General features: G+C 42.6%; 3 protein-coding genes across 3 annotated transcripts in view; all 3 read right to left on the reverse strand.

Moving 5' to 3' along the window:
* Positions 1-2,846: 2,846 nt before the first annotated feature.
* Positions 2,847-6,432, reverse strand: LOC121695351 (serine/arginine repetitive matrix protein 1). The gene is made up of 2 exons (XM_042076099.1): positions 6,193-6,432; positions 2,847-5,091 (listed from the first exon to the last, which is right to left on the reverse strand). Exons 1-2 carry the CDS (start codon positions 6,235-6,237, stop codon positions 3,991-3,993), a joined length of 1,146 nt encoding a protein of 381 aa, XP_041932033.1. The 5' UTR covers positions 6,238-6,432; the 3' UTR covers positions 2,847-3,990.
* Positions 6,433-14,718: 8,286 nt separating this feature from the next.
* kcnk9 (potassium channel, subfamily K, member 9) lies at positions 14,719-58,582 on the reverse strand. The gene is made up of 2 exons (XM_042076090.1): positions 57,765-58,582; positions 14,719-16,590 (listed from the first exon to the last, which is right to left on the reverse strand). Exons 1-2 carry the CDS (start codon positions 58,345-58,347, stop codon positions 15,488-15,490), a joined length of 1,686 nt encoding a protein of 561 aa, XP_041932024.1. The 5' UTR covers positions 58,348-58,582; the 3' UTR covers positions 14,719-15,487.
* A 12,459-nt stretch (positions 58,583-71,041) lies between these two features.
* The window catches only part of trappc9 (trafficking protein particle complex subunit 9), a 243,456-nt gene continuing 242,408 nt past the window's right edge, over positions 71,042-72,089 (reverse strand). Inside the window, exon 25 of the mRNA XM_042076112.1 lies at positions 71,042-72,089. This exon is cut by the window's right edge and continues 655 nt beyond it. The gene's annotated coding sequence lies outside the window, so the exon portion shown is untranslated.

Below are 72,089 nucleotides of genomic sequence, written 5' to 3' on the forward strand. Positions count from 1 at the left end.
CATACAGAAAATAGACTGCCATTAGGCATGCACACACCCCCAAACACAGGTTAAAGGAAAATTCCGATTTTTAGCACTTTAAGGCCCTTTTCTGGTTTGTTTTGGATGAACTAGAGTGGTGGACACCGAAATTTTGACGATTGGTCCTGTCTCGACTTTTCTGACTCGTTTTGAATCGCCTTTGACTGCTCAGGGTGGCTGCCAACAGGCATACTGTAGGCTACTCAAACATGTCCTAAAACAACCCTTAACGTTTGTTTTCAAAACTGTGCAACTCACCGAGTGGCTCGTGGAGTTCGTTGACTATTTAAAGCAAATATATCGACGCAATGTATGATTTCCAGCCGTCTTATTTGCTAGGCCTATTGTGGAATTATTTATTCAGACACCTCACAACCGTGTATAAACTTCCGCTCAATATTTGAACCTGAAGTATAGACGGTGGCGCAGTCATATTAACGTGCAATGAGTCCTCCAACAGAAATCAATGGGATTTTACAAAATGCCAAATAAAGCACGACAGAAACTGTATTTCGCTACGCTACTTGTTTTGGAACATCAACGAACACCACTAACCACTCGGTGAGTTTCACAGTTTTGAAAACGAACATTAAGGGTTGTTTTAGGACATGTTTGAGTAGCCTACTACAGTATGCCTGTTGGCAGCCACCCTGAGCAGTCAAAGGCGATTCAAAACGAGTCAGAAAGGTCGAGACAGGACCAATCGTCAAAATTTCGGTGTCCACCACTCTAGTTCATCCAAAACAAACCAGAAAAGGGACTCAAAGTGCTAAATAAGTAATAAGTGCTTTAAGATATGCTGTAACGTTTGTGTATACCAAATGGACTCATTTAGGAACACACACACACACAGATGCACACATGTGCAAGCCCACATTCTCAGACATTCTCCATTTTCTAATTAGCTCTTCCACAGCCACACATAAATTTATGATCAGACATGTTCTCACAGTTTCTGCACTCTTCTCTCAACATGTTTCACACAAATTCTATTATTTTCACTTATAGACACACACACACACACACACACACACACACACACACACACACACACGCAGACACACACACATAGAGAGAGAGGTCTTTATCCTCTTGTTTGATTCTGTTGTTTCATGTTGAGGCATGCTTGTGGTTTTACACAGATGTGCTGAAGTCAATTTCTAAATGTACATGGTTGTGATTGTGTGTGTGTGTGTGGGAGCATATTGTGTGTAATTTTTTTTCCATACCCCCAAACACACACACACACACACACACACACACACACTGCACACACACACACACACACACACACACACACACACACACACACACACACACACACACACACACACACTGCACAGTAAGCAAACCAAGGGTTACCAATAACCTCAACAGCATGTCAAAACCATTAAAAAGTAGTATTTATTTTCAAGTGTGATGTTTTGAAGTGAGTTCCTCTCTAGACAGGAAACACTCTTTCCATGCTCTCTAGTTCTCCTGTCTGATCCCTCATTCACTGAGGCAATGGACTGAGCCAGGTTTCCTGTTAACCAAACCCCCCAACACACACACACACACAGGCCTAAACTCCCCTTTTGTGGGTCCAGCATCCTGAATTGAGGGCCTTGTTTGAACTTTGTGCAGTAAAGTGTTTTCCCAGACCTCGAGACCCCCTCTACTGCAGACTAAATGCAACAACATTTATTTCAAAAACTAAAAGGATGAAGCCAAGGGGCCAAATGAGAGGGTCTCTAGACTCAACACTGAGTGACAGAATCCATTCAACACATTTCCAGAATACATATTTGAAGGTCAAGGAAAAGGTATTCAAAGCGAGTGCAATAAGTATAGCTTTAATTGTTTGCAGGTCCATCAGTCAAATACTGGCATCCTCTATGGGAAGTATGTGTGCATAGTAAATAATGTTGGCGCAACCCACTTATTCTTCACCTTCCGCAGTCACATGAAGCGCGATGGAATGCTTTGAGTCTTTGGCATGCTGTCAAACATTTTCAAAGAGTGCCGGTTTCTTCAAATGTGTCAATGGCACAGCCCTTTTAGATGCTTCAGATAGTGGCAGACTGGGGCTTGACCCTCCACACTGTGACATTGCAGCGCCAGTTCAGCCGGTCACAAGGGCCACGCTAACTTTAGGCCCTTGGTCCACAGACATGCTGGGGAGTGGGGAGGAGGGGCTGACCCAGAAAGAGGGATGCAGGCTGGGGAAGGGGGGGGGGGGGGTCCAGTCAGGATTACAGAGAAAAGTGGCATGCTGGGGTGATAAGAGGAGAGAGTCAGACAGTGGACGGTCAGTGAAAGTATAACAGAAGATTGCTAATGTGCTGAAGGGCACCCGCCTCCATTGATTACCAGTTAGGTACGTTCTCACACAAGACCTGAAATTAACTTGCATGATGCTCTAACTGCTGTTGAAGAACAAGACCTAAAATGAACTTGCATGATGCTCTAATGGCTGTTGTAGAACAACACCTGAAATGAACTTGCATGATGCTCTAATGGCTGTTGTAGAACAACACCTGAAATGAACTTGCATGATGCTCCAACTTCTGTTGTAGAACAAGACCTAAAATGAGCTCACATTATGCTTCAGCTGCTGTTGTAGAACAAGTCCTAAAATGAGCTTGCACAATGCTCCATGCACGACATGTCTAACATCAGGTCTGTGGGGTCATTGTTTTAGTAATCTGTGACTTAACGGTCTTCTTGCGGAACTCTGCTCTCAGTGAATTTAAAAAGAGACATGAACTTCAGAAACATAAAGCCAAGAATGATATGGAGACCACTAAACCACAAAAAGTACTCAGGAAACTGTTTATTTGCCTAGTAAACATCCAGAGCGCAAACACACACAAACAGAATGTAATGGTAAGTGAAATATATGAGGATTCTACTGTTGTCAAAATAGAGAAAGAAGAAAAAATAGTATACAAAATTTATAAGTGTGAGCTCATGGGGGAAGTGTTAAATCTTTTGCAAAACATGTTCCTGCTCTCAGTGCTCTGTTCATCTTCCAGAAGTTTCCTCTCTTCAAAATTCTTTTTAGAATTGGGTCAGTTGAATCCCGAGGTCCGCAGCGCTTTTGCAGAGTTGGAGCAGACCACAGCCTGCTTTATGTGATCCTCGCTACCCTTTTCTTCTCTCTAACCAGAGGAAGTCTGGAGATGCAATCGAAGGGCTTGAGGAGAGTAGCGCCCGTCCTCCAAGGACAAAAAGCATTTGGGTTCCACTGCATGTTAGCGACAAAGCTGGCAAAAACAGCTTGCATTTTGTTTTTGCTGTTGGAGTTCTCTTTTTTCGTTATCCCTTTTCCCCTTATTACAATGATGTTTATGTCCCCACTCCCGCATCCCTCCATAAAAAAAACACCCCCAATATTTTGTCACAGTGTAACATTTTACAAAACTATGTAACTAAGTTAATCATGTGGTTCCAACTCCTACTGTAAATTCCTCCTAGTATGACATTATCAGTATAATTACATTACATGAGGTAATATAATGTGATTTAATGTGTCTCCTGCATCTGTGTTTATTGGGGTCTGTGACTCACGTTGAATGACAACAGAGGTGGTGTAGAGGATAGCTACAGCTCTTTCCCATCTTTGGCACTTTCTGCTGTAGATACTAATCTCTGTCTATTCCCACTGCATCACAAATGGCGTTAAACACTGTAATCATAGCCAATCTGTTTTGGATGATCTCTGCTTTGGACAATCATCATGTCCTCTGCCTTGATGTGACAGCATGGGTGCATATGGGATGTTTAAACAAGAAGATTCCACGAGCAGCTGGTGTTTACAGTACGTCCTTATCAGCTCAGGGGTGTGTGGCTTTAGTGAAGGACTTTCCTTCTCCTTCTTCTGCTGTGCCAGAGGGATCACTGGGGAGTGTGTGGACATAATGCTGCTGGCTCTAAACCCTTTCCCTTTCCCTCAACCCTGTCACATTTCTCTGAAAGGGGGATTAGTTAGTGCACAGCAGCAGGGATAACGTTCACCACCATCTTCCTGCTGGCCTTCCCGGGTGCGGGGGTCCGGCGGGATGCCTTCTCCAGCACACGTGTGGCCTCGCGGAGAGCCCTCTCCGTCCTCTCTGCCCGCTGGCCCCCAGCCTGGGCCAGATGTCCAGGAGGCTTGGCCTCCTCCTCCTTCTCCTGTGGGGGTAATCCGGCTACTGACACTGCTGGGGCTGGAGCTTGGGATGGGGCTGATCGGCCCTGATCCTCTTCCAGCCGAGGGATCCTACGCAAGCGAGGCCTGGCACGACCAGGGCTGCCCTCAACTAGGCTGCTGCATTCGGAGGAGGTGGGTGCGCAACCTTTGCCCACTTGGGCGTCCTGGGCCAGGCGAGACGGGGAGACGGCCAGGGACAGAGGGCCGCATTTTTTCGTGGACGGGGTCGGGGGGGGCGTGGAGCTGATGAAGTTCTCCTGCTCTCTGCCGGGGGACTTCTGACGGGGGCGCTCCGCTTGAGGGACTGGGAGGAGGAGGGTCTTGGCTCCCACCCCAGACTGCTGCTGCTGCTGTTGGTGGGGGTTAGGGGCTGCTGCTTTGGGGAACTCCACAACGGGCCGCATGCGACACAGTGGGGGCCTCTCAGGGGACCTGGCCGGACTGGCCTCCCGCGCTGGACACGCCTTCACCTTCCTGGGGCAGGCCTCGGTCCCCCCGAGCCCCTCCAGCTTCCGCACGCCCACCTTGGGCTCTGGCGGAGGGGGGACCGCTGCTGCAGTTGTCCTTCCACCTCCCCGGGCCTTCGCCGGCTGCTGGGTGTCCTTCAGCTCGGAGGCCGGGGCAGGGGGCAGAGGGGCCAGTTTCAGGGGCCGTCTGGTGGGGGGCGGGAGGTTCTCGAGCTCCCGGTCCACCTCGGCGGTCTGGGGCTGGGCCTGCGGGTCAGGCCGCTGAGACTTCTGGGCGGCCTCGTCCTGGCAGGGTGCGCTGGACAGATGGAGGGCAGGTGTCTTGCGGTGACGGCCGCTTTTAGCCAATGGCTGGAGGTTTGGCCCGTTGCGCTGTGTCATGGCATTCCGGCCAGCCAAGGTCAACGGCTCTTCTGGCCTCGTGGGCATCTAGGAGGCAACAGATGACACATAAATACACACACACACACACACACACAAGCACAAAGGCACACAAATACACACACAAATACCCATGTAAGTATAGACACAGCCACACACATTCAAAGATATATACACACAAATAGAAAATGCCCATATGCATGCACAAACACACATTCACACAAAACACAGACACCCAGATGTACACACATAACTCTTGTTTATGAAATTCTCAAAACCATACATAACACACACAGTCACAAACTAATATATTAACTATCAGACTTTTCTGTTTTCTGACTTCTCTGTCCTATGCACGTACATGCTGGCTGTTCAGTTAAAACATAAACATAAAAACATAAACAGTAGCCATTGTGCCATACAGCCCAAGCAGCAGAGATTACATTTCAGTATCCAGGATAGAATAGACTGAATTTACAAGTGACATAAAATGTTTTTCAATGTTTACTACTGGTAAGCAATTACTAAAACAATTAAAAAAAAATCCACATACAGACTATATTTAAAAAAAAAAATCTAATTTAATCTATACTATACATTTTTCAAAGTAGACACTATCTGACAAGCCATCCAGGAGCTGAGAAAATATAAAGAAGATTTAATGTTCTATATGACATTTTAGTTATGCCATTATGTGTTATTTCATATGCTTGGTGGCTTGGTGGAAAATATGTTATCCATTACTGTCAACAACAAATAAAACATCTAAAAACAAATCAAAAGTTTTTAACAAGTAGGCTAGCCTAGGCCACCTCTCCCAACTTCATTGGGGACTAAGTGCGCAGTCACTCATGATTATCAGCAATAATCCTCAGATATCCTTCAGCAAAGTCTGTTCTGTATCTGTTATAGGCTACTTTAGGATGAACTAGCTAGCTACTCTAACAGTATCATAAAATTGTTGTTTGCAGGTTGCATTTGAGTTCTATTTGCTTAGATTTCCTTCCTGCATACTGTGTGATATGACAATTCAACTGTCAAATTGTAGTTCCAAAAAAATCTTTATACTGTAGGTCTATAATGCCAACACCCTAAAACACATTTTCAACATCCACGCATCCTACACTCTATAATGACATCAATACTCACAACAGTAGCAAGCATCTCAGGCTTCTGTTGTCTCTGCCGAATCATGTTCTTCTGCTGTGTTCCACGGTCTTTTATATGTTTACTGTTTGTGTTGCTACTGCACCTGAGGCAGTTGTGTTGATGATGGCAGGGTATTTGGCCGTGATGACGGTGCAGAAGGAGCGGTTTTGAGCCTCACTGTAAGATCATTAGTGGGGGATTAGGGTCAGCCAGCTGCCAGGTGATCTCCAGTGACATCAACCCGAACTACCCGTGCCTCGGCGACACCTGGTGCGCTTCTAAAGAGAGTATTTTTTCTAGAGGCTGACGAGATTTTAAAAAGTTGTTTTGTTTTTTCCGTTGTGGAAAGGTACATTGGCAAGAGTGTTGTTTAGATATATGAACGCTAGATGGCGGCAAAAGGCCGTTGTGGCCACGAGAGAAAATTCACTCATGCGTAACCAAGCATGGTAGGCTATTATGTTAGTTTATCAAAACATTGTGTTCTCTGGATTTAAATTAAATGGACTGTTCATAGTTGCAGAAAAAAAAGGAATTCTTGGGTGCGTCACTGTTGTTTGGGTTTCTTCTAAAAAGCGTGTGGTAAGCACATCATTATTTGACAACTAGACTTAAGCAGCCTGCTGCCACCATATTGACATTCAAGTCACAAAACAAAATAGGTATTGAACTGAATTGAATGTGAATGTAGCTCTTTCGGTGCAGATGAATGGCAGTGTAACGCTTGGAGGGGTCGCTGATAGGGCAGAAATTGGTTTCAGAAAGCGTAATGTTAGCACCACAGTGGACCCGCTGCAATCTTAGCCTTGGGTACTGTAAGTCAGTTAGGTTTAACTAGCTACTCTCCGTTTTGATTTTATTATAGGCCTGTGTTATAACAATACATCATACGAACACCCACAACATTTTTATTCCTGTCCTAATAATACAGCAGGTCTATTTATTACTGCAACACACTCTTTTCTGAAATCCCAAGTCTTTTTATTTGCTTCTGTTTCATATTAACTTTTCTGAAGCATGTCCTCGTGTGTTGCTCCTTGCTCAGTCTCAGTTGCGACAAAACAAATACTGTTTGCCCACTGGCACCAGCTGTCATTTAGGGAAGGCTTTTTCACAGCAAGGAGCCTTAATAATATTTGCCGCAGTTTTATTTTGCTCAGATTAAATGAAATCAGAACCACAGCAGATGGGTGGTGGCTTTCATTTCTATGTAAATGTAGTGTGTTATGATGTGAGTCTTGAATAAGAGCTGCAATTGGTAGGCTATGTGCTAAACAAACAGCAAGTTTTTGACATTCTTGAGATTCTGCACATGTTGCAAGGAATTACCATTTTTCTTAACAATTGAAAGCCTTTTGTAAGAATATATGGTTTGCTACCTAAATTGTGATCATCCCGTATACTGTATATGCGAGACAGACAAAGGCATTCTACCAGAACTATGACTTTTCTTGAAAGGAAAGCTATGGTGTAATCTACTGAGGCTGTGTGTGTGTGTGTGTGTGTGTGTGTGTGTGTGTGTGTGTAAACAAAGAGTATGGGTTTCTCAAGATCTACCACTAGTCTGTTACACTTACACACACACACACACACACACACACACACACACACACACACACACACATATTGAACTCATTTCTATCTCTCTGCCTCCCATCTCCACACCACACATCCAAGCATCTACGCATAGTTTCTCTCACACGTCCCACACACAAATACACACACACACACCCTGAGTGTCTCCCATACATACACAGGGACACATGCATCATCCCTCCTCCTCCGCCTGTGGCTCGTTGGCTCTGCACACATGCTCATTTGGAGCCGGGGCCGAGATGACAGCTCTAATGGTGGTGCTGGAGGCCCAGACTCTTAGCTCTACCAGCCCCCCCATGCCTCTTCTCTTATTGTGCCGGGCTGCGTGCTCATCTGACGTCGGCGGATGACAGCATAATTAGTGGGGTGCGTGGAGGGATAAATAGAGATTCGGTCGCCTCCCACCCACGCACGGAATTAGGGAGAGGGGGTAAGGTAGGGAAATGTCTGGGGTGTATGGTGGGAAAGAGGGTAGGTTGGAAGTACAGTGTGTGTGTGTGTGTGTTTGTGTGTGTGTTGGTGGGGGGGGGGGCACAGCTGCACGACTGAAAAAAGTTTCATTTGGAGACAAAGGCAGTAAACACCAACCCCTCTTTAAACCTCCAATTGCTCTCACGCCAAAAATCCAGACTTGGCTTTGTGCATCCCCACAAAATTGCGTCTGCTCCGGTTCGTAGCATAGATGCTAAGGTGTGTCTGCTGACAGTGGGTGCCTTGTTCTTGAGCTTAGAATTCATGAGCTGGGAAATAGTCTATAGGTTCCCTTTAGAAGCTGTTCTTGAGGCCTTTGTGTTGTCTGCATGTCTCCAAAATCCGATATTATGATATTATTATGGTATAACGAGAAAATACGATATTACGATATTATTACGTGACCAAAGCTGGAAAAGAGCCCCCAGTGATGTTTCTCAAACAGCGTACTCATCAGTTAACCCCACCCTACCCTCTGTTCTTTTTACATTTGTCCATTCATTCATTCATTTTTCCACAGACAGAGACACAGCTATTCACAGCTGTCGTAAGTCATCATCTTTTCCACACAATAACTGCTTACTTTTGCCCTCCTTCATCTGAATTTCATCCTCAAACAACGAAAGTGGTCCGCTTCTTATTTTCACCCCCCCCCCCCCCCCCCCCTTCCTGCTTCTTTCTTTCCAAAAATCTCTTATGCATATCAAATCAAACACACTTTGTCCTGATGACTTTTTCCCTCTTTTGTCACTCTGAACAAGGCATTAACCTCCAGAGAAATGGCAGCTTTGTCAAGCTGGAGGCTATTTCTGCTCTGCAAGGTGTGAAAGGGACTTGTTGTAGATATTTCTTTCCTTCTGCCTCCAGAGAATAGGAGTGTGGTGGCTGTTGTCATGTGAACCCTGTCATACCATCACTGGAGGAGATAGGGACTGGGAGTCGGTGTTGGCTTAGGGAGCTGGCTTTGGTGTATAGGATTTTCTTTTTTTCATATCAACTTCATAACGCTCATAGGTGTGTGTGTGTGTGTGTGTGTGTGTGTGTGTGTGTGTGTGTGTGTGTGTGTGTGTGTGTGTGTGTGTTGGAATGCAGTCTTCAGAGTCCACACTCTTGAGGCTATGATTGCTCTTTCCTTGAACAAAACAAGAAATTATGTTTTTAATTTCATGGGCTACAGAGATCCGATGGATTTTAAAGAATTGTATATTTTGTCATATTAAAAAAAAACTCTAATTTATCATCAGTGATGTAGATGGATGGATGACACATACTTGAACAGTAGTAAAAAACCGAAGAAAAATTTCTGAAAAAGTCTGAAAACAATTAATTCCTTTGTAGCAGACTTATAAGTGTGTCCCTTTGCAACCTTTGCAGTCCATAGCTACCTATCTTTTTATGGGTGACCGGCAGCCTTATGTTACCTTAGTGAATTAATCCTAGTGCTGTGGAGTTTATGTGTTTGTCTCTAAAGCTCTCAGCTAAACCCTGATAGAGTTTATGACATTCCTCGCCATACTACAATCACTGAGAGGATTTCAGTTGATTTATTTCTCTCCTATAGTCACTGCACATATGAGCTTCTCAGAGAATAACAGGCTCTGGAGAGAATGCTGGCAAGTGTATAATGTCTCCTATTTTTTGCCTGGAGATGACACATGTGATTTGGGATTCTAAGTTTCCTTGGAGACCGTGTCCCTGGTGGGTTTTTTATTAGTGCTCTGACTCAGTGTCAACTGTGCTTATTAACTCTGTATGATGGTGTATCTATGTGAAGGCTTCAGGTGTGTGTGTGTGTGTTTCAAGATATATATATATATATTACACCTTGAGTTGTAACTTTCCATACAGTACAGTGTTTCCCACAGAATTGAATTCTATTTGTGGTGGTAGGTTTGTAGAATTAACTTGAATGCAACAGTTTTTAACAAATTAGCGCAGCTTGGTTATGATACAGATTTAAGCACAATTTAGCCAGTCGACTTTTATGCCAACAACTGCAGGATTGTTAATGTTTTCTTTAAATGTGCATGTAGGTTGTTGAGATACAAAGAGAGGCTGTGCAAAGGTGCACATACTGTAGCTCTACTATAAACTAATTCCATCCAATTTAAATAGTACAACATGGAAAATCATTGTGTGGTGGTCAGTGTTGATATTGTGGTGGTCCGCCACAAATAATATCATATCAATAATCAATGTATGGGAAACACTGCAGTATATGTGTATATGTGTGTGTGTGTGTGTGTGTGTATGTCAAGGTATAGTATGCACCTCGAGTTGTAACTTTCCATACAGTATATGCACACTTGGGATATGCAGGCCAGCAACAGGAAATCACATCAAACAGAGCTCAAACTCATCCCATACTAGAATACTATTTAATTGTCATGTTACCAAGCATGTCTCATAAACTTAGCTTGTGATGTTTTAGTCTTTGTAATTAGCTACCAAGACCTAGTATATGGTGTCATACATTGTAAGTGAATGAAATTGAAATATTTTATATTTCATTCAGTTCTTTTCTGAGTCAGAGCGTTAAAGAGAACAATCTTCCGTATAGAAGATAGGCCTAGGCCCGCCTGCTTTGGAAATACCAGAGAGTGGAGGCAAAGTAATTAGTCTAGAGGCCTGTCCAGATTTGGGTTCCATCTAAGATAGCCAAATATGAATGGTACCAGACTATTAATAGGACCAATGAAAACTAATATGCGATAGTCTCTCCAGTTTTATAGCTCAATGACATTTTCAACACTCACAGTTCAGGCAAGATAAAGACAAGACACTACTGGTGAATAGGGTGAATGTGATAGAAATCACCATTCCTTTTCATTATATTAAATGTTAATTTTTTTGTATAGCAAGTTTAAAAAAAAAATATATATATATGTTTAAATATGCAAGCTATGTATTATCTACCGGTATTTAAATATGTGCCAATTTGCATAAAATATCAAAACAGCAATTTGAACATTGGATAAAGCTAGAAATGACAAATGTTCAGTATCAGTTATCATATGAGATCAATTAGAGACCAAAAACAAAAATGACAATTTGTGAGAACATCAATATTTGCCCGTAAATAGATAGAATTAATTTCATTCATAAGTCTGAATTTAGGAAATGTTTACAGAGTAGACCAGAGAGAGAGAGAGAGAGAGAGAGATAGAAGGACAGGGAAAAATATAGAATAATCAGAGACTCAAAGACAAAATGGATGTGAAAGGGAGACTCAAAGTTTTAATTCAGGTGCCAGACAGCTTCACCCAGAGTTAGCCATCCACACCAAATCATGCACACACAGAAATAAACAAAAACAAATCAACAAACAAACATATAAACCAAGTTATTGGCTGTCTGCAAGCCTTTCCATCATTTTCCAACTTCCCAAAGAGAAATAAACAGTGCCATTGTAAATTGTTCAGACATCTTTGAATGCAAAACTTCATGAATCCATGCCAAAATCACAAATATGCATTGTTGTCATCTGAATCTGGACTCATAAAATGAATATGTTGAATACGATGATATCATCATCTTAATAATCTTGTATTGCAAATGAATGTGCTAAAATATACAATCAGGAACATGTGACAGCACAAATTATAAGATAGGGTACAACTGATTGGTAGACAGTGATCAGGATATCTCCGATCCACCAGCCATAGGTAGACATTGATCAGGATATCTCCTATGTGAGTGCTGTACACTCGAAAAGTTTCCAACAGTGTCAGCGACATTAAGACACGACAAGTCAAACTCTTTCATTAGGTACAGCAGTTATCCAAAGATGGTAGAAGACAAATGAGTTATGGTGACCAGATTTAATCTCGTCAGCTTGGCCTTTCATACAGGATATAATGTCACGCCTGATATACTCAGAGGGGCTTGTTTCTCTCACCCGAATTTAATTAAATTAGAATTAAAGTCTGTATAGTGTAAATGCAATGTTATTACACTCGATTGTTCATTTAACAAGATAAATAACAATAATAACAAAACAGCCGAATCTAATTTGAAGTAGCTTGACATTGCTTCTTGCTTGAAGCCAATTATACGGACTAAGACGCAGCATGGTAGAAACATTGTAGTGTCTGAGTGTCATTGATGACAAATCTTGGTGTTCCCTCTACATAGTGCATAATGAGTGCATCACAAAGTATTTACATGACGTCTAATGATTCAAACATGTCCACCAGCACATCTGTCTATGGCAAAGTGTTACTTGCAAGTTGCACACTACCTTATTGGGCAAAGACTGACAGACGTAATTGCCTGACGAAGATAGTTGGCCAAATAAGGATGTCATGATTTTTATATCTTATAAAATTAGTGTTATTTGACACTGCTTCAATAAGGTGTTGCTCAACTTGCTTGTCGGTTGGTTCATCAGAGGTCATCCCTTTAAATTTCTGTCTCATAATATTCTGGAACCCAGCAGTTCAATCATTTTCCAGGCATCTGACTATCAAGGAGCACATTGTTAGGGACAAAAAATGTCAAATAGCAAATAATAAATATATAGCAGTTGAAAGTGAAACACTATTTACTTAATTGTGTATATTTTGTGGTATTGAAGTGAAGTTTTGCTTTGGTTCTGCGCATTGTGGTGCTTACATGGTGAATCAGGTGAGTGTACTTGTTTTGAAAATAAAATACTGAAATAACTATTACATTTGCAAGAGTGGACATGTGCCTACAAATTACAAACTGTTGGGCTACTGAAAGGCACGTTGTATGCTGATGGTTGTAAAAATGCTGATGCATCTGATTCCAAAAGATGCCTTTCATTCTTTTTCTCCAGAGTAATATAAGTACTTACAATAATGTACTGTACAGTGGTATAAAATAATTCATATTTACATCTATGTACACAAATCAAATGAAACTTCATGCTTCAACATTTTAAGGACCGCTTGGGTTTAAAGACAGAATGTGATCAAGGGCATACATATATTTGTAAGACTGTAAAAAAAAGTTTTGTAAATAATTTGGGTGACCATCACAATGGGAAATATCTGCCTTCAGAGAGGCAGTTCCTCTCCAGTAAGATTTTGATTGGGCTTGGGTACTTTATCTGGAATACCTGCACCTATTTTACTTCTTCCTCAATTCAAGAGATCATGTGACTGCTTTGTATGGAGGTTAACTGAATGTTGATTTTGGGAAACTTTTTCTTACTTGCAACTCTTCCCAATAAAGACATTCTCAAGCCCGAACAAGCTCTACGGGCCTATGGCTAACAGTATCAGGCTTCATAGCAATATATTACAATTCAAAGCCATTGGATTTGAGCACATAATGTTCAGAGTACATAGAGACAGTTCAGACATTTTATACATGTAATCAGAAGTAATTGGTGGTGTTTCTGTCTTGACTTTTAAGGACACTGTATTAAGCACAATGTATTATGGGTAGCAAGAAGATGTGAATGACTACATGGATCTCTGTTATAGTAAAAAGAGGTATGTTTTCATCATCATACCATCCCCAAAGCCTTTTTTGTACTGAGATGATGCATCTCAACCATCCCTTACAATCCTTCTGAATCCTCCTAGACAGGTAGATTTGAGAAATCACACGACATGTGGTTCCTTGATCACGCAGAAATGAAAACTGGCAACCCCATTTGAAACCTGAGAGCAAAGATTATTATGGTATTTTCTGATTTCTGGGAAAAAAACAGTTGCCTCTGACATAAAAAACTTATTTCAACTCAAGGAAAGGAAATGATTCAGCGTACTTAGCTTTACGATCAATCACTGGGATTATTGTTACTTATATTATTACCTTCCATAAATAGCAAAGTATGAAAGCAAAGTATCTCTGAACATTTTTTTTGAGGATTATTTGCTTAAAATATTTGATTCCGATTGCCAAGTTGCTATTGTATTCAGTGTTTCCCGTTTTTCATTATGCATACCAATATTACAAAGCACATGCATTTATTAATTTTATTGAGCTGGCAAGTTTTCATAAAATAATAAAACAAAAGTTGCCATCACTATTCCCTTCATATTTTACAACAATCTGAAAAAAAATCAAAATCTCTAGATACATGAATTTACAAAAATCAACCACGAAATAGAATGAGGGGGAAACAAAAAATAACCAAAATGAAAAGAAATCAATTCAATACACCCATCAAATAACATTGAATGCACATGCTAAGAGTAGCAACAATGTTCAACAATGTTTTGGCATGGATGTTTTTGTAAATAAAACTTTTTTTTCATCTCTTCCTAAATATAATTGCTTATAAAACATTACCTGATGTTTTTTTGAAGTCACTTAGAATACAGTATATATATATATATATATATATATATATTCATATATAATAATAATAATATTAATAATAATAATAATAATAATATGAATAGAGTTTTCTGTCAGGCTTTTGGGTGGCACACGGAATGCACAAGCCTGTAGTTATTTCAAGTTAAGATAAAACCAGCTATTTGAGCTTCCTTTTTTTAAAAATAATCTTTCCCCCCATCAGTACTGTAGCCAAAGCGCAAATGTGCATTGTTTGGCATGACACCAATGTAGGTAGACTGCTTCATACCTCAAACCACGTTGGAGAGAGTCGTGAAGTATAGCAGTCTCTCATTTTTCATTTTAAACGTTTTTTTGTCAACACAATTTGAAGCGGTTTTCTGGAAAAATAAACACCCCATGCTTCATGCGTTTCATAACCATTTGAAGGGGGAGTCTGATCCAACAGTGTCGCTGACTGCAGCTCTTTCATGAGTCTTCTACTCCATCTGACTCCTGGCTCAGATCCTGTCTTCAGTGTTTATTTACTTAATGCCAAACGGGGAAAAAAATAATAAGAGGACAAAAAAGTGCTAGAGAGTGAAATTCGGTTAGGAGCAGCATTGAGATGCAATGTCTGTGTGTGTGTGTGTGTGTGTGTGTCTGAGAGAGAGAGAGTTTTATGGCACTAGCATGTATGTATGTCATATCAGTTTTGTGTATAGTGTTGTGCAAAAGGTGTATGTGCAAATATGACATCAGAGAATTTGTGTTTTAATGTGTGTGTGTGTGTGAGTGTGTGTGTGTATGCACGTGCATTCATGTGGGTATGCACGTATGAGCAGGGTGTTACATCTGTGTGCAGCTGCATGTGTGTATATTTGTACCTCTATTTAGTGAGTGTGTGTGTGGGTGTGCAAACTGTAGAAAATAGGAATCATAAGAAAAACAAAAACAAAACTGTGTGTGAACCTCAGATGGACTTGCGTCTTCTCATGAGTTGGTGGTTGTCGGTGAAGCTGTGCAGGCCAGGCGACACTGAACTGACCGGTGAGGGGAAAAAGCTGCTCTTCAGACGGCTTGGCGAGATCTCCTCGATGTGGTACGTCACGGCATGAAAGTACTGGTGATGGAGGTGCTGCTGCTGCTGCTGCTGCTGCTGTTGGTGGTGCTGGTGGTGGTGGTGGTGGGAGAGATGGTGAGGGTTCAGCTGTGAGCTGAAGGAGTTCTGATGTGAGAAGAGACCTCCTCCGCCACCTCCTCCTCCACCTCCTCCTAAACCTCCTCTGCCAACCCCCAGCCCGAGGCCGCAGGTGCTGCCAAACTCGTGCGAGTGGTAATGCATACATGAGCACACCGACTGCAAATCGCTGACCTCGCACCTGTCTCCACCTCCTCCTCCTCCAAACCGGTACCTCCCTCCATGAGGTAGAAGGAGCTGCTCGCGCCTCCTCCTCCCTCCCCCACCTTCTCCTCCTTCTCCCCGGTGGTGGTGGTGGTGGTGGTGGTGCTGTTGCAGCATGGCCTCCTCCTGCACGTGCACCACCATACTACTGCGGTTCCCCGCCAGGGAGGCGCGCTCCTCGGCGTCCCGCCGCTCGTCCTCGCTGTTCATGGTGAGGAAGCGCAGCACCACCAGGTTGAGGAAGGCCCCGATGACCGTCAGGCCCACCAGGATGTACATGAAGCTGAAGGCCACGTAGAGCGGCTTGCGCTGCAGCGCCCGGTTCTTCTGCAGCGCCACGAAGTCGCCGAAGCCGATGGTGGTCAGCGTGATGAAACAGTAGTAGTAGGACTGGAAGAAGCTCCAGTCCTCGTAGTGCGAGAAGGCGGCGGCGCCGATGCACAGCGTGCCGATGCACGAGAAGAAGCCCACCGTCACCATGTTCTCCATGGAGACGTCGGTGATGCGCATGCCGCAGCACTTCTTGATGCGCTTGAGCAGGTACTTGACGAAGGTGTTCATGCGCTCGCCCAGGCTCTGGAACATGACCAGCGTCAGGGGGATGCCCAGTACTGCGTAGAACATGCAGAAGGCCTTGCCCGCGTCCGTGCCCGGCGCCGCATGACCATAACCTGGGAGACGGAGAGAAGCAGAGAGAGAGAGAGAGAGAAGTGGAGAGAAAGAGATGGGACAGGGTGGAGGAGCAGAGAGAGAGAGAGAGGTGGAGGGGAGGGGGAGAAATTACAAGAGAGAGAGAGGTGGGATAAAAGATGGAATAGGGGGAGAAGAGAGGTGGAGAGAGAGAGATGAGGAGAAAAGGATGAGGGCAGGGGTGAAGAAGAGAGAGAATAGGTGGTGGGAAAGAGAGTGAGAGTTGTGAGAGAAGTGGGAAAGGAAGACAGAAGGAGGTGTAGGGAGGGAGAGATGAGGGGATGAGTGTAAGAGGAGGAGATGCAATGACAGATAGGGTAAGGGAGAAGAAGAAAGAGAAGTGAAGGAGGGGGGGGGGGGGAGGTTTAAGAGGATAATAGGAAAGAGAGGATAGAAAAAGGTGGTATGGAAAAGACAGAATAAATGAAAAGTGGATAGAAAGTAGAGAAAAGAGTGTGAGAAGGGAGAATAAGTAAAAGAGAGGGAATGAGAAAATGAGAAAGGAATGGATACAGGACAGGAGTGATGTACATGAAAGAAAGAAGAAGAGCATTTGGAGCAGAGAGAGAGCAGGAGAGAAGAGAAAACACAGTTAGCCAACTCACAATAGGGATCATGTTTACATCCACACCCCACCCCCCACACTCCACCCCCCACACTCCACTCCCCACACTCCACTCCACTCCCCACACCCCAGCCCCACCTCACACTCCACTCCCCACACCCCAGCCACACTCCACTCCCCACACTCCACCCCACACCCCAGCCACACTCCACTCCCCACACTCCACTCCCCACACTCTACCCCACACCCCAGCCACACTCCACTCCCCACACTCCACCCCCCACACCCCAGCCACACTCCACTCCCCACACTCCACTCCACACACTCCACCCCACACTCTGCCCCACACTCCACTCCACCCCCCACACTCCAGCCCCACTCCACCCCCCACACTCCACCCCCCCACACTCCACTCCCCACAGCCCTGATCCGCCGGCAGCCGGAGTGGGGAGTGAGAAGCAGTGAGAGTGTGATACACGCGCCGCAGTGGGAGCCAGCCAGCAGAAATCCTTTTCAATCACCTCTCCACCTTCCTCCACCCTTCTATTTCCAAATAATCCCCTGCCTTGGCTTTGTCTCTGAATATGACCAAGCACAACACACACACACACACACACTGAGATGGTCCCTGTCCCTCTGCCAAAGTGGGTACTGAGTAAGATCACAACACACAAATGAGTGCTCCCATTACTCTTACATAAAATGGCATAAAATGTAGAGTTGTGTGTGTATGTGTGTGTAGGGTTGGGGGGTGGGAGCCTCTCAGCTTAGTTCTTTGAAATGGCAGAATGAGGATCCTATTGGTGGAGCAGGTCGTAGAAGAGCCAATAAAGCTTTTATCTTAATTAGACTTTATCTCAGCAAGCGAGACTGAGCTCCTGACTCCGTTCCAGATAACTAGGCCTCTGTAATGCAACCAGTGCTGATATTTGAGGAATGGGAATATTGGGAGAGTGCTATTATATTATGTGTGGGGTGGGATCTTCTTTAGATGATCATGTTTGGATCCTTCTAAAGTTCACAGTGAACCTCCTACCTTTTATGAGTGAAATAAATATATGTGGTAATCCATGAAAGAAGTTACATATCACACACCAGTCTATGGGAAATCCATAAATGAAATATGTCATACAGGATCCCACTCTAATATTGGATACAATGTCATGAATGCCATTTCACACATACATGCACAAGTAGTGAACACAGATTTGGTGTAGTAATAGACATTTATATACTGTTCATCAGATCTATTGGCAAGAGGTCAAGATGACACCCACCAGTTGGCTTTTAAAACGATATCATACGACGACAACGATATGTGTATGGAAGTGTGTATCTGTGCATGTGTAGAGTGCACACAATTCCGCATATCTGTAGAGGCTTGTTTACGTGTGATGTGGTGTGTAGGAGTGCATATATACAGTATGTCTGTATGTGTGTGTGTGTGTGTACATGTGTGTGTGTATGTGCGTGTGTTTGTTTGTGCACGTGTGTTTATGTGGAGCTATTGATTTTACATTCCCCTGGCAACCGTTCATCTCTTTAAGCATGTGCTTGCACGTCTATTTTTAGTCTGGACATCGATCGATTGTATGCGTGTGTGTGTGTGTGTGTGTGTGTGTGTGTGTGTGTGTGTGTGTGTGTGTGTGTGTGTTTATGTGTGTGTGTGTTTATGTGTGTGTGTGTGTGTGTGTGTGTGTGTGTGTGTGTGTGTGTGTGTGTGTGTGTGTATGTGTGCTTGCATGCATGAATTTGGCCAGCACAGCTTTGCACATCAACCCTAGAGACAGGACAGACTTGCTATATCCATGTATATTATTCCACGAGCCACTACAATAAAAAGCCAGCCCTGCTGACGGGGTCATAAGTTCACGTGCAACACTGCACTCTTTCTCAGTTCAGGGATCACGACCGACTCTATCAACACACACACACACACACTCACGCACACACACACACAAATTGTAGCATCTAGCGGGAAATGAACTGGGCCTGCTTTGCATAAAGAAAGTCAGTTATTGCATTCTCGCAGTGAGGATCGTGGAAAAAAGTCAGAGAGTAGAGGAACATGGCTGACCTCCTGAAGGCCAGAGGTTGTTTCACCTCTCCGCAGATGAAAAGAAATTACTGGGAATGTTTTTTCACTGGAACTGAAACAAGTGCGGTATGAGGGAATATGATCGATGCAACTCATTACCGAGCCAGTGGAACAGAGTTTTTGCATTTTTAAGGCTAGGCTTTAACCTAATGTATGGTTATTAGTCTCTGAGGTGCTTTTGCTTCTTTTGTGTGTGCGTGTGTGTGTGAGCGTGTGCCTGTGTGTATGTGTATGTGTGTGTGGGAGTTTTCATCACAAAATGTGAAGATCACATGTAAAAACATTACAAGTAAAAAAAAAAATCTGCAGCTGTCAGGACCCTGTCAGACCTGCACCAAACCCCGCCCCTGTTCTGTAAATATTTCCATCTTCCAGCAGGGGGCTGTAGCCGTGCAGGTGTGCACAGGTGTGCTGTCGATTGGTCCTAATGAGCCAGATGTTAAAACGGCCCGCTCTCAGGATGCAGACGGGCTCCCTCTCCTCTCGGCCGTCGTTATAGTGCTTATGTTATGTTGTCGAACACTTGTACTCATACCCCTACACACTATGCACTACATTTTAGTTTTTAGCTTCCACATACTGACTTCTCTATAATTATTTAATAAATATACTTTATTGTTACTCTTGCGTGGACCTCCCTTTATGTTTCACATGCTTGAGCCAGCATGTGTGACACAGCAGTATGAATCCTGAATGAAATGAAAACACTGTACCTAAACCAGTGAAATCCATGAAAGGTATCCGTTTACCAGACAGTCATTCATAGCATTCTTCACTAATTCATAGGAGAGCAGTTTTCCGCTATGACACAGTGGCCCGCTGGTATTAATAAAATGAAATCTAAATTATTAACCAGACGCCCGATAGTCATTGCCCAGGAATTTGAACGAGGGGCCCAATCATCATTTTGCCAGATTGCTTTCTTTCATCCCCACATTCACTGTGCTGCCAAAGACAAAAGCTCTGGTTTGATTCCAGAAACATCTATGGTTTGAAACAGAGGTCTGTTGGTCCCCATTGTGGCCATGCCTTCTGAGGTCTTTAGGAGTGCCCAGCCAAAATGTCCTCAAGATCTTGACAGTCCGTGCCACTCAGAAGACCCTGGGATATGTTTTTGTAAAGAATCCTCGACTTGAAAGAAGTGTGTCAAGCTGCACATGAATTAACTGGTGAGGAAAATTACTTTTCTGACAAGAGGGGAGAGATCTTCAAGGACACCATTAATCTTCACTAAAAGGACAGACTTTCAACAAAGGGACAGAATAATCTATGCATATTACATCACTATCATTTCACACACTGACAGAATTAAGTACATGTCTGCTTTTACAAAAAATGAACTCCGAAGCAGATTTAGCTCTAACTCCAGCTTACCTTAAAGCCTTGTCTCAACGAAATTCGATTCCAATCCCATTCTAATTCTAATATTTTTTCTTTGCACCCACTCTCCCTCCACCCTTGCAACCTTTGCACCCTGCGTATATAGTCAATGCCAACACACTAGAAGGCACTGGTTTGAGCAAACAGCTATTCATGTCGGGATATTGGTTTGACCAAGGTCTACAAGTAGTAAGATTTGCCACCACCACCGTCAAATCACGTTGAGGGTTTCAGGGGCTGTCATGACCAAATGGAATGTCACTCAGCATAGTGGCGGGGTCACCCTCAGGGGTAGCTATGAAAGAAGCCTTTCTGGAAGTGTTCCTGTCTGGAACTGAAAGGCGTGTCCGCAGAGTAATTCTACCCTCGTCCAGATCTGGTCATTTAACCATGGGTCACGAAACACTTTTGGTGTCTTCTTCAGCACAACCAAGACAAACAGCAGGGCTAGAGGAATTTGTACCCAGGAATTATGGAAATGCCTGGCAGGCTCCACAGCCTCTGAGAAGAGACCATTTACAAATTAATGTGCATTTATTCAAGCATGTCGGCCACAATAATGGAGGTTGGAAAAAGCATACAATGCCTTGCAGTCTTATCATTCAAATGTGTGTGTGTGTTTGTGTGTGAGAGAAAAAGTGAGGGAGAGAGAGAGAGGGCAAGAAAGATAGAACAAGAGAGAGTGTGTGTGTGTGTGTACACAAGTCACGCAAGTGCTCCCTCTGTGTCTGTGTTTGTTCCTGCACACACAGACACACACACTCACACACACACCCACACGCACGCTGTGCTTAGAGAGCATAAAGAGACAAGCATGTGTGGCATGTCTATGTGAAGCCATGCATATGCCCAAGGAAATGATGATGGTAGGTAGAGCATGTGGGAGTTTTATTCATGCTGTTTACACTGAGCTCTGCAAACGTGTGATAACCAGAGAATGGAGGAAGGGAGGGATAGGAGGAGGGAGGGAGGGAGGGATGGAGAAGAAAAAAGATGAACGCACAGGAGCACAGCCCCCTTAGTAGGCTCGTGTGTTGATAGGGTGCACTGCATGGGCGTCTAGCATGAGGCAGATTTACTACACAGATGGCATGGGACACACTGTGTGCATTAAAGGAACAAAACAAAAGAAGAAAACAGAAAGTTCTTACTGAGCTCTTCAAACAGAAAAAGGTTCCACGCGTACTGAAGAACTCATTTGTTGGTTAAATGGTTCTTTTGTTCTTTGAATGTCTAAATGTGTTTGGGGTTTTTTGAAGCTAAAAATGCCAAAGAAGCCTCTGCAGGCTTTGATTAGAATTGTCTCATCAGTGTAGAAACACACATAAACAAACATACACACCCCCCCCCCCCCCCCAGGTTTTCAAAATCACACCCTTGTTAGAGGAGAAGCACACATCAAGAAGTGTTAGGCAACAATTGAACCCACTGAACGTTGATATACTCAGGTTTGACATCAGTAAGGATAAGAGCATTAAAAAATGCATAGCATAGCATAGAAAGCATAATGCATAGCATAGCACCACCAACCAACTTTCCATATATCTGATTATCTCTGACTGAGCAAGTGACATTATAACTCCCTTCTCCATACACATACATAATACACACTGTTGGAGAGTTTGCAGTTTATGTAATTGTGCAAAATTTACTCTGCCTTACTCTGCCTGCAAATCACTCTCCTCCTCTCCCTCTCCGAGTCTGAGATGGTGTGATAAGCCAGCGATAAACGAAGCACGCCGCTGTAAACGGAATCTTAACTTCTGCTTGAGTGAAGAGGAGTCATTACTGACTCATCACAGGCTGAGTTTATGGGGCAATTATTGCATTTGCAACAAATAAAAAGTATCCTCTACCCCCAATGTTTACAGAGGCAATACATTTCCTTTTCATGGTAAACTATGATAGACACATGAACTCACCCCCACTGTTTGCTGACTGTCCTTTATGATGTGTGACGTCATGTCAGTCTAGAAATAAATTTTAAAAAGCCACGACTATAATGTTGCAAAGAACATTTCTACTCCCAAAGATGTTAGTGGGGTTTTATTTTTCAGTTACCAGCACCATGTTAAAGAAATGATCCTGTGAAGGTGCTCATCAATCTTGGTTTTAGCCGTAGAGCAATGCTTTAAGAATATTGAATGACGCCTGGCTCTGCCACCTGTACACTCAGGGCTCTCCAGACTTTTGCTTTCCGTTTCCAGAGTGCTACCGTTTCCTACTAGAGAAGGGGAGGCCCTCTTTATCTTCACAAAACTCCTGAAGACCCAGCACTTCAGAGAGTACAGTACCTCCTCTCTTAGCACCACCAACAACTGGACATACAAAATCTAACATTTACCACTTGACTATCACCTTTCCAGAACTGTCACTTATTCTAGTACTATTGCTGCACTAACATGTCCTTGTTGCAGTGCTTCCGTTTTTTGAAAGTCGCTTTGGATAAAAGCATCAGCTAAACGACTAAATGTAAATATTGCCAGGACAGAAGCTACTGGAGACAGATGGAATGCAAAACACACAGTTTTAATTAGTTTTGTGGACTTCAGACTGGATGATTACAATTGGCAGCACTCCTTCCTATCACAAATGTCTTCGCATGGCTTTGAATCAAACTTTCTTGAGTTTGTATTTCAGTGTTCATCACCTTCTTTTATGATGCTGTTGATTACAATGAAATAAAGCCACTTCTAATTACCGGAACGTTAAGGCCTAGCGTGAAAAGATTTGATTTTCAAAGGGAATTGCTCAATTCTATCTTAGCCACTGGGTTTATAGTCATACAGAGAATAATTACTAGGAAATAATGGGAGCTTAAGCAGTCCTTGTTGCTCGGCAATCGAATGATGTCAGTAAATACATCCCCTACACCCAAAGTCAATTTTAATTAAAACAGATATAAATAACCCTGGAGGTTTCAGCACTGTTCACTTTGTTTCATTTATTCATTTTCTAAGTGCACGGAGGACACGAGAGCACATTTACCAAATTCTATTTTTTATTTTTAAAGAGCTGTCGACACTTGTTCCGTCTCTTGTTTAGTGAGGATCGTCATTTTTTTTCTTTTGTCAAAGCATAATGACTTGCACTATTCGAGACAGATCCGCGACTCCACTCCTCTCCGACGTTGAATAATTGAAGCGTCTCGCTTAATGCTGAGTTGTGCCTTTGCCAAATTCCTCGGCAGCACCCCAGGCCTCCATCTTCATCCTTTCTCACTCAGTTGGGATGGCTAATTAATATTGATTTTCATGGCTCTCATCATTTCTGCGGAGTAATTATGCTTTAATAAATTATATTGGCATAGGTGATTAATTGGACAATGGCATTTGATTTGCGGCACCCCATGCCACACCCTCTCCTCTGTTCACCTAAACGCAAAACAAGCAACACAGCTGGCGAATACTCCGTAGATTAATCCATAAAGTCTTATGAGAACATTTATTGAATATGTATTTACTGTGATCAACTATCTCCATTATTAGCTTCAAATTAACACACACACACACACACACTAATAGTCAGTCATGACCTCATACAGAGAGAAGGGACTGTGAGTAAGCTGCAGAGGAGGTCCCCAGTTCAACTCCCAGACGAGCCGCCATTTATGTTACAACCAAATTCATGGCCTTCAACATAAAACGGACATCTACTGTACACTACATTTGACTAAAGTAAGTTTTTTATTTCAGTCAATAAATAAGTAAATAAATAACGGTTCAAATCGAGGGGCATAAAACACAAACATCAAAGAGACTCGACAGCAGGGTAACTCGACTGTTTTTTATATACTGCTGCCACTGTTATCACATCTAAGGATTAAAATTAGTTAAGCTCCACATTGTATTTTTAATGTAAAAGAAACACATAGTAGCAATTCCCATTTTTGATGATTTTTTTCTATGTTCGCTATGGAGGTACTCAATTCATTATAAACTGACAAAAATCATGGTACCCGCAACAATAACATTACATAATGCAATAGGCACACATCTGCCATGTCAGAGACTCCATTCTCCATATTGTGTGACAGTGTAACACTAAAAAATGAATTTGAGGCCATTGTTTTAAGATGATAATAATAATAATAATAATAATAATAATAATAATAATAATAACAAAAGATAAAATAATCACATTGTCTTGCTTTAATTATTAATGTTAGTGTGCCGACCAGCCCACACTCACATGGCATACTCACAATCACGTCCACAGTCATCCTATGTCCACAGGACAGTGTACAAGCAAATACCCACATACTACATTAAAAAGCACTCTGCAGCAACATGAAGCAGCATTCATACACTATGTGATATTACAAATGGAAAACTAAGGCAATTTTCTTGCAGTCCACGACAAGTGTTGGCATGTGAGGGTTTTATGAATGTGTTATGCCGTCACCCATCAAATGTCAAATGTTAACTGGTTGGAGGGACATTCCAAATTTGCGTCCCTCAAAGAAAGTAAGATAAAATGTTCTAATAACTGCTTTACTGTCTCTGTGTCATCATGTCTTTGTCATCTCTCTCTCTCTTTCTTTCTTTCTTTCTTTCTTTCTTTCTTCCTTTCTTTCTTTCTGATGACATTCTTCAGCTTAGAAAGGAGGGAGGGCCACTCTGTTTTCATGGTACACCATTCAGGACAGATAGTGTTTGCTTGAGAAAATTACATTAGGCCGTTGTCAAGGGAACCAACACAGCAGTCCAGTATAAAACAGCTTTAACAGGGAGTTTATAAACATTCATGTTTTATTTAAAACATTTATGTACAGTATTTTTTCACTAAATACATACATACAGCTTTTATGAAGGAAGATCCAGAAATGCTATAAACATCACTTTTATGAAATATGTGCTGAAAATGACAGATAAAAGCTTCTTCTTCATGTTTGTAGTGTATATCATCATGCATTATTTAATGGTTTTAGTGTGTTACCACAGATACAGTTTACATGAGACATCATGGCGTAAAAAAGATTATTGTGGTGTCAGAGGTTGTTAAAAGTAACTTCATCTCTTGAAACTCCTTTTAGGTTTTTTTGCTGAGTTTGTAAATCAAGAGGTATACATCACTCTGAAAACCTGTGTGGACAAATAATGCAAAAATATAAGAATAACGCTCCTCCTCAACATGAAATTAGGGGGTTTGAAATGTGGAGATTTCATCATCCGTAGTACATACTAATATTCAGAGAATCTAGAAAAATCTTTGTAAACAATGGACAGGGCTGAAGATAGATAGCCTTGCTCGTCAGAGCCTCAGATGGGACTGCATTAAAAACAGACCTGTTTGTGGTCCTTGGTCTGACTGCATTAAAAACAGACCCAAGTGGTCCTTGGTCTGAAAAAGTTTGAGAAACACTGCTTTAGACCAATGAAAATTACATCTGTCATTCCCTTTAATTGCAAGCAGCGCAACTTCAAACAGTGCATCGGTATTTTGATGCAGTCAGCGGCGCATTTGAAGAAATCTGACTGCATGCGAGGAATACGTGTGTATTTACTCTTGTGTGTGTTTACTCTTGTGTGTATTTACTCTTGTGTGTGTTTACTCTTGTGTTTACTCTTGTGTGTGTTTACTCTTGTATGTATTTACTCTTGTGTGTATTTACTCTTGTGTGTATTTACTCTTGTGCGTGTTTACTCTTGTGCGTGTTTACTCTTGTGTATATTTACTCTTGTGTGTATTTACTCTTGTGTGTGTTCACTCTTGTGTTTACTCTTGTGTGTGTTTACTCTTGTGTGTATTTACTCTTGTGCGTGTTTACTCTTGTGTGTATTTACTCTTGTGTGTATTTACTCTTGTGCATGTATTGTAAGCATGTATGACAGTTGTTGGAGGTGTTGGTTATCTTTGGGTTTCATGGTCTAATAGGATGTTGACTATGTGTGTGTGCGTGTGTGTGTGTGCGTGTGTCTGTGTGTGTGTGTGTGTGTGTGCGTGTGTGTGTAATGTATGTGTGTGTGTGTGTGTGTGTGTGTGTGTGTGTGTGTGTGTGTGTGTGTGCGTGTGATGTATGTGTGTCTGTGTGTGCGTGTGTGTGTAATGTATGTGTGTGTGTGTGTGTGTGTGTGTGTGTAGAGATATGGGGGGGATGTAAGATTTATTGAGTGAGTCCTAGGGAAGAAAAGTAAAGTACACATGCTGCACAAATTTTAAAGACGCTAGGCCTGCTTTATTCAAAATCTCCATAGCAGCAATGACTCATTCAAAAAGCCACACTTTAATGAATATTTCAGACAGGCTTGCCACAGGGTTATCTTAACCTTTCCTAACTGTCTGCGGCGAGGCTTCCCTGTGCCTGCGTGATGCTGGGATACGCTATTTCATACAGTGCATATTCAGAATGGCATGTGTTGAACAAATGTACCCATCACAAAATGTTACACCTGCTAGACAGCCCTGCACAGTGAATGAGTTTTGAGCATAGCCTAGGGTATCAGTTAGGTGGATCTAGAGTACTCAAGACTGTCGTGTGTAAGGTGTGAATGGGTGAGAGTGTAATGTATGTGTGAAGAGTGTTGAGCATGGTTGAGTAATAGTTGTAATAGCACAGCGTGACGGGCCTGTTTCACAATGTCTGTGTTGTTGTGTGTGTGTGTGTGACTGCTGCGTTACCTGTTGATTTTCGTTCCAGCACTCATTTTAACAGGTTAGAGCATTCATACTGCCCTGTGTGAGACACAAGCTTGAATGAAAATCAATAGCCCCTTCACCATTATCGGGCCAAAACCGGGTAGCTTGTGGAGGCTTGTGGAGGCTAATCACTTCTCCATGATCCTTCTGATTATTCCTCAGGGCTACTGTCTTTGGGTTTCTGGCCTAACCTTTACCCTCCTGCCAACCTGTGCGTAATGGTGCTTGAGGAAGTGTCAAGGTAGAAGTTGGGGTCAGAGTCAGTTAAAGACGATTTGGCGCAAAAACAAGATTAAGGGCTCTATCTTGCATACCAGCGCAATTGACTTTGTATACTCGCGCTTTTGTCTTTCCTATTTTGCAGTCAGCGCATATTGGAATTATTCCTCCACAGGTACATGTGCGCCCACGGGGGCGTTTCAGCGAAAAGAGGGGGCGTGTTCCGGCGCAAACGGTCCCTGTTGATATTTTGCAGTTTCAGAAAACAATTCCGCCACAGACCAGGAACCTCCTGGCATAAAGTTATTGGCGCAAATTCAGATGCTATTTTAAGGGTGCATGCATGGCCACAGGCCTGCATGAATGAATGCTATGCACACTGATCTACAGACACCCTATGCACAGATGGAAACATTCAAAGCCTTGATAATATTTGTCCGTTTCCCGGTTTTGTTCGTGCATGGGTCAACTAAAAATTTAGTAGCCTATATAGTACATCTACATGCAATATCTTTACAACAACAATCCTGCTCAAACAAAAGTTGTGCGTGCATTAAGTTGATGATAACGTGTTTACAAACTCTACATAAAATTTTGTAAATAGCCTACTGTCATGCAGTTAATGGGATACTGTGCAGAGTTGGAAAGTTAGGTCAACTTGGAAAAGGTTTCTCGTTGTTGAGTTGCCTGTTGGTAAGGTACAGCGTAGCTTACACCTGCAGGAGCGCTTGCTTGTGCGCCTGTGTTGCGCAATGCACTTTGCGTCTCTCGTCTATACCATTGGTTCCAAAAGACTGGGTCGCGACCCACAGGTGGGTCGAAGGAGATTTTATTTGGGTTGCCAGCTTAGCCTAGTGACAATTTATGTTGTGTAATAAAGCTTATTCCTTTTATAGCTTAGGAAAGCTAACAGCTTTCTATTAGGATCTAGTTTGTTAACTACCACAGTCACGAGTTGGGTCGTGATAGTCTGTCATTTTTAAAAAGTGGGTCCCCAGAAAAAAAGTTTGGGAAACACTGATCTATACGACGCAGTTCCCATTTCTCCAAACCATACAGTACATAATTACAAGGACAAATATTGCTACACGAATATTGCTATCCGTGTGGTGCACGATGTGAAAAAATAGGTATAAATCTAGCGTACACATTTCCATGAATCACGGATGTGTTGATGACATAAATTAGGAAATATTAGAGGACTTAATGAGACGTGATGTTGAACTGGCCATTTAACCCAAATGCCCCAGCAGCAGCACGGGAGAGGAGAGCTTATCTGAAAGATCTGCATTGTCTATACTCTATAGTGAGGTAGATTACATTGCAAAAATATCACCATGCATTCATAACCTCGTCATTCAGTGAGAGTGATCCTAAAACATCGGAAAGTGACATTTCTGTGTTACATTTTGTCAAGAGGAAAAACCAAAAGCAAACTGTTCCCAACTCACTATAGCACTGTGAACCATTCCTGGCTGCGCCTGGAAATTCCGCCATCATAATAGCAATCCGCTATGGAACAAGCGTGCCTGTTGTTAAAGGGAATGTGAGATGACGCTCTGATTGGTTTATTGCACGTTACGCCCAAACCACACCCATGAGTAATGTAGCTACTACAGACCACCCCATTTTAGATTTGCGTCAGGCGCAACAGTCATGATCCCGCCGGTAAAATAGAAACAGCGCCTAAGATCCGCCCACAAAGCGATTTGCGCAAAGTCAATTGCGCTAAAGTGCAAGATAGAGCCCTAGTCTCTAAACTTTCCTCTCAGAGGCTGTATTGCTACATTGCAATTAACCGATTAAATGGTCAGCACAGGAAAGCATGGCTCTGCTTAAAGGAAAACAGTCTAAAAACATCCTCAGGTCTATTTTTGGTTGACAACGATTATACATTTTCGTTGGGGACCAAATTTACGCTAATTAGAGTAGTTTTGAGTAAGATCCGCTAGGAAACAGCATATAGCATAGCCTTGAGGGCAAGATTACTATGTTAAAGTAAATCACCACTTTAAGCCACTGACTGGCCTCAAAATACATCTATACTATTGTGGGGAGGGTCCATGCAGACAAAACAAAAGTATTTTACCTTTGTAAGTGTAATGAAAGGGTATAAAGAAGGATTTTTTTTTGCAGTCAGTACATTATGTAACAAGATGGCAGAGAGGCCGGAAGAACGATAAAGGAATGATTCTTCCGGTCGCGCCATCTTGCAAAGAGTCCTAACAAGATGGTGACGAATAGGTAAAACACTGACTGCACATTAAGTCCTGTCAAGCATAGAATGGGCCTACCTGACACATATCTCACATTATTCTCCTTGGTGTAGTCTATCCAACTTTTTCAATTGTTTACTGTTAAATGTTACTATTGTATTGTTTTTATTTCTATGTCGCTTTGGACAAAATCATCAAGGTCTGAAGAAGTCACTGGTTGGCAACACTGCTGAAATTATGTTGTTGACAATAGCACAAAACGCAACAGAAAGTATCGACCAACAAGTTGCCCTCTTCTCGTTCTCCCTCCACCTCTCTCTCTCTCTCTCTCTCGGTCTAAGTTAATTACTCCACATTTGATAGCCATCGTCTTATGCAGATGGCTTTAGCTCTGAGGTTAATCCACCTCCTATTATTTCTGTTGCATGCCCCTTCAGTGTTAATTGCCGGGCATTTTTTAATGACGACTGAGCCAGAGTGGAGAATGGGCCACACCGTGCACCTCGTGTGCCCCCTTTGGCGCCAGCGGACTGGCGCGGCCAGCTCAATGCCCACGTACAGCTGAGAGTGGCCAGTGGTGTAGGCTCTTCTGTTTGCTCCATTTTCCTTCGGGATGCTTTTCATAGTCAAGTGGAGTTCGTTCATCCAAGAATCATCCTGTCTGTTTGTGATTTGGATGTCTGTACGTGGAATAGGTGTACTGCACACATGCACATACACACATGCAAGCACATACATAGTATACACACACACACACTCTCTAACACACACACACACACACACACACTCTCTCTCTCTCTCTCTCTCAAACACACACACACACACTTTCTCATTCTCTTTTTTCACCTCATACACACAAGCACACTTTTTCATTCTCTCTCTCTCTCTCTCTACCTACCTACCTATCTATCTATCTATCTATCTATCTCTCGCACGCACATACAGGCACGCACGCCAGCACACACACACACACTCACAAGTCAGGCACACAAATGAGTTGCACCGAAAATAAGAGATCAGCCAAAGCATGAATGGTTCTCCTGAGATTGACTGAAGATAGAAATGTTGATATGGAGGTGTGACAGGCGGCTAAAGAAGCTCTCCATTTCAAAACATTTTCAAAAGTAGCTTCAGGGACCACCGTGAGAATTAAATCCGTTCCACAGTTGACGCAACAGGATTCAGAAGCTCTACTTTCTGAAAGGGTAGACTGATAAATAGGTGTGTCTAAAATTTAACACACACAAACACACACACACACACACACACACATGCATGCACACACACATATGCACACACACACACACGCACACACACATGCATGCACACACACATATGCACGCACACACACACACTGCTATTTAGAATGTTTGGCTTATGTAACAATCATGAAACCATTGGCAAGGACAGAATAGGTTTAAATGAGTATTTTTACACATTTTCCATCACTAGAGATGGCACTCCACTTGAACAACAAAGATGTCCAGGATGTACTGTCCAGTGACTACAGTAAACACACCAACAGGTCTGACTGCAGCCAGAGTCCACCCTCCTCCGACAAAAGGTCCTGGTCAAACCGTAGATGCACACCATGTTCCATCTCATGAGACAGACAGGGCATTAATTGTGCCCCGTCTAATTTATTGGGCTTTGGTTAAAATACGTCCTTGTTCCTGGAAAGAAAATGGACGGGAACAAATCGATAGTTTTGGCCCGAACACAACCCAGATGCAATCAGACTTACTGGAGATTAATAAATTATAAAACATAATGGCACTCCCAGTGACCCAGGCATGGGCTGAGTTGCCAAAACACAGGCAGTTATACTTTATACAGGCTGTTATACCTTTTGAACTATTCTTTGACTATAATGCCCTTCTATGCTTTTATTTATATTTTTAAGCACATTGAATGACCTCTGTGGATGAAATGCGCTATATAAATACACTTGACTTGACTTATACGTTCACTGCTGAAGAGCTGGTGATGGACCTCTCTCGGACCACTTGACTAGCACATCAGATGGTCACTATAGGCCTCAGCTTGAGAGATGGGTGAGATAAGCGCATGATTGGCATTAACATTATTTATATTGAAGTAGAAAGAGTTTCACAAGATTGGAGGAAACTAATGTGCACCATAATTTCCTACCAGTGCCAGTTTGTAAGCACATATCCGATATTTAACTCAAAACGATGAAACAAAAGCAGAGGCAGTATGGTGTACAAGTACCTTAGTGCCTATCTATACCAGTTTACGGTAAAGGCTTTGTAAGGCTTTGCTCATTTTGGTTGACAAGTGTTTTCATCATAAGTTATGACTGTGTGAATGGTAACCTGTTGCTGTTGTCAAGTCTAGTACATATAGTATCATACAGACACACACACACACACACACACACACACACACAAACATTTCCCTCATTAAATCCTCCCAGATAGAACCCGGGGTCTTTTCAGAGATTTGCTGCCGTGGGTTGCCATTAGTTCCCCACTGGGCGCCTTATTTGATCGCAGACGTGCACCGACGGGCCCCTGACTCTCCACAGGCATTTTGTCCTGCTTAGGGTCTGATGAGTTACTCTCTCCCCGAAGAGAGCAGAGAAAAGGAGCAGAAGAGAAGAGAAGGGGAGAGATAGTGCTGGCACAGTCAGTCTCACTCCCACACTTATTTGAGAGGTTGGTTTATTTTCTTTTTCTATCCTACACACATGATGGGAGTTGTCATTTCTTTTGTGTTTTTTGTTGTTTTTATGTGTTTTTTAATTTGTTTTCATGTGTTTAGTTTCTGTCAGAATGTTAACAGTGTTTTGTTCCTTCACTGTTCCATTATCAGTGTTGAGTTTAGAAATAAAAAAAATAAAAAAATCTCCATATTAAAGATGATGACGGTGGTTAGTGTGCAATCTGAAAAATAACAAACTTGGACTGTTTTACTCATGGAAAAAACATGTAATTTCAAAAGTACATTTTGTTTCCAACATTTAGAGTTTTGTTCGGGTGTTTGCTGCTTCCCCCCTCTGTACCTCCATAACAAGCAGAGAGGAGCCAATTTGAGGAGACGAACATGTTCACATGCTCAGCAGGCTGCACACTTTTACTCTCATTGCACACAGTATGGGGCCTAAGGGTTAATACACGGGGCAGTTAATATGGTATTAATATGGTTTTGTTTTTGTTTTTTAACTTGCATAAAACACTGTCCTGCGGTTTGTACACAATGCGGCTAATACACAGGAAACTAGATGTACCGCAGAGCGGTACAAAATATGACCGCCGCCCACTCCAGCACATTTTTTCCACAAAAATAAATCCCACTGAAAGGCCTATATGATTCTAACTGTCTCACTAAATTGCATTATCCACACTCAATTCTTACTGGTATCTGCTAGACAACAAGTACCAAAACATGATTAGTTCATAGATTTCACATGTAAAATTCATTTTATACAACCCCACCCCCATCTTGCCTGTTCATAATTTCATTTCTAAGAAATTCTTGAATTGTGTGCATGTGTGCGTGCACACGTTTATGTTTATGTGTGTGGGTGTGTGTGTGTGTGTGTGTGTGTGTGTGCGTGCTTGTGTGTTTGTCTGCGTATGTATGTTTGTGCATGTGCATGCATGCGTACATATGTCTACTGTGTGAGTATGTGTCATACGTATGATTACTGTGAATGTATGTGTGTGCGTGTGTATCTGTTTATGCACATATGTGCACATGGAATGGGTTGACATGGCCCCTTGAGATCAACATACAAAAAAAAATGGTCCTCCTAAACCTTACGGTTCTCGAGATATTCATAGAAAACAGTGTCTGCCCTACCCTCCTTTCGGGGGGTGCAGTCCAGCGGGGGGGCTACAGATCAAAACGAAAAACGATGGTTCCATGCTATCCATGTGGGGTTACATGCCCACCAAGTTTCGTCTACCCCGGTCTTTCAGTGTCCCGGGAATCCTTGACGGAAATTTGGACATGCGAAAAAAAGTAATTATGCGCGGCGGTCATAATTACTGTATTTCTATTTGTAAATCAGCACTGTAAACCATTCAAACAGCTTTGAGAGATAGAGTAGAGAGTGTTTTGTGTGACTTTTGTGTCGTTTCTTTTGGGGATTTCACCAATGTTTCAGTTGGCAAGCTGCCATTCATGACCTTTAGCATTTAAAATATGGATATTAATTGCCACCGAATTCAGAAACAAGACTGTTCTTTAGAAAAAAAAAGAAAAAGAAAGAAAGAAAAATGCTTCTTCTGCTGGCTTGCTGAAATTACTGGAGAGTCGAGCTACGTGCCGCACACACAGGCTCTGGAGATTACAGTGAACGAAGCTACGGTAGATTATTAAGGAAAGGTCAGATCACACACACACACACGCACACACACACATATACATAAGAGATGGGGGATATGTGAACACACTCATTTGGCAAACATGCTGCCTTGTCCATGATCCTCAAAAGCAGCTGAAGGGGGGAGGACATATTGTATGTGCAGACCCACCCACCTCTTCTCTTACACACACCACATGCATACTTATCTCTCTCTCTCTCTCTCTCTCTCTCTCTCTCTCTCTCTCACACACACACACCACACGCACACACACACACACACAAAGACATCAGCATTATCATAATCATCTTACTCATAATCATCTGTCTTGTGTCATTGCTCAGGCTGGAAATGGATGGTGTCTGTGTGTGTGTGTGTGTGTGTGTCCATGCAAGTGTGTGAATGGTGAATTTGAGAGACGTGCAGAAGCGACAGCACTTTTCACACCCCGGCACACAAATATTAAAGAGGCCTTTCCATGAGCCAGCCAAGCATGCTATTGATGGGGACGTCAATAACACAAAGGTCAGTAATTAGAACTGTTTGGAAAGGCTTATTTGTTATTAGTTGTCCATTTGGAAGTCATAACAGTAATATGGATCTATGGGGTGTCCATGGCAGCTCAATCTCCAGAACCCTCTGCCCCCTGCCAGGAGGTAGATTGTGGATGAAATGACATCATTTAAATGCATGATTGAGCCTTGGTGTAGGCTGACACACAATACACACACCGCATACAAGGTGGTGGGGCTCTCGCCATTGTGGTGGTATGCACGTGCACACCCACACACACACACATGCACACACACACACACACAAATTCCACTCAAAAGCAATCATATATAGGGTGGGTCACTCAGTATTGCCGTAGTTTGCACACACACACACACACACACACAAATTCCACTCCAAAGCAATCAAACAGACAAAAGCCTGTGTGTGTGTGTGTGTGCGTCCTAGACAGCCACATTGACGGCCGAGAAACTGGAGACTGTGCTAACAGTGGCTAATGTAGTCATGCGGTGGCGGATCACTTTCTCGCGCCGTAATTCTGCACTTATCTCCTCAGCCAGATGAAGTCAGAGGGCTTTCTAAACCTTTCAATTAAGAGAAAGAGAGAGAGAATGAGAGAGAGAGAGAGATTAGAGTGATAGATATGCTGGGTATTGGGTCAGCTGACCTGGCTCAGTGGAACACAGCAATAAGCGAGTGTTGTAAGTTTCTGTAAGCTGTGAAGGTTGTGAAATAAAATAGTGATTCGTTTGCACATGAGTGACTTGCTTCAAAGCACTGTGACAGGAGGGTCACACTTCACCTCTCTCTCTCCTTCTCTTTTTTGTCTCTGAGTTCTCTCTCTCTCTCTCTCTCTCTCTCTGAGAGGATCGGAGAGTGTCCGGGTGAGCAGAGGTTGTGAACATCCATCGATCTTAGCACTTCACCTGCCACCTGCTGTTACATCACAGACAATGTCAAATACACACCCATGCTCCCCTCACCTCACACACACACACACACATAGGTATAAACACAGTCCTAAAGCACACACACACACACACACACACACACACACACACAGACACAGACAAAACATCAGCTCACTCAAACACACTCACACAAACCCTACACACACTGAAAAAAAATGCATGCCCTTGCCGCGCAAGTACTGTATGCAAACAAACAGAACACACAAAAACACACATATCCACATCTACCGGCTGCACTCTATACACAGTCACTAACCAGAATGAAAACACATCTACCTACACGCTCAAATGGATATGTGTATGTGCATATACACACACACAAATGCACATACACACACACATACACAGTGTCTAGACTTAATTTGTGGTGGGTTGCTGCATGCTGTGTCAGAAGATCAAGGGATTCAGCAGCCTCTTTGAGCCCCCCCCTACACACGCACCCAATGGCATCACCGAGGCTTCAGACCGAGAATAGGCAACATTGCATTTGCATAACGGCACAACGCCACACGACGCACGACGCTGCCTCAAGACATTCTTACACCACAGTACAAAGTCACGGAGGGAACCTGGGAAGAGCAGCACATTGACTATGAGAGTTGGCTACAATGACAATACTGGAGGCGTCGTTGCAGTTAGGATTGCAGACGAAGTGGCAGACTGTCCACTGTACGCGTATAGCCAAGCAGTGAGAACAGCATTACGCCTCATGCCACAGGGCTGAGATCAGTTTGTAAAGTGGTCGGAGCAACAGGTTAAAGAGAATGCTGATCCTGTTACAGCTGGACAATTCAACATTTTTCATGCTGTATACCCATTATTATGTGATCTTCCATAAGGAGAAAATGTCTGGAGCGCTAACCGCTACCCTGAAGCATATTACCTAATGGTACTCTAAAGGTGGTCGTTTTAATGTGAAACTGTCTCTGAGATTGTTTATTATTAGATTATTTTTTCTCCCTGTAAAAATCATCTATGCTCTTCCACGAGTGCCGACCCAGGGCCCAGGTCTGTATACAGTACACTGCTGTGGGGTAGTTAGGCTCGGTTCTCCTGGTGATTAAAAACACTATATATCCCCTGTGTTAAGCAGGTTTCTTGATGTTTTATGCCCCCAATATTGTCTCCAAGGCAGCGCTGCCTGGAAGGCGCTATGGTTAGGCATGGGTTAAGTTTAGGGTTAGGGATAGGGTAAGGTTTAGGATAAGGTGCCTTTAAGTCGACGGTGGCAGCGCTGCCTGGAAGACAACAACGGGGGCATAAAACACCATCGAGCGTTTAGCAGGAGCCTAATGTTACCGTCATGGAGAATTAGTCCAAGGGCTGTAAGCAGGCCTAACACTGCTGCTTGCTCGTTGATATGGATGTTAAACTCCACTGTCAGTGTGTCCTCTGTTCTCTCTCTCTCTTACTCTCTTTCTTACCTCTCCTCTCTATCCTCCCCTCCCTTCCTTCTCCATCCCTTCTTCCTCGTGGTCCTCCACAGTGGGACGTCCCCACATGCGGAGCCAAGTGAGAGGCCGAGGATATTAATGAGCGCTAATGAGCCCCGCGGAAGATTCCAGACAAATCAGCAGGACGCTAAACTCCCCGCTTCTCAGGGGACTCTGTTCACACCCCTCGTTTTGCCCCCTTTCTCTCTCTCTTTTTTACCCTCCATGTCTTTCTCTCCTATCTGTCTCTTTTACTCTCTCTCTCTTGCTTAGTTTTTCACAGAATCTCAATTTCCCCTTTCATTTCAATGTCAAAATTGTCTTTCTTTGAACTTTGAACACGAATCCTCTCAGTTTCTCACCTTCTCTTTCCTTGGTTCTGCATCCTTCTGGCTTTCCCCTCCCTCTCTCTCTTTCTCTCTCTCTCTCTCTCTCTCTCTCTCTTCATGAAACCTGTCTGGTTGCGCCACTTACACCTACTAATGCTCACTCCCCTGCGCCACATGACAGGGCCCCCCTTTCCCATGCTGCTAGGCAACCAGGATTAGCGCGACACCTCCGGAGGGGCAAGTGCCTGGGAGAGTGTGTCAGCAGTTTGCGTTCCCCCTCCTCCACCCGCACCACCAGTCTGCGCTCTCCCACCATCCTGCCTGCTGCTTTCGCATGGGTGGAGCGATTTGATGTGGTGAGGAAACGTACACAAAATATTTGTGAGGTACAAAAGAGAGAGGGACATAAAGACGTAGGATGGAGGAGGAGAAGACTGAAAGAGTGAGGCGAAGTGTGAGATGAAGAAGGTGACAATAGCGAAAGGAAAAAGAGGAGGATGGGAGGACAGATGAATGAGGTTAGAAGAACTAAAAGAAGGGAACAGACAACATCTCCAAAAAGAGGAAGAAAAAAAAATGTGAGAATAAACCAAGTGTGGAAAGGTTGATGAAGAGATGAAGTGAGACAGACGTGGTGGTCAGTCAGCCTTGCGTTGGAGCGGTCATCCCTCCCCCTACTGCCGCTGTGGCCCTCATTGCTCAGCAAACACGGTGTGTTATGTGAGTCACTTCACAGGTATTTCTGTTCCGTCTTACCTGCGTCAGGCTCCCCAGGAGCAGCCAGAGATAAAGGGGAGGAGAAACATGGTGACATGTCATCAGAGGTCCTAATGACCCCTGGGTCTCAGAACACTGACATGACATATGAGGTCAGTCATGCCAATCATCACTCTCCAATCACCACTCTCTCTTTCTCTCTGTATCATTTCTCTATCTATGCCCATTACTCTTCTGATCACTCTATTTTTTCTTCACTTCTACGTCATCTCTCTCCTTCCCTCTCTCTCCGTTTCTGCCAGCTCTGTTCTGTTCTTCTATCCTATGTTATTTGGGATGTGTTATGTTATGGACATTAAACCAGAAAGCCCACCTTTTTTCCTTAGTTAAATCATGCTGAAACCAATGCCTTTATAGATGCTAAAACAAGGTGCCCTGCAGCATGCTCAAATGCAGTGCTAACGTCTTTGCTCCTGACATCAGAGATCCCTCTGCAGAGTATAATATTCTGTCTTGCATGGGTTAACTGTCAGAGTCCATACAGTTTTGAAATTTTTCAGCAGATCCAGTCCCCCACTGTCTGGATGTTACGGATGACATTCTGTACCAGGTCATCTGCATCAAGCAGGATTCTTTCATCTTAGACTGAGGCCAGGGGCTATGTGATGCTAGAGCTACACTGCTCATTACTGAAAATGTTTAATAGTATCACGTCTCCTTGGAATTGTAAGGTTCTATCTGATTCGTTTTGAGATACTGAGCTTCAACATTTTTTGCATTCCGAATAACAAAATGGATGCAACAAATCTCTTTAAATATAAAGTCCAAAAATGCATAAAACTAAAAAAAAAAAAAACAGCTGACACAATGTTCAGATAGAAGCTTATAATCCCAGGGGGAATTGTGTCTCACAGCTCCATCTCTCTCTACTTTACTGTGGGAACTGTCTAACATGGTGGCAGATGTTCACAGTGTATTCTCCCTAATAATATTATCTTAATTCATTTATGCAATGCTTCAGAAATATATGCATTAATCATTCATTGAACGGTGATAAAATAACCTAAAAATACTTTATTTTCTGCCTAGCTAGACAGAGTTCTGTTACATGACTACTAGAGGGGAAATCTGAAGAAAGTACCAACTTTTGAATTTCACAGCAGTTTGACTGGAGCAGCATGGCTGAACTGAGACATACTTTAAAGAATGAGCAGTCATTGCTTCTTCTTCCTCCACACATTTCTCTCTCTCTCTCCCTCTCTCTCTCTCTCTTGTTATCATCCCTCCTTCCCTCTCTCTTTCCCCCTCGGTTCAGAGGTCAGTGCCCCCTCTGCACTGTGTGGACCTGCTCATTTGTCACCACCTGCCTGGCTGCTGCTCCTGCTGCTGCTGGCTGTTGGCTCACCTGTCGGTACCCCACTACGTGTGTGTGTGTGTGTGTGTGTGTGTGTGTGTGTGTGTGTGTGTGTGTGTGTGTGTGTGTGTGTGTGTGTGGTAACAGACTCCACAGACCCCTCATTCCAATGTATTACTCAGGAAAAAAAACAAGAATCTGTTGCTGCATAGACCTCTGTGGAAAATCAGTTATAAGTAGCAATTTTAGGAACGTTTTCTTAGATAGATAGATAGATAGATAGATACTTTATTGATCGAGATTGAGGGGAAATTCAATATGTTAATAAAAGAGACATTTCACAAAGTTGCCATTTATATATGAAGTTGCAATACACAGCTTTTTTTCCTATTCTTCATGGAGCCTAAAACACCATCACAGCAGCATGTAAACTGGGACTTCATCTTCAGATGAAGTTATACACTGCCAAAGCATCACTGCAGCTGGCAACACATCGCTGCAGAGGGAAATTGGATTGTGTTGTACCATGAGGCTTTTACATGCATACACACACACGCACACACGCACACACACACACACACACACACACACACACACACACACACACACACGGTGTATACTCACACACACTGTCTTGTTTGCGGTCCCTCTACAAAAGACCTGCAGGGGGCACTTGTGGTTCGAGCTTCACTGGGCTAAGTCTTTTTTTTTCACAGCAAGCGATGCCAAGAACACAAAAGTATAAAAGAAGAATCTACATCTGTTGATCTTATTTTAGAAAATACCAGCCTCCGGCATGACAGAGAGAAAGGCTATTTCTGCCTGGGATAAAAATCTTGTCTGTCTTTTCCAGTATAGCGGAGTACTTCCAAAATGGTTCTGAAAACATTTATTTTATTTTATCTAGGTATTTCACATCAATAAAACATTAAAACACTATAACTGGAAATGACCCATGAGTCCTGGTGCACAGTTGGGGTTCTGGCCACTATGGTATTAAGATGTCTAAGATGTCATACACACGGAGTGATGCACAACAAACGAGTGTAACTACTCACTCCCTCTGTATCACTCTCAACAGAGAAGAGAGGGAACGGCCCGGGGGAGCTGGAGCAAGTGGCAGCACCGTATCACATTAGGGTCTCTGGCCCATGGGGACCACCGTATCACATTAGGGTCTCTGACTCATGGGGACCACCTTATCACATTAGGGTCTTGGGTCTCAGTGTTCATGGGGACCAACGTATTTTATTAGGGTCTTAGTGCCCATGGTGACCCAGGATCCATTCCGTCATTTCCCAGTCCCACCCCATCTCTCTCTCTCTCTCTCCCTCACTTCCCATCTCTCTCCACTGCCCTATCGACATACTGTACAGGCAAAAGCCCCTAAAAATATACTTTAAAAAAGACGAAGGAAGTCAGTAAAAGAGAGAGAGAGAGGGGAGTGTAGCAAGAGTGAGGGAGACAGAATCAAATGTAAAGAGAGGGGGAACATGGTGAGGGTGCCAGATTGGACAAGTCTGCTGACTCACTCAACTCAACCCAGAGAGAGAGAGAGAGAGAGAGAGAGAGCAGAGGAGGGGGAGAGAAGAGGGGAGAGAGGAGCTTGTTGCTGACCATGGGAGTGGGTGGGGGAGGGGAGGGGAGGTGGAGAGTTAGAAATGAGTCCATAGATCGATAGCTCTCTTCATCACCAAAGGAGGCGCGACAGTTTGTGTGTATGTGTGTGTGTCTGTGTGTGTGTGTGTGTGTGTGTGTGTGTGTGTGTGTGTGTATGCGTGTGTGTGTGTGTGGTGTGTGGAGGGGGAGTAGGTTGACATCCTATGCTTGACACCTGCAAAGGGTAACGGACAGAGGAGCACACGTGGCACAGCATCCCCCATCAAATGCCCCTGACAACAGCGCAAGAAGCACCAGTAAAGCTGCCAAAGAGGAGTGCCAAAGAAGGGGGGGTTTGACATTGCTGATAAAAGACAAAATGTCTAGAGGCCTATGACAGATTCCTTCAAAAAACAGTGAGCTTGGTTAAATGTGACTGAACTAAGGAATAGAGATGGTGAGTATCTATAGTATAAAGACCACCTGCTGCTGTTGCTTGAAACCTTTTTGAAGAAGGAAATGTTTTATCTGATCAAACATTTTCATCATTTGAGACATGATCATCAGTCTTTGGCTATTTATTCAAATTATAAACTGGGAGAAAATATGAACAAAAAGAAAAATACTGCATATCCTCCAATAAGCATATGAGTTTGATTATGTAGGTGCATTTAAAATATTCAACCAGTGCTACATGTTTGTTGTCCACTCTCTCTTTCTTGCTCTCTCCACAGACACACACAAACATTCAGTCACACTCTGATCTTTGATAATTTATGTATCCTGTCCAACATAGTTAGATATTATGAGGTATTTAAAATGCACATCTAAATAATTTAGAGAAATAACTGAAATGTTTTATGTATTATTAATAAAAAAAGAACCCCTTTTTTTAGCAGTTTCCTCAGATTCTTGCATATATCGCTGCATATTTTATGGCTTTTGCAAAAGAGCAATGGGGGACATTCAAGAAAAAAAAATTGGGTTATTGATATGTAAATCACAATCTCTCATTTTACATACAGGGCATCTATCCATCAACATTGACATTAGCCTCTCCGAGGATACTGTAGGATACGGCTACTGTTCTATTGACCTGTCCCATTCACTTCAGACTGCTTTACCATGACCAAAGTCTTTTCCAGGTGCTTAATATCTTTATTAGTTTATCTAATTATTCCGCAGTAATTCATGCCTGGGTTGTGGGCACGTCCAGGGCAGAGCAATTTAATCATCGTCATTAACGGCGGGGCAAGCCTGCATTCACCTCACCTTATTTTTTTTTTTGAGCAGGTGGGGAGTGGGGGCGGGTCTTGCTTTGCTGATACAAGTCAATCAAGACTTCATTAGCTTGTGGTCCTTGCCCCAAAGTCATTAACCCCTACATGATTACAGACAGCCAGCAGCGGTCCTTGGCCCGGTTTGACATAAATATTTGCATAGCCCGTGCATGCTGGTCTTTGCTGCTGCTCCTTTTAACACGGGTTGTCCTGAATTATGAATAACATGCTCAAGGCCCAACCATTGGGGCAGTTCAACTCTCGTAATGATGAAGACCTAACAGGCCTGCTTTTAACATTCAGTGATTCTATGCTAGTCTAATTATTAATGACTGTGGCATTTGCAAACTAAAATTACCATTATGCTGTTTTAAATATGTATGTTTTCAATACGACAAAACTGAATCTTATATTGGAATTCTGTGAGCAAGCAGATAGTTGTAAATTATGCACAGAAATGTGAAAACCCTTATCATCTCAACAAAATCATGTTTTTTTTTTTTTTTAAATTCAGACTGCCAAAAGACATAATGTAGCTAGCTGATCTCATTTCATCTCGACTCAAAAAGGGACGTGTTTGAAGTCATTTGCATGGATCAAGATGTTGCGAATGCATTGGTTACGATATTCTGTGAGCTTGCACGGATCGCAGGCTCACAAAAGACCCTCGCCTTCTAATCTGCAATGTCTTCTGCACACGGGGCCTTATAACATTGAATATTCAATCAACGAGGAAAAAGGGAGTGTAAAAACAAAGAAGAGGGAGACAAAAAAAGGCATGTCATTATCGAAATGAATCAAGGTATGGCTTTCAGACTCTTCATCCCACTTAGCAAATTATTGTAACCTGCCTGCCAAAGAGAATGACTGTGACTGACATCAGTGTTTCTGAGGTAGTGTACGCTACAGAAAGACACACTCTCCTCACCTGCAGGAAGTGTAGTCTAGGATATATAGCCAAGCACGGCAAGGGGAAAAAGACTGTTTGGGTTTGGGTGTCCCGGTTTTCTGTTGCCAGTTGAATGGACAGAAGCACACTGATCCCGGCCTTGAGGCCTCGGTAGTGGAACCGCATCAGCTCTCTCTGTGATGGTAGCATTGGCAACCACAGACATCTCTGGTTTTCTGGATGGAGTTTCAGATTCTACAGCGTTTTCAAAGACCTTCTTAGATGAGACAGAGAACACCTGTTTCTCAGCTTAGTACTGACCATTTTGTCCACTGAAGTTCTTCAAACTCTATTCAAGGCTTCAAAGGCTATTTCATTAGTGATTTAAAAAAAAAAACCTAGACAATCCCATGCGAAGCAAACAACCAGAAAACGCAAGAGCAAACTTGAGCTTTGATGATTTCATTCAATTCATGACATCACACACTCTCTCTTACACACACACACACACACAGAGACAGGCAGCAGACAGAGAGAGAGAGGGGGGGGGGGGGGCATGAAGATGCCTTGCAAAAACAATCACTGAAGAAAGCTTAGACTGGCCACTTGAATGACCAATTTTCGTAAAGATTATCATCATCTCTACAAAAACACAATTCTGGCAACAATCCCAATCTGTCACTAATGAGGAGAGGGGCATATAGAGGAAGACAATATAGAAACAGAGCCCCTGAAAATCCCCTGTCATCCAAAGATCTATCAGTCAAACTAAGATGTTAATGAAACAGTCTTACCTGGGGGTATTCAACTCCAGTAAAATCCAGAACATTTACAATGTCACGTTTTAAGGCTATGTCGTCTGTGACAGCTGTCATACACTTCATAGACAAGCACAAGGACTGAAATCCCTGTCAAACTGCATATAAAAACAACTGTAACTCTGAGCAAAGCAATCCGTGACCGTGACAACCACTGCTACACAGTGAAAATATACAAATTATGGATCAGGTGTCTAAGTACTTGATACATGTGTAGTCTTATACTGCACATAATGAGGAGCTGTTTCCTTGGTGTGTTAAAAATAGATCTGATTGAACAAGCTGGAGGTCTTTTGGCCAGACACCAGTCTGTAAGGTGCCTGCTAAATCTTTCACAAAAGCCATGGCTCAAAAGAAAAGTAATTAATATTCATAGAGTTACACCCCCACATCTAGTAGCCTTTGATCGCATGTGTTCATTTCTCTCTCGTGTGCTCTCCAGCCATAAGAAGACGGATATTGACTTTATTCTGTTCAAAGATCGTTTGTTTTCCCCAAATCTGCAAAATGACCCCAGGTGGGGTTATTTAAGGTAGTGTCACACACGTCTGCACTGCTGAAGTTGCCACAGGTTAAACAGGAGCGTGCTCCGTATTCCATTTGTATTTCTCACTTTTTAGCATTTTGGTGTGTGTGTGATAGTGTGTGTGTGTGTGTGTGTGTGTGTGAGTGTGTGAGAGAGAGAGAGACAGAGAGAGAGATAGAGAAAGAGAGAATAATGAACGGAATGCCTAATCAGATACATCAATCATCAAACATGCATTAGAGAACCTGATTTGAACAGCACTACAGATAAGGATTACCCGTCTCACTTGAATTAAAGATTAACTCTTAAAATGTTAAACCCCACCTCACCTCCCAAAACCGTTTCATTTCCAACAGCATCCCACAGTGAAAATGTGAAAGCATTTTTTCCCCACACCCATCAAAACCAATCATCATCATACTTCATCAATTGCTATCTGGTACTAATAGAATATCAGTTATAGCACTAATACATTTGCTCATGAATTGCATGACAATCCTTAATTTATACTACATTATTCATTCATTTATTTGCCATAAATCATTATTAATGAGTAGTACAATTACTGGCTAATGCATCATAATTGCATCACAGTAGATGCTAATTTGACAATGTTAATGTTGCTGACATTTTACAACTTGGCTAAGAACTGGGCTAGAAAACTGAGACTTTAGTATAGTAATTACTGCACAACACCTCAATGAAGCCTTCATGACAATTACCCATAGAATACATACACACTCATAATGGATGATTTCAGCTGGTTTCAGTTGACGTTGTTACAGCTGACGTCACATACATCAGCTGTGTCTGTCAACTTTACCTCAATGAAGGCTTCATGACACTTAGCCATAGAATACATACACACTCATAATGGATGATTTCAGCTGGTTTCAGTTGACGTTGTTACAGCTGACGTCACATACATCAGCTGTGTCTGTCAACTTTAATGTTAATTTGATGTAACTGTTGTGTTGTATGTATATTGTTGTAAATGTATACTGACATACATTGTTATTGACATAAGGTAACAGTATGATGCCATCTTGGTTGAAATGGCATGGGGGCATGTGTTTTGTGTTGTGATGTGCTCTAGGATTGCCACATCAGCAAAATTCTGCCACTGAATATCACCGAAACAAACATGTTCTAAAGGCAGCTACTCTACTCTACATATCAGTCATAACGCCCTGCAGTACCATTAGAGTATTTTAGTACTGGTAGGCCTAATTTAACAAGAGGCACACCCATGAAACACCCTGTGAATGATTACAAATGGCCTACAGAGAATCAGTTTTTAACACATCAAAAAGGCGTTATGACAACATGGCACAGAATGTCAAATGAGGAAGGCCGGTGTCTCATCAAACTGAAGACTGAAGAGGCTTTGCTATGAGATTGATCTTTACATGTGGAATGCTAACTAATCCAGTACTCAGGTCCGGCTTGTTATTGGACACCATTTGATATTCACATAAACATACAATTTATTTGGATCCATCCAACCATAATACCAACGAAATCATCAAAAACATCTATAGACATATGGCCTTACTCTCATAAGTTCTAAGGACAGATTATTCCCACTGATATAAGAGGGTCGTGCCAACACTATCAGCAATTGTCATGGCAATGTTTGATGTTATGATAGCTTCCTCACATTGTAATACATAATGACAATTACCCATTATGATGATACCACTGTGTTCTGACCTAGCACATTAGCAATCGTGGCGACTAATGGAAGGATATACAGTAGCATCTGGTATGTAGTATTAGCTATCATGATGACTAATGGAAGGATATAGCATCTGGTAAGTAGCATTAGCTATCATGATGATTAATGATTACCAAATGGCATCTGCAATAACACTTGCATGACACAATTATAGAAATGTAATGAGAGAGGGTTGAAGAAGATGTTACCAAAAGCTCTTGTAGGAGTAAACTATGTAATGTCTAATACCGTATACGATATCTGATAACTTAGACATACATGAATGATGTATTCACTCTCTGCATTAGGCTAGCTACTTACTATTACAGACATCCCAACCTGCAAAAAGTCATTTCAGGGAGGTATCACGAAGCCCCCCCCCCCCCTCCTCCAAAATAAATAAATAAATAAATAAATAAATAAAAATAATAATAATAAATGAATAAAATAAATAATAATAATAAAAAAAACTTTAGCCTACTTAGATACTGAAATACAGATTAATATGTTTGTTCAATAATGTCTAGTCAGTCACCAAATAAGGAAGGTAAAACATAGTTAAACTCACCTCAACATGTTTTTTGCAATAATTTAACCCGCCATGGGCAATGCTAAAGTCACTGTTACAAACAGTGCAGCATGCAAGACTAGGCCTATCATTATTTTTTACTCTTATGATTGAGAAGGGTACACTTTGAAATGGGTCTTACATTTTCCTTTTTTGGGGGCACTGACTCTGCCATGACGCTCCTGTTCCTAGATACACTGAACTGATTAAGTTCGGGAGAAAAGAGATAAAAAGCCCGCCTACACTGAAAACTGATTGGTTGATTTAGCGAAACAGGATGCTCTCTGTCTTGGATGCGCTCAGGCACACACGCAACACCCCTCTCTCTCCCCCATGTTGTGTGCGTGCTACACTCAGACGTACACACGATTTTAAGTCTCGGTCTCGTGTGCGCGTCTCGCTCTTGATCACTCGCTCTAGATTCCGGGAGATTTTATCTAATTTGCGGGCGTCAGGGAGCCGTTATCAATATGCGGGAGACTCCCGGAACTTCCGGGAGACTTGGGATGTCTGCTATTAGGATCAACTAACCAGACAGAAGCAATAGTTCCATTTGTAGTAGGCCTACATGTCTTCAACCAATGCCCTTCTCAAAGATTTTGAGAGAGGACAATAAAACCCAACATAGGCTACCTTGAGTTAAAATGGCCATTGACCTTCATCAAGACGCACACCAGGGAATCAGTTCCTTTTCCCAAATTTACTCAGCCAAAAGATGCATCATCACATTAATTTCTTCTTTTTTCTTGCAGTTTGGTAAGTGCATTGGTCACTCATTTTTGTTGACCAAACTTTTTTTTTTTACCAAATTGAAGCTGGGTCAAATATTTCAAACTAGAAACTTAAATATTAAATCCATAAATCTTAGCCATAAATTTTCCACATCTTCAAGTGTTTCACCATATTTATTATGACCGCCGCTAGCAAAGCTAGCGAAGCGGTCATATAATGATTGTCAAAGTTTTTTCTCTACTACTTCCTGAATTTTTGGTCAACGATACCCGGGACACCGAAACACCGGTGCACATGAAATTTGGTGGGTATGAAGCCCCCCCACTAGACTTTTACGGAAAAATTTCGTTTCGTCCCCGGGGGCCACTCGAAACCCCCCCGTGCTGGGCCCCCCGAACCGCAAAAAAAGCAGTTTTTCCTAAATAACTACCTGGACCATGGCACTGAGGATGAAGAATCTTTTATGGTATGTTGGCCTCAAGGGCCCACATCAACCTGGCTGGCCCATAATCACTCATTTGTGAATTGCACCCCCCGGTAAAAAATGAAAATGCAATATTATTCTGCTTTAATCGCCCCTATCTTCAGTTAAGATGTTCAGAACTGCACCAAATTTTATGTGTATGATTGACCTGGCATTCTCTGGGGGTATGCCAAGTTTCGTAGAATTTCATCCATGGGGGGGTCTAAAAAATTAGGTTATGTGTACATTTAGTGACTGTACACTCATTGGCCTGTAGGTGGCAGTGCACACATACACACATGCACACACACACAGGCACGCACATACTATCGGTATTAGAACGGCCGATACATAATTACAAATTCAGTAGGATTAAAAGAAAGCCAAAAATATTCATCATCATCATCATGGCTGCATTTCCAGTATTGGCGATAAGTAGTCGTTTGTCCACTAGATGGCGCATCGTTGCAGTGAGACGTAATTTTGTTGGAAGTTAATAGTGGGTTGGAAAAACAATGGACGCTTCCTACAAGGACTGTAGTTTACCGCAGAGAACGTCTAATAAGGATAGGACAACGTTCACATGAAATGTAATTCCCATTTCTTCTTGAAGCCGAAATAAATCTGAGGATGTTTATCGGACATGCTTGGTTTTTACTGCAGGTACGTTAATCTTATAATATCAATAAGGACCTAGGTACAATAATGTTACCGTTAGCGTTGGTTGAGTGATGGAGGCCAATTTGATTGATTGCATTTGTAGAAAACTATAAATGTGGTTATACCAAGCAAATTGATAGCAGCACTGTAATTGTATCTTTCGACTGTCATTTGTTGCACGTGCTACAAAAATCATTCTGTGCAATGGAAGATTTACCAACGTTACACCGGTCTGATACAGTTTTGCCTATACATGCGTGAGACTGAGACGCCTGTTTATTTGTTTTAAGTGCGTGCAGGGTGTGAGAGGGGAATCGATGTGCTTTGATTCCAGCTTGGTAGTTGTAGTCTGTGAAATTAAAAAGCACGTGTGTGTGAAGTATCCAAACAATGACACCTTCATTTCATGGCTGCTTTAGCAACACACCTTAAGCTACTGTGTAGTGGGTCCCATATAGAAGTGGCTACTTCATTCGCGCTTTCCTTGACTCATGGAGCTGCGTGAATTTTATTACAACTTTTCGCCACGATATGGCAGTTTAAGTCCGCTTGATACTGTAAGGCGTAAGCCATTGGTTTCCAAAGGAGATTTTATTTGTGTCGCCCAGGGATGGATTACTGCACGGGCCTACCGGGCCCAGGCCCAGGGGCCCAAGTGGTCAGAGGACCCTGAAGCCTAAGCCTTTGCATGGAATCATTGCCTCCATATCAACAAATCAGGATGTAGGCTATGAATCTGATTGAATTTAGTATTGGCTATCCCCAAAATGCACCAGAAAATCACAGGCAGAAGCAGGAAATCACATCAAACAAATTAAACATTTTCTGGGGGAGGACCCCCGAACCCCCCCTCCCACATATACGACAATAAGTGGGGGGCCCTTAATACATCTGGGCCCAGGGGCCCGAAAGTTCATAATCCGCCCATGGTGTCGCCAGCATAGCCTATTGACAATTTTGTAAATAGGCCTACCTTATAAGTCTACCTGTAGCTTAGGGAAGCTAACAGCTTTCTATTAGGATCTAGTTTGTTAGTTACAGTTTTGTCATAACTCCCTGATGCATTTTTGCATTTAGAATAGCCAGAGCGTGGATATCTCAATCGGAAAATTAAACAATATAGGGGTGCCTATGGACTAGGTTGGGTGAACCCAGCCTGATCTGCCCGCTATTTATTTTTTGATTTCTTAAAAGATTGAGCTGGTGAAAGCCAGACTAGCCATGGACCTCAGTTACACAATGCAAGGGAACATGAATCAGCCTATTTGCACGAACAATAACGGACAACAGCTCTTCAACTTTTAAAATGTGCATGAACAGTCTAGCGACGCATTTCATCAAGGCCCATTTGGACATGTCAGTTATTTGCACCACTGGTTAGATGTAAAACAGCATTTCGTTTCAGACTACTGTTACTGTTACAAGCTTTCCTGTACACCCTGCACACTCCAGCTGAGCTGAGAGGGAAATTGTTGAGGGGGTCGCCAGAGGTAGATCCATTGTTCTGCTTCGCAGTCATGGTGCTGGAAGTGCTCACTATAAGACCGAAGGTAAATGAGGGCTTTTTCTAGCCCCAGACCCCGGGAAAGAAATGGTATTTCTTTCCATTCAAAGACTTTAGCGTGATTGATTTAGCTTGCCAAGTGCAACAGAACAAATGAAACAGTCCCACAAAAAAGTAAGCTTTGCTACACTGGCTCGACAAATGGGCTCACTCATGTGCTTCAATTGTAAAAAAACAAAACAAGAACTTGTAATCTTAACCCTATTTTGTTCTTAGGGTGTATCCAGACATCTCTTTAACATAAGGTTGGACATTTAATGGCAAAGCCAGTGACTTTTTCACCACCATAGAGACATACTATAGACTACACACATTTTCCTCTTGCTGACATTCCCACTGGGCGTTAAAACTCATAGGAACATAAAAAAAATATCCACAGACTACAGGAATTTCTTGTTGTACGTGTTCTCTGTAATATCTTATGGTTGTAATGTCTTGGGTTGCCTAGAAAGTGCATGTACTGTAAGTGTCCAAAAGTCTACCATTCATTTCTTCAATGGCTCTAGGAACTGTTCTACCAGATATGTAGTAGTAGAAAGTCCTGGGGACTTGATGGTGTGGGGAGGTGATAGTCACAACTAAAAACCGCTATAAAACCAGCCACCAAAGTAGACAATAAATTATAGTGATAAAGAAACTCAAAGAGGCTTCATCCACAGACTGGAGACTTTAAGCACTCTTTTAAGGGGACAAGCCAAACTATTTGTGATGTTAGCAGCAATGGTGAGATCCCAGATTTTGCCGATGTTGAAGAATCCTGAGCTTCCTATTCTTTTCTTTCTACTGCTTACTTCCTCCTCACAGTTACCAGGCCTGCATCTTGTGAAACCTCATCAGAGTTTTGAGAGCAGGTAGGCAGGCAGGCAGGCAGGCACCCTGGTGTCCCAAACAGGCACCGCAGACAGGGTGCGAGACAGCTCTTCGCTCATATACACACACACATAAACACACACACACACACACAGCTGTTTAGCATGCATCTACCACACAAAGGCGCCCCGGCATCAAAGAGATTATTCTTGGCGCTCCAACAAGCGCGGCTTCCGGAGGGGGAGACACGGGAACTACGCACCTGCAGTCAGGTGCACCCGTGGGCTCAAAGGAGGCTTTCAAACACACACTCTCTCACACACATACACACACACACACACACACACATTTCTTCCTCCCCCTTCCTCTTCCTCTCACAGTTGGCTACGCCACTCTCAGGCTCAGACTAAAAGCCATTAGTGTCATAGCACTTTATTCATGCCACTGGAATGTATTGTCTGCATGTGGATAATGTCAGGCATACACACACTCAGTCACAAGTACACACACACACACACACACACACACACACACACACACACACAGTGAGTGAGAGAGAGAGTTAGCATATGCTGCCTGTACACAAAGCTTCCTCACACACACTGCTTGACCCATACAGTATATAACATATGATTAAAACACAATAAAAAGACCACATCAAATCTGTTACTGGAAATGTTTGATAAGTTAAGATTTTGTTTAAATATTAAATGCATAATTATTCCTAAAAAAACAGGTTTACTTGCCTACAATCTAAAGCAATGTATTGGCATCGTATGGCATCATTCAGGGTACATTAATGTATGCAGATCAATGTACTATTTTCTTCAGCATCCTTACTAATTCTAAGCACATCAATGTAATCCAAATACATAAATGCTTGGTCCACTAGCACAGGTGAAAGAGAAGCCACTGCAGTAGTATCACATGTTCCCCTGCCCCTGCATGCACCCACCACCCTTCACTGGGCTCTCCCCTTTAAACTTAACACTGCAGGGCCAAGTCACTGTGACCTACCATCATGCTTCCAGGGGAAAAAATGTCACTCTCCATCCACCTACAGTATCTCTCGCTTGGTTACACACACACACACACACACACACACACACACACTCCTCTCACTAGCTCAGAGATGTGCAAAGGGAAGATAGAGTAGTGGAGGAGGAGGAGAAGAGAGAAAGAGGGAGGGAGGGAGAGAGAGAGGTGGAAATATTCCATGCAATTAATCAGGAGAATGAGGAGAATCAGTGGTTGCCGCAATCTGGCCGTCTGCACACACAAACACCAAGTTAGTGCTGCAAACATGGCCAGAACACACACCGTCGCCACAGCAACCAACGCCAGGCTGCTCAGCCTGCACTGACATTTTGTGGCAAAGCGTCTCTCTTCTCTCTCTCTCTCTTACATTTTTTTCTTTTCTATTTCTTTCTTCCCTTTTGCTTTCTTTCTCTCTCTCTCTGACATACAAATACTTTCACTGTCTTACTGATTGTTTTCTCTTTGACTTGCACAGTTGTGTGCAATATCAGAGTATTCCTTATTCTGGATCTATAATTCTCTCTCTTGTTTCTTTTCCTTCTCTCTCTTCCGGTAATATATAAAATTCTCCTGTCTTATTGTTCATTTTCTCTTTGATTTGAAATATTTTATGTAATATTAGTGCATTCCTTATATTGTATATCTATAATTATCTTTATACATACTAATAGTTCAGTTGATTTGATTGTATTTTGACTGCAGAACTCATAATTTAGATGTTAATGTTTCTCATCATATCACAGATCACACTATAACGTGAATCAAAGTGACTTAGTCTTTAGTTTAACATCTTCCATTATAAACAGTTTTGGCAAAGGACTGCCCTCATAGAACTGATTAAATGTCAAGTAACAGGTTCCCCTGAGCACAACTTTGCCTCCAAAATTGCCTCTTGACAGAATACCACGTTAGACTGTCTTAACAGCTGACAAAGACCAGCCAAGACCTTCTTTTCAATGTTTAAACCATATGACTTCAAGGACCTTGTGGAAAATACCTCTTTCTCTCTCTCTTTCTCTCTCTGTTTGCTTGATCTGTTAAAACCACTTATGTTATTGTGCACCATTCACCTATAGTTTTCAGTGACTTTTCTGAAAAACATGACAGCCGATTCAATGGATAACTTTGGACAACAGACCCTTTATCAATCCTCCATACATTTACATTTTCTATATCCAATAAATGTAGCACTATGATGCAGGTTATTTTAATCAGTTCACGCAGGTTGATTAAATTTCCAATTTAATTGTGTTTTTTTTTTCTATTAGCTAGATAACTCCACAACAATATTGCAAGGGTCCAAGGAGTAGTGTGAAATGACATTCAATTTGCACTGACATTTAAAATACTTGCCACAAATGTCAGCTAACTTAGGCTAAATGTTCAGAATCAGCAGGTCCATTAAACAAGAAATTACATAAATCATACACAGGCTAAATAAATAGAACAGACCGAGACCAAATCAACCCCACCCCTGCTCCAGACTCTTTGTGTTCAGACCAGACGCAAGACCTGTCTTCTGAAAGAGATACTCTAATTTATCATGGCCTTATCGGCTGGGACGTGCTGTAGCCATTTTTAGACCTCAGGTAGAACTCTTTTGACCCGGTATGTTGCGTGTGATATGCAGAGGAGGCAGCCACTGTGCCATTCATCTGCAGAGTGCTGTGACGTCCACAAATTCTAGTGTCATTTTGATTTTCCAAGAAGATCAAAGGTCTGACCAAAGATCCTTGATTACTAGCTCCGCTTTAACCCTCTCTGGTCTGACCATTTGAAGTGGGCAACTCCTATTGTGATCCCCTAAAATGCTGAACTGCTACCTGTTAAGACAGGCTCCTCTTACAATTCTCCCTGCATACAAAACACAATAAGCAAACACGGTCTTCTATATTCACCAGTGCAGGTGCAAATATGGAGTCATTACAAGTCAGTGTGGACAGACATTTATTTATTTATTTATTTATTTATTTATAGGGGCAGCCGTGGCCTACTGGTTAGGGCTTCGGGCTTGTAACCGAAGGGTTGCCAGTTCGATCCCCGACCCAGTAGGAAAAAATGTGGGTGGGGGAAGTGGTTGAGCACGGCTCTCCCATGTCCACATCCACGCTAAAGTGCCCTTGAGGAAGGCACCTAACCCCTCACTGCTCCCCGTAGCAGGCAGCTCACTGCTCCAGGTTAGTGTGTGCTTCACCTCACTGTGTGCTCACTGTGTGCTATGTATGTTTCACTAATTCACAGATTGGGATAAATGCAGTGAATTTCCCTCATGGGATCAAAAGAGTATACTTATATATACTTATACTTATTCAGAAAAACAACAAGAGTTGTACAAAGTGAATTTTGATTTGTTGCAGAGCTTTTACCAAGTGGACAGTGTGGATTTGTTGCTGAAGCGTTTCATGTCATGCATACTTAGTCATATGTAAAACACCACATTGCCACAGCAGCTGCACAGGATTATTGCACACTGATGCCCAACAACATTCAAATGCTAGACTTGTCTGACCTTGTAGTAATTGGCAGACATTGGCAGTGGGGTTGGGTTGGTTGGTTGGTGGCAACACACTGTGCAATTGAATCCAGTCTCCTTTAGAATTTGGATCAGAACCAAGGTTGTATGGCAAATCACAGATTGATCAAGATACATGCATGCCCTCCAATGTCTTTCCAACAAATGCAATCTCTCAGTCTTTTGACTGACATTATCTATCAGGAAAACTATTTATTTAATCAGGGCCATAAGCTATGTGCAGTCTGAATGGCCTCCACAAAGACACAACGATTCACAGTATGGATAACAATCCTCACAGATAAGATGTACTGTATATGACTTAGATAATGTCAGTGGATGTCTTAGTCCAGAGCCACTGTTTACAATAAGAAACTCCCAGTCCTTACCCAATCTGCCAGAAGTCAGACATAACTCTGTGCCATTTTATTGTGTCATAGAGTAAAACCATGGGTGGAAGTGATGAATCATCATTATCCTTAAAATCAAGTATGCTTCATATACACTAAAAGCCTTTATTCAGCATGAAATTGAAAGGAATAAATAGATTACAATTGGGTGAAACGAAATGGTCCTACAATGTTCTGTTGAGAGCTGCATAAAGTGTTTTGTTGCAACAGCAGGTGAACAATCACAAGCACATGGAGGCACAGGAGTACTTATGTCAGACCAGCTCAGTCAACGGCTGCCCGCACAGCACAACAGGCCGGCCTAGTCTAAACTTAATTGTCAGAAACATAAGAAAAGCTATCCAGATTATTTCTGTGGGTGCTGGACCATGGAGCCGCTGGCTGACGAGAGTGTGGCATAAGAGCTGCGTGAAGCGGGCAGACCCTGCGTTCGGACTGATGGGAGCTGCACCGTTGTTCAGGCCCCGACTGACACGAGAAACACCATCGACAAGTCACGGAAGATTTTTCTATGGACTAGAAGGGGAACGGCTTCTTTTGATTGCACACTTTTTTTATCACAATTGAGCAAACAGATGATGGAAATGGGCTAATTACTGTAGCCACTGTCTCATGCGAAATGATGCTGCTTAAAACAAATGTGTTGAAAACAACACAACTTGCTTAGTTTTTAACACATCTTTGTGTCCAGATAGGAACACTGTTTATGTTGTTTCCAAAACATTTGTTTTAAGAGTGTATAGTTTAAGACTGTCTCAGAGATTGAACGATGGAAATTAAACAAAGAGGACGTGGTGGTTAATGCCAAAAGGCAAAGCTAGGGAAAAGTTAATTAACTTGAGAACTGTAACTGCTGACCAACACTGAGAACATGCCTGAGGATGTAGTCTAGAAGGCCTAGGCCCGTGGTAAGCTACATTTGTACAGAGTTGAAGGCTCATGTTGCCTCACTGGTTTATAGTCTAATCAGCTCAATCATCACCGAAAAAAAACCTTCTCACACTGTTTGGTATATCAATTGTTGTGCAAAACAGGTGAACTGCACTACAACTATAAATGAGTTGAAAATGCAAAATTCCCCATATATGAAATATAACATTAGCGTTACACTTAATTAGTTGTAGTGAAATCTATATAAGAGAAAACATACAAACACACACGCGCACACACACACACACACTTGTGTTCTAGCATCGCAGTTGCCACTTGCCACAGCTACCAAATGCATGAACGCCAGAACCAATTTTCTAACATCTGCTGTTCACTGCTCTCAACCAAACGTCTGATGTGGAGCCAGGGAAGAGGAGGCACGTTTCACCAAGCCTGTTCACCCCTCCCCTCTGACTGCAGATATGCTGATCTGAATAGGAGTGCCAAAGCAACATGTTTAATCGAATAGAGAGTCGCTGCCTTGTAACAAACTAAAGAAAAAGAGCTAAAAAACGAACTACTGTATGGGTCACTTTGTTCGTGTTTTCACAGTTTGGAATTTGTGAGTACAAGTTAGATTTGGAAAATCGGCATCATAAAACCCATGTCGTGTATTTATAGTGCTATTAGTGGTTCTATTTATAGCTCTCTTCTCCGCATGAAATGCGCTGCACATGGACACAGTTGCTCAACGGAGAAATGGATTGGAAAAAGTCAGTGAACGGGAAATGTCTTGGGCAGGCTATAAAGGACGACAGACCCTTGTGGTCCTCTTGCTTGGACAGCACGGGAAGTATGAGCAAAAACACCTGTTGATTCTATTGTAACCCCCTCAGCACTGGTCTTCGTTTACCAACAATCCTCATAACGTAATACAGGCATTTCTCTCTCTTTCTCTCTCTCTCGGTGTGTGTGTGTGCGCGCGCGCATGTGTGTGTGTGTGTGTGTGTGCCTGTGTGTGTGTGTAAAAGAGACCGCGTGAGAACGAGAATCACAAAGCAGTAAATGTGTCGTGAGAAAGAAAAAGACAGTAAAAGAAAGTGAGGAGATCACGTTTTGAGAATCACGTTTTGACCACGAATGAACCGACGATATGAAAGTAATCTGAAGACATATTTTACTGCTCCAAATAAATACATACATATATACATACATATAAAAATACTTTGTTGTGATTTCAACGCATGGTGTTCTCAGAATCATTCCTGAAGCGGGCGTGCTGTGCGGAGCTGTCCCTTCAGCACCACACACAGAGAGCTGGGCAAACGGTGCTGAAAATCTCTCTGCTAGTGTGTTATCCCAAACACTTCAAAGTGGTAGGCTATTTTGCTAACTGTACTTTCGTTGATTTTGCATCTATTGGTTTATCTCTGAGTGTGATGCAGTGTTCACAAATTCAACGTAAATTCTTCCAAACGGATAAGAGCAAACTTTCCAGAGACTGGGCGTGGGCTCTACTAAAGAATAACTTGTTGTCTTTCCCTGTCTGAAATATTTAAGACTTTACAAACACCTCTACGTCTATACCGGAAGGATCAGCCTAAAAAGATATCAAGTGCTCAATTTCATAAACTAAGACAAGTAAACCGCAAAATCAAACACAATGCAACAGGCTGGCTTTTAAGGAGGCCAGCTTTGGAGAGCATCACGCCTCCTTGTCACAAACTGTGTGCTTACTTTAAAAAGCCTTACTCCATGATTGTCATTTTGCTTCAAGCACTAAGTACCGCCTTGTCACCGTGCAGATGACAAGGCGAGTGAACATATGCTACTGCTTTTTGTTCACGTCATGGCCCCACACTGTTTGTGTCATGACACTGGCTAAGAATCAAACAAGTTACCCAGACAAAGAAATCCTCATGTGCTGCACTCACCTATGGTGGTTATGACCGTGATGGCAAAGTAAAAGGAGCCGGCAAATTTCCACTGAACCCCGGCTCTGTGGGGCTCAGCCTCCATGATAATAGTCTCCAGTTTTCGATAGTCGTCCTCACTAATGTTGTACTTTCCTTGGAGACGCTTCTCTTCAGCTTCCAGCTGTTCTTTCTCCCTCATTTCGTAATCCGACTCCAAGGCATCGAACACCGCGGCCCCGACCAGCAGATAGGTGAACGTGCAGATGATCAGGGACAGAGTCCGCACATTCTGCCGCTTCATGGCCACCAGGAACCGGCGAGTGAGGGGTTCATGTCCCCTCCGATCCCCCGGAAAGGAGCAGCACTCGGGAAAGCTCTGACAGCGATAAGATGGGTAGGGACAGACTCTGGTGTGTGTGCGGTGACGGTGGACGCCGGGGCAATGGGATAGGTTATGGTCTCTGTAACAGGTCCCCAGATCCTGCTCCTGGTTTGATGAAAGACACAAGAGACTGCTCGAACGCCGGGACCAGGAGCCTTGCAGCCGAGAGACTCTGCGCAAGACCTGTCCAAACCAAGTCCTCCCGGCGCGTAGGGCCATCAACAAACAGCGGAGAGACTGACTTGGTCCACTGTGACTAATAGCGCTGAATCTCCACTAACTCAAGCGTAAATTAACAGTTCCGTAGTGTAAGCCACATCATAGTTAATGCACATCGAAAAATCTTTACTGTAGTTTTTTCCAATTTCGACTGAAGCATTCCCCACATATAAAATTAACGGTTATAACATCCTATTGAATAACGATGCAGGGCGCGCATCCTCGTGACAGTGTTCCAAAGTTTTAGCCACAACCAACCTGTTCATCCCCGTCTTGCTTCCCATGAGCTGGCACCGCAGGAACAGCTTTTCCCTGTTCATAGTTAAGTTAATATGAAAAGATATATGGGAATAAATGTAACCGTCTACGTTAAAATGCGCGTATGTAGATAGACAATGCAATTTGCTGAGTCGAGTTAAGATTCAACACGGTGGCCAATCTCCGAGGAGGGGAAATGTTCTGCGCATGGGACTGGTAAAAGGCGACTCTCCGATATGAGGGAGAACACAGCATGCATCAGTCCTGGGTGACACTTAAATGATATGTTCTCGTTCCACACTTAACATAATGTTGTGCTTTTAAACATCGAATGGGAGGGAATGAAAAATGCATAAGAATATACATTGAATCGAACAACAGGTCTCTCGGAGAAATATCAGCTTGACTTGAAAAATCCCCTCTTCTGAATGGCTTTTTGTTGCGGTTTACATAATCATGTAGAGCGAAGCAAACCTGAGAAAAATGCCAAACATGTCCAAGGAGACGAATCACCAAATCCACGTCGCTTATTCTCGCAGACCCAGTCGATGGAGCACTACCGTCCTTAAATGGCACTGCTGCGCACGCCCATATGGAGAAAGTCCTGTCCTCGAGGAAATAGTTCTACAGGGTCCCAGAAGTATTATTATTAATGAAAAAGAGCAACATTTTCTTTTTTACTTGACTGGAGTGGAGACGGCCGTCAGAATAATGCTACTTTAAACAGGATATAGGCACTTTGACGGGATCCAGTTGTTGCGTGACTCCAGTTTTTGTGCATGTTCTGTTTTACTTTGAAATGGCCAAAATATGGTTGGAAAATAAACGCTGGATTCATGCAGTCTCCGCGTGTCGCCTTTTCTCCTTCTCGGTGGTTCCTCCCGTGTTACGAGTTAGCGGCAGTCCCTCTGCCTCCCTTGGGTATCCCTGTCTGCCTCTGACCCGCTCCCCACCCACGGCCTGCCGCTGGCGACCACTCCCTCTCATCAACATATTATGATTGCAAGGGAGTTCACCGTTCACAATCATGTGACCAAATACTAGCCCCCTTCTCCCCCCAAACACGTCGCAGAAATAAGGAATCACTTGCTGAATGCCGAGAGGCACCCGCAGCAGCCCCCTCAGTAAGGTAGTTACAATTCAGGAACGCATGTCACGCACGACCGCAGTTTTACGCAGAGGAAAAACGCGTAGGTTTCAGATTGTTTGGCGTGCTCCTCCAGACAGAAATAAAAATGTAGTCGACATTATTATTATTTTTCTTTTAAGTTATGGTGCTCGTTTGCTCGTCGTGTTCTCCCTCGAACAGGTGCCATGAATAACTGCAGGTGTTAAAAGTAACTCGGGTAACTTTCATTGCCGGGGACATTATTAATTCATTAAAATGTGGTCACAAAATTAGTATTGCTACGTTTGCTGTGACGCCAATTTGTGTGTTGAATCAGACAATTATGGAGAAACTATAAAACGATAAGGTGTGTGTGTGTGGGGGTGGCAACAATTGTGAGCAACAGATTGTTTCTGATGATGGTTGTCTGCATGGTGTAAAGCAGCATTTTCTGATCATAATATTTTTCTTGCGTAATGACATCATCCATCTCTTTAAACATATAACGCATTGCATATAACTATACTCATTTTGGTGTCCTCAAATATTCTAACATATCACTTTTGCAGGCTTCACCGAAACCACCAGGAGACAGGAGAAGCAGCAACAGCCCACATGGTGCGCAGCCATCCCGTTAACAAAGCGCCAGAGCGCCGTTCCAAATGTTCCCATTCGAGGCCAGAACCCGCTCCAAAATAACCACCCGGCTGCTAAATTCAACTCCATTATTGTTCGCACATCGAATTTCATCAATGCGATGCCCACCTACAGATGGCGTGGCACACAGTACCGATGCACAAGCGCACTGTTTAATAACGGATAAATGGTAACCAGCCATTAACATTTATTAAGTTGCTTTGCTAGCGCCAGTGTTTTCTCGTGGTCCCAGGGGAGTGCTCTCCTTGTGTAGACCTAATGAGTGCAGAGAAAAAGAGCAAACTTTGAAGATTGGTTTTGAGATTTCTACAGAGGTCCAACACTTCATTTCTCATCTTTCATTGTTGTCAAGGGCGTCATTGTTCATTCTATCTTACATTTTCTGCACTTTTTTCTTTTCTTCTGTTCCACCATTATTTCCTTATTATCAAAATCATTTTTTTTCAATCTTTTAGGACCACAACTATCACCACCACCATGGCTTACCTAACTTACCATTTAGCCTCCTTTTACAAGTGTTTCAGTGTGGGTCTAATACATTTGGAAGGTTATTCCTCATACCTTAATCCCACACCAGGCCACTGCTTACAATCACTGACCTGACAAGAGTTAGAAGAATAGCACTCTGTAGATCTATCAGTTAAGCATTTTGTTGCAGCCCAACTGTCATTTCAGGAGGGCTAAAGACAAACTACACAACACAAGCCCAAACTGGTCCCTTGATGATGAGAAATAATAGCATCTCTTATCACACACCTCATATTTCTTTCAATTTACATAAAAACTGGCAAATAAAAAGTCAAATGTATTGGGCAGACTCCATCTCTTTATTCTTGAGCATACTCGTCAAGAGTTACGCAAAATGACTGACAAAAAGAGATGTACAATCACTTATAAGTTTGGATCATTCCCAAAGCACTTAAAGGCTTGTCAGATCAGCTCTAACATTTTATTATCTCAGTGGTGGCAGATGTAGTGGATGATTCCTCTGATGAGAGAAAAGCATGGCAAGATGGAAATCTAATGGTGCTTGTGTTGACTTGAATGAACTTGGAATGGAGTAGTTATTCTGCATGCTCAAAATATTTCTCTTTTACTTTTCTCTCAATTAGACCAGACATAAGTTCTCTGGTGCCAAATGGAACATTACACAGAAGCAGACAATTATTCTTTGTCATCTCTGTTTTCTCTGAGGTGTAAGAAAAAGACCTCATAAGAAGACAAGATTGATAACAAATTCTTCAACAACTAATAACAAACCATCCTACACACAATAATATTTGCATGCTATTTTGCACTGTTGACTTTGCTACAAAAGTGGGCATTGAGTATACTTCCTCTCATTAAATATTGTTTGATTGCTGGTCCAGATGGACAGGCACTAAGGAAATGTACAGCATTATCCAGGGGCTGTAATGGCGAGATGGATGTTTATATCGTTTCCGTTTCATAGTCTCAGACCTCTCGTTCTGAGATTACAGCAGTCTTGCAGTTGGATTTACAATGTCGAAATGAAACATTTCCAAATAAGGATACACATAAAATGCCCTTGTTATAGCTCATCCGAGAGACTGTTAACAAGGGAAGTCGCCTCAAAGTTGTTGTAACTTCAATGAAGCCGGTTTACGGATGCTTCATTAACATTAATACCTCAGATCATCTTAATTGGCTCTAGGTTTACAGGCAGGCCCCCACAGTTAAACACATTATCGAGCAGGCACTGGCTCCAACGCATCATAAATAAGAAACAGATAGACGTCAGTACGCTGATTTGTTTTGTGCGCTACCGAAATATGTTCTCCTTTGCGAACCGCCCTGTATGCTGCATTCATTATTCATCAAGAGTTCTCTCCCAAACAGGTTAAGCTAGTCGCGTATCCGCGTATTCCCTCCACTAAAATCCCACTCCTCCCTGGCTGTTAGAAAAGCTGAACGTTTAAAAATACATATGTGCTCTAGCGAGGATTAAAAAGCTGTGTGGAGAGAACACGGCTGGTTTCCTCTGAGTCTCTCCGCCAGTGACCCGCAGCGGCGATGAAGAGCTCGTTAAGAGACGGCAGGGGATCTAAACTTGTACTCCGCGGTCCGGAACTTTTCGCTGCTTTAATCCACGCTAATGCAATTATCTGGAATCATCAAGATCCGAATTAGTGAGCGCCAGAACAAAAGCCGACAGCAAGTTGTTGGTTAGGCACAAAGCGTTATCATTATGGTGCATGTTATTACCGAGGCTGTCCAATATCCAGACGCTAAAGGGAGATGGCAAAATTACTAGATGATGTAAAATGCTGGATTATAATCCATACAACCATTCGATTTAATAATCAGGAGTACATATATGGAAGTATTGGGTAGTCTGTTCTGTTTATGGAAGCCCTGTGCTCTTTAACCTGAGCTGTTTCGCCAAATCATAACTGCGTAGCGGCCCAGGTAAACGAAAGAGGGAGTTGATGCATGACAGATTGCACATTACAATGCTGGTTAACGTATAAGCGCACCCTAGACGAGTTGTAAACGAGTTATATGAAATATGCAAATACACGTCTTTTGAGTTCACGTGGCTATAGGGCTACAGCTGATCATGACAAGAAACAGATGCATGCAACAAAAACAAAAACAAAACAGGGAATGAAATGATATTCAAACACAGAATCAATTTTGACATTTGCATCTAATCACTGCTATCTGTAGCTGCTCATCCCACAAATTGAATATTGAAGAGAGTGGTTTGGCTTTGTTTGAAATGAACACCACCTGCCTGTGGTGTGTTTGCACAGTGGACAAATGGTATTTTATCTAACTGCATCATTGATTCTCTAGATCATGTTTTTGCTGTACTTTTGTAAATGTCACTTTTTGGCATTTTATATATCATCCATGCATTTCACATGGGTATTGCCAAGTGTGTGTAATACTTTCACAACAAAATAAAGGAAGGATTGAAGAGAGGGCAGAAAGGGGAAAAAGAAAGGAGGGAATGAAGGGCAGCAGTGAATGGAGAGAAGAAAATGGAGACATGTTATAAGAACAAAAAAGGCTTGCAATTGAATGTTTAAGCTGTGATTGTGGGTGTGAATGATGCTTTTCTGAGTGTGCACAGGAGAGTGATAGTCCTCTGGGGGTGATGTGATGTGGTCTGGGGACTGTGCTGGTCTGAGGGTGTGCTCCGGCTGATAAGAGCAGCTTATTCACAGACACGTGTCACTAGGCCTCCACTCCACTCCCATCTGACCCCCACTTCTCTAGTCCTCCCTGGGACACAACAGTGCCTTTCTTTATCGTTCACTGGGAGCAGGGGCGTCACTAGACCTTATTCACTGGGGCACGTGCCTTAGTAAAACTCTCCAGTGCCCCAGTAAAATTCTAGCGCGGCTCTAGCTGGAAACTAGCCTGGGAGTTCCCATGCTGCCTTGCGCGCGATTTGATTCACGCTGCTAAGGCAGCCTGGAGACCATGGAGCAAATTTTCGCCTGAGATAGGGGACCAATCACAGAACAAGGGGGAAAGCAAGACGATGATGAGCTATGCACAGACGCATTTGATAGACATCCGTGGCACCCAATAAACGGATCTGGGCATTTTTTTCAAATACGAGAAAATTAACGTTTGGTTCCCAGACCACGTCTCATTGAGAAGTGGTGGCGCTAGCCAGGCTAGCTGGAAACGGCATTCATGGGCGCATCTCCATACCTGCTTTAATCATGGCTCAAGCCGGTCATTTACCAGCCAATAAAAAAAAAAAAACAAGGAATAGAAAGAAAGGGGCCATAATAGCCAATCAGGAAATAGCACCTATGTAGCTGGCTAAGATTGAACGCAACAACCAATGAAAATCGTTCACATGATTCTTCCAAGTGTTTCGTTGTACTGCACACACATACACTGTGGAATCCGCTGGAGCTCGTTACATCAATTTGAGCATAGAGTAAGTCGTCCCCTGTTTAATGTTACAACAAATTCACAACTTGTTTGACAGAAAAAATGACAAGTTGATCGCTGTTAGAGAGTGTTACCCACCTAACTAGCATCTGTTTTTCAATGCTTAGCGTCATTGTAGCCTAAATTTAGCAACAGTTTACCAGCTTGTGCTCTCTCCCTCACACACACACTCACACCATGCGTAGGTTGCATGCACACATGCAGACAATTAATAAGGATTTATACGTATACTGTAGAGAGAGTCCTTTAAAAGTAGCCTATACTGTTTGTGAAGCTGTCCTACTGTAAAACTAAACATAGCCTTCTGATAAACTATTCAGAGATGGACATCAGAAAATTCTTCCTGAACAGAGGCAGAGGGAGAGGAACAGTGAGGAGGATGAGGGAGGTATGATCATTTTGCCCACATTAACGGTAACATTAAGATTTATGCTGGTAATAGCCAGTGCTGTGATTTGATCAATGGTTTAATGGCAAACTTAAATAAGTTTGCTGCATTTGCAAATGTAGCCTATAATAATATACACAGAATCAGAGTAGCCATCTGTGTAGATTATTATAGGCTACATTTGCAAATTATCACCAAAAGTCAGTATGAAGGCTTTAGTAGGCTATTTAAGATACAAAGAACTGCAGTATTGCCAGGATGTCTATAGGAGGGAAGTATATCTTGGGATGGGAGGGAAGTATAACTCAATTTTGACTAAAAATAAGCTTCCCTTGTGTTAGTAGGAAAGCCTATTAAATTCATGCAGTGAGTATAGGCCTACTTATGCCTATGTGTTTGGATGTTGCTGGATAGTGCTGCTACAACAATTGAGGGAGAGAGTGCTGGAGGAGGAGAAGGAGGAGGAGAATAAGGTCGAAGAGAGGGAGAAGAGAGGGGAGAAAGAGCACAGGCTGGGCAGTCCAATGCCAGGCAGGAGGAGGAGAGAGACAGGCAAGAAACGGATGAGGACATACTGGGGGCTAGACGTAAAACTATTCAGAGTATGGAGGAGGATGTCTGTGACCTAGGGGAGATATGTGATGGTCCAGGCTATCAGGCTAGCCATTTATTTCATATTGCGCGCACAGTTATTATTTTATTTTTTTTATGTATTGGGAGTTGGGGGCCTGTGCCCCAGCAAAGCTCTAGGTCTAGAATCGCCCCTGACTGGGAGTAGAAGCACTCACACGTATGTACTGCCCCCCCTCTTCCCCAACACACACACACACACACACACACACAGTTAAACATTCTCTCTCTTAAAGCACACACACTTGCATTCGGAGAGGCAGACACACGCACACCCACATAAAAAAACTGGATATCACAGCCTCTCTGCAACCTACTAAACTCACTCTCTCATATCCCATGTTTTCATCCCTCTAGCGAGTCCACAGGTCCAGTCAGTGGTTGCTTTAAAAAGTGCCCACTGCTATTGGGACTTTCTATAATGGTCCTTATTAAAGTGAAGTCAGGGGTGTAGTGGTAAAATAGGAGGTGGGTAAACTATAAATTCTGTGATCACGGTGAGGTGGACTGCGCCAATCGGTGTCGGATTTTTAAAAAAGGCATTCAGAACATGTTTGATGATGGTGGAGGTTATTGTCCAATGTTTATAACAATACCAGTGGTATTAAATGGTCCCTAAAGTGTTGATGACAGTGTGATGTTTAAATATCAAAAGTTGCAATTGGTGAATAAACTCTTTTGAGAGGTGGATACACTCTATTTCTGAAATTTCAGAGGTGGATAAACTGTGTTTACTTGCGTTTAGCCTCCACTACAGCCCTGTGAAGCTGAAGCAACCTCTAGCTGAAAACACTCTGTTGTCTGACCAGTATTTCATGCAGCGGATGTGAGGTGTTGTCCATAATGCTAAGTACTTTTTGCAACATCATTCTCTCAACACCCAACTCTAGGGGCTCTAGTGGACTTCCAAGCAAAGAGCCAGCTCTTTTAATCCACTTGTTTAGTTTTTCAGTGTTATTTGTGCTGATGCTGCTGCCCTAACAGATGGCTGCAAAGAAAATTGCACAAGAAACGACAGACTGGTAAAACATATTCACCATCCTGCTGCACACACTAAAGCTTCCTCAGGCAGTTTAGTCTAGCGTCTGAGGCAATAAGGAGGGCTAACTGTGGAGCAGTGAAAAGCAGCATCAGGGCTTTTTTTGTGGCATTGCTTCTGGCTGTAGTGAGTGTGTGCGTGTGTGTGTGTGTATCAGGGACATGGAGGTATTGAGGTGGTCGGTCAAGCCTCAGGACAGTGTGAATGGTGGATTCAGAGAAGAATTTTGCTGACTTCTTTCTGATAGATTGTTTTCTTCTTCTGCTTATGTGAGCTTGAGGTTAATGCCTGGCAAAACAGGAATGCAGTGTGTGTGTGTGTGTGTGTGTAAAAGAGAGGGAAAACAAGTGTTTCTCCATAAAACTAGATATTCCTGAATGTTATTGCCTTAATGGTCCTGTTGTTATAATCTAATAAATGTGATTTAAAAGGAATGATTATTTTTTCCTTTTCACAACTCTTCCAGTAACAGGAGTCTTGTCTAGTTTTTATGAATAATCTAACCATGATTATTATATCTTCTCTAGTATGGTCATCAGGGCAAAAAGCACAGTGGTAACAAACTGTTGAAAGTACCATATATACCTGTGTCAGTCCTATAATGACTAAACTGGAGTTTATAAAAGTCACATCACAGACGTCAGAATATGGCCAACGCTTTCCCTGAAATTACAGTAATCTAATATCACACACACATGTACACGTACACACACACACACACACACACACACACACACACCTGTACCCGAACAAACCTATAGGATGACTCACTTGGCTGCTCCTACTGAGGCAGGAGACTATAAATAGGTTAGACCTTTAGTTAGGCTTGCAACAGGACTGTCTATCGATCATCTAGCAATTACTGTGATACTACCTCAGGGCCCATATGGATTAAATGTCTCTGAATAATTATTTTAAAACTAGGCTGGGGACGGTAAAGAAAACAAAGCCACCAGAAACTGGCCAGTAGAAAAAAGTTGAGAGATTTCTGTTAATTAAGCAGCACAAACTTGGACAGCGTTTTGTAAAGACAAGGCACTCCAACAGAAAATACAATTGGTCATCCTGTGATTTCATTTTTTTTTTTGGTGCAGGGAACTGGATAGGCTGCATTTACAGTCGGATTGAAGAGATAAACATCTTTCACCACTACACTGCACTCCAAGACATGAAAGCCATCTTCTGGTGTGATGAACCCCAGATCATACTAAGCCTGACTGATTGGAATCTGTACTGCTTGTTTTTCTCTCTAACTCACTAAGGGCCTCTGTGTAACACTGTGGTACTATGGACTGACACTATAATGTTCTCATTGGAAGGAAGTTTCCCTACGGGGGCAATAAAGTACCTAACTAACTGGAGGACTTGGGCATGAGAAAAAGCAAAACGTGAATGCACACACAGACATCCATCAAAGCATGTGTCAGCACTATGAAGGTTAGTGATGGGGCGGAGGATTCTTTTCCTTGCTGAGCACTGCCACACTAGCTATATACAGATTAATACCTAGATAATCTGAAATATGACATCAACAGCACATGGCAGCGACCTAAACTAGAGAGGTTAAAGGCACTCTTAACAAGATTTGCTCTCGGGGTCCCCCTACAGTTGAGAAGTGCAATAATAACCAAACTAAATATGCCTATGCGTCTTTTGCAACAAAGTATGAACATAACTCTGATATAGGCTCCTGTAGATGGAATGCACCGACAGCAGTAGAAAAAGATATCAGAATTCCTGTAGCATAGCAGCTCTTTTCCATTTCGATTTCAGAGGGGGGGTGGGGGGAGGGGTAGTTTCCTATCTGAGACTAGAAAAGTTGCTACGTCGGTAAGCGCCTACAGAGGGCCACTCAGACAATGGCAGCCGTGGCCTACTGGTTAGCGCTTCGGACTTGTAACCGGAGGGTTGCCGGTTCGAACCCCAACCAGTAGGCACGGCTGAAGTGCCCTTGAGCAAGGCACTTAACCCCTCACTGCTCCCCGAGCGCCACTGTTGTTGCAGGCAGCTCACTGGGCCGAGATTAGTGTGTGCGTCATCTCACTGTGTGTTCACTGTGTGCTGAGTGTGTTTCACTAATTCACGGATTGGGATAAATGCAGAGACCAAATTTCCCTCACGGGATCAAAAGAGTACTATATATACTTAGAAGTGGCGTTCGTCATGTTATAAGGTTATGTCCCATCAATATGATTTTGGAAACGTTATGTTAAAGGACAAATCCGGCGAGTTTTGACACAGATCCCCGTTTCTCGAGGTCACTAAGTACTGTCGCTACAAAAAACCCCGAAAACAATTGGTTTTACCCAAAAGCTGCTACAGCCAGCAGCTAACGCAGCTAGGCAGCTACAACGCTACTCTCTGTGGGCATGTACATGAGAGGTCAAGGACATGCCCCCTGAGTGTGCTGTAGCTGCCTTGCTGCTGCTAGTAGCTGCTGGTTGTAGCAACTCGAGCTAGGTGAAACCGATTGTTTTTGAATTGATTGAACCGGGGTTTTTTCAGTATTGACAGTATTCGGTGACCTTGAGAAACGGAGATTCTATGTTAAAACTAGCCGGATTTCTCCTTTAAGGTCAAAAATTTGTTAAGGGTGCCTTTAACTGTCATACAATTAATCAATAAGCAATAAGCCCTGAGAGGCCGTAGGTTACACTACAACAGCTAAGGGGCGTTGTAAAACCCCCCTTAGCTGTTGTAGAATCAGTGTAACCTACGGACTCGAGTGGCTTATTGCTTTTCTAAAACTGTTGTAATAAATACCTGCAGTTTCATAAAGTAAAGGCAAAGCAACAAGAAATGTAACGATTTATTCATAGATAATCGTTCTTCCGCCAAGAAATATATTTCCTCTATCTGAATGGTTGCCAAGCAACGTCGAGACACAGCTACTTTAGCTTTTGTATCAAGTTATGGTAGCGCAGTAATATAGAACGGAATGTGGTCAAGGTGTATGTTTGTGCTGGATTTTACAACGGCATCAAACATGATTCAGCCAATCACAATCAAGGACCGGAACTATCAGTTTTAGAATAGCCGTTAATGTGTAAGGCAGTCAACTAACCACGGTCAGGATGATCTGCTTGTGTGTTGTCGCAACTAGCCCTTAAATCGGTTCTCAAGTCATTTTTTACCAATCAGTGGTATGATCCTTCGAATGTGTGCCCAAAACACCATAAGAAACATTAGCATATGAATGTAACTGAAATAAATAGATTCATAGATTAGCAACAGATTTGAAGTCTTGTGACGGACCTTTTTTGATCTATTAATGAGTGCTTCCTATGAATTATATTCAGAGGACTAGCTCAGAATGTATATGCTTACCACAAACACATGACTGTGGCAGCAGCTGAGCTGAATGCCAAGGCTTTTCCCCATCAGCACATTGCACTCTGGCAGACTGTGTTCTGATGACATGGAGCTGACTAATCTCAGTGGGTATGCACCATTAGCCAACACGACACCACGGTGGGGGGCCCGTCCGCTGTATTAGCAGCCTCTGGTATCTCTGAGGATCATCCAGAACATCTTATGTAGCTGAGAGAAAAAAAAACATCTTTAGAGTAAAAAAAAAGAAGCGTGAACTCCAACATGTGAAAATCAACCATTCAGCATCTATGTTACAGACAGCTGCTTCTCTCCATAGGATTAGGGCTACATGACTGATTACAGAGTGAGTTGTAAAACAAGGCTTTATGAATAGCAACAGTTTTGTCTTTAGGCGAGGGGGTTAAATTCATGTGTTAAATTTGTGAACCTATAGGCACCAGCAAAGAGCAGACATACAAAGCCCATCCATTTGTATGTATGCCAGCACATTCGCAATACAGTATATCGACATATATCAATATATATATGGATATCGAACCACAGACCAGATGTGGCAACAGGTCTGCTGCTTCATCGTGTTTCATTTCACACCCATGTAAGTTCTGCAGAAATGTGAAAGTGTGTGAAAGATTGACTGTTGCGAACTTCTGTGTGAAAGTTTAACTGGTTTCATTTCAAATCAGTGCATAATTGCATGAGCCCTAATGCACGCACTTACTAATTAATCCTACAATTGGGTAGAGGCTAGCACACTGTGTTATGTGTAGATACTCTTGGTTGGGTCTATTATCCTGATGGGATCTGTGAAAAGTTAAATTGTACTAATACTCCAGCATTTAATTAATGAATCAATCAGATGTCAGAAGGGCACTTGATGTAAAGTGGGACTGAGTTAATTTCATCTTTGGAGCGGAGGTGTGACACTTCCAGACTTAAAGTAGAGCGAGCCAAGCAATCCATTAATCTGTTTGCTAAAATATCCTCTTGAATATCTGAATAGCCAACCTCTGCTGGTGCTACATGCTGGATGCATTACTGCTTACATAAAGAGCTAGCTTGCCTCAATGCTTTAGTGCTGTAATTGATTCAAGGTTCCTTTTTTAATCAGAAGTCCCTTTATTTGATGTGCTTCTAATTTGATTGCATGATTGCACATCAATAAAAGTCTAATTGAGTCTTACACTTGATAGCACTTAATTTAGTCTGACAAACCAGAGGGGCCTGGTATACGTTTTGAGATGTATCAAGAGGACATCGGGGAGTGTGATCGCATCAATACTGAGCAACTTTGGTAGATACTTGTTTTAGACTGCTGGTCAAAACATACACAGGATGTAGCCTCTTAGCATTTAAGTGACATTTTGTTTTTAATAGAGAGATATTGATTGAGAACAACATCAAAAATTATCTTCACAAACAAATCTCAGTAGCACAATTGTTAAGTCAAATAATGAAAAGACGACAACAACATAAAAGATGAAAAGTGGAGTGAAAAGAATTGACATTACTGCACAGCTTGTGCGAGTGGGTTTGCTACTCATAAATACAGGCTATTTCTCCTGATGAGTTTCACCGTCATAAATGATGAATATATATTTTACATTCAGTGTTTAATTGAAGCCTGCGATTAAATAACGTTCAAAACAAAATCATGATTCATAATAACTGTTCAATTTTCCATTTTGGCTTAAATGCAAGTTTCATAATATAAATCACTAGAAGAAGAAAAAAAAATAACAATGAATTCCATATGGAAGTGCACAACATCCTCTTATGCCTTTGCCTGGAGCTCATGTAGAGACAAGCTCATAGGATGACATCCAGTGGGACTGTCCACTCTAAGAAGCTGATTGGAACTGGAGGGACGTTTTTTTTCTCTCTCTCACATATTCATCCGGTATCAAGGGCTAAATACCCACTTAGCCCAGTGGCTTTGTCAGCCCTTAACACTCCTTCCCCGAGCCAGACATGGAGAAAGAACAGTGGGAGACAGCAGGAGAAAAGAGAGAAAGAGAAAGAGAGAGAGAGAGAGAGAGAGAGAGAGAGAGAGAGAGAGAGAGAAAGAGAGAGAGAGGTTGGGGTGTGGGGTGGACAGGAACTCATTTTCTCAGAAAAGTCTCTCACCGCGAGGCCCCTCTCCACTAAAAGCATTATGATTGATCGCTCTTGTTTTTGAGAGAGAGAAGTGGGGGGGGGGGCAAAGAGAAATGGACGCTGTGAGGCTGGGAATCTGGGTTGGAGGAAGGGAGAAAATATGCCACTGTTTATTGGAAGTCTTTTGGACTTCTCACAGACGTCACATTTACTGTGTGAATTTTTTTTTTCAGGCACTAGGAAAAGTACCAAACACATGAAAAGTATTGCACAGGTAAGTAACACAAGCAAAATGT

The sequence above is a fragment of the Alosa sapidissima genome, chromosome 21, assembly GCF_018492685.1.
Source record: "Alosa sapidissima isolate fAloSap1 chromosome 21, fAloSap1.pri, whole genome shotgun sequence".
Taxonomy (NCBI): Eukaryota; Metazoa; Chordata; class Actinopteri; order Clupeiformes; family Clupeidae; genus Alosa; species Alosa sapidissima.

Coding starts and splice junctions, on each gene's coding strand:
- LOC121695351 (XM_042076099.1), bottom strand. CDS start 6,237: ATGATTCGGCAGAGACAACAGAAGCCTGAGATGCTTGCTACTGTT. Junction 5,092..6,192: donor CTGAGATGCTTGCTACTGTT/GTGAGTATTGAT, acceptor GTTGCCTCCTAG/ATGCCCACGAGGCCAGAAGA.
- kcnk9 (XM_042076090.1), bottom strand. CDS start 58,347: ATGGCCCTACGCGCCGGGAGGACTTGGTTTGGACAGGTCTTGCGCAGA. Junction 16,591..57,764: donor CACGGTCATAACCACCATAG/GTGAGTGCAGCA, acceptor TCCGTCTCCCAG/GTTATGGTCATGCGGCGCCG.